At 48.3% G+C, this 72,089-nt stretch overlaps 1 protein-coding gene across 1 annotated transcript; it reads right to left on the bottom strand.

The window, feature by feature from the left end:
- Window positions 1-37,913: 37,913 nt before the first annotated feature.
- malb (mal, T cell differentiation protein b) lies at window positions 37,914-68,958 on the bottom strand. The gene is made up of 4 exons (XM_070885766.1): window positions 68,753-68,958; window positions 47,358-47,525; window positions 41,797-41,922; window positions 37,914-39,814 (listed from the first exon to the last, which is right to left on the bottom strand). The coding sequence occupies exons 1-4, from the start codon at window positions 68,840-68,842 to the stop codon at window positions 39,737-39,739; spliced, it is 462 nt and encodes a 153-aa protein (XP_070741867.1). The 5' UTR covers window positions 68,843-68,958; the 3' UTR covers window positions 37,914-39,736.
- Window positions 68,959-72,089: the final 3,131 nt, after the last annotated feature.

The following is a 72,089-nucleotide window of genomic DNA, read 5'->3' as shown; positions in this document are numbered from 1 at the left end:
ATTAACACCTTGTTGGCGCTGCGGGGGTGATCATCATTTCCATTCATGCCAATTCAAAGAGTACGTTTGCAAGGGCTGTGAAACAATGGGACACCTCCAACGAGTGTGCAGGCGAGCTGCTAAGCCTGCTAAACCTGCAAACCACTATGTTGCAGAGGAGGACAGATCCACAGAGGATCACGACGAACCAGTGCCTCAGATCGAGGAGGCAGAGGTACATGGGGTAATGCTGAATGTTGAACTAAATGGACTCCTGGTGTCAATGGAGCTGGACACAGGCGCGAGCCAGTCTAATATGGGCAAAAAGACTTTTGAAAGGTTGTGGTGCAACAAGGCCTCAAGGCCAGTCTTAACACCAGTTCGCACGAAACTAAGAACTTACACGAAAGAACTGACTCCTGTAATCAGCAGTGCTACTATAAAGGTCTCCTACGATGGAGCAGTGCACAATCTACCACTCTGGGTGGTACCGCGCGATGGTCCCACGCTGCTCTGCAGCAGTTGGCTGGGAAAGATACGCTGGAATTGGGACGACATCCAAGCGCTATCGCCCGCTGACGACACTTCATTTGCCCAAGTCTTAAACAAATTTCCTTTGCTGTTCGAACCAGGCATCGGGAAATTCCAAGGAGCAAAAGTGCAGATCCACCTAATTCCAGGGGCGCAACCCATCCATCAAAAGGCGAGAGCAGTACCATACATGATGAGAGAAAGGGTAGAGATCGAGCTAGACTGGTTGCAAAGAGAGGGCATCATTTCCCTAATCGAGTTCAACGAGTGGGCCAGTCCTATCATCCCAGTCCTCAAGGGAGATGGCACTGTCAGAATCTGTGGCAATTACAAAGTAACTATCAATCGTTTCTCCCTGCAGGACCACTATTCACTACCAAAGACCGACGACCTCTTTGCAATGCTGGCGGGAGGAAAGATGTTCACGAAGCTGGATCTGACTTCAGCCGACATGATGCAGGAACTGGAGGAATCATCAAAGGTATTCACTTGCATCAACATGCACAAAGGTCTTTTTGTTTATAACAGATGCCCGTTTGGAATCCGATCGGCAGCGGCGATATTCCAGAGAAACATGGAAAGTTTACTGAAGTCGGTCCCGCATACCGTGGTCTTCCAGGACGATATCTTGGTCACAGGTCGGAACACAGTCGAGCATCTGCAGAACCTGAATGAGGTTCTTAGTCGACTCAACCGCGTGGGACTCAGGTTAAAACACTCAAAATGCATTGTCCTGGTGCCTGAAGTGGAGTTCCTGGGAAGGAGGATTGCAGCGGACGGCATCAGGCCCACCAACGCAAAGACGGAGGCAATCGAGAACGCACCGAAGCCACAGAACGTGACGGAGCTGCAGTTGTTTCTGGGACTCCTGAACTACTTTGGTAACTTCTTACCGGATCTCAGCGCACTGTTAAACCACTGCATGTCTTACTACGAAAAGGGAACGAATGGGTTTGGGGCAAAAGCCAAGAAAATGCCTTTGTAGAAGCAAGAAAATTGTTATGCTCAAACAAATTGCTTATGTTGTATGATCCATGTAAGCGTTTGGTACTAGCATGTGATGTGTCATCATATGGCGTCGGGTGTGTAATGCAACAAGCTAATGATTTCGGGAAAGTGCAACCGGTTGCTTATGCATCCAGGAGTCTGTCTAAGGCTGAGAGAGCCTACAGCATGATTGAGAAAGAAGTGTCAGCGTGTGTCTATGGGGTAAAGAAAATGCATCAATATCTGTTTGGGCTCAAATTCAAATTAGAAACTGACCATAAGCCACTTATATCCCTGTTCTCCGAGAGTAAAGGGATAAATACCAATGCATCGGCCCGCATCCAGAGATGGGCGCTCACGTTGTCTGCATACAACTACGCCATCTGCCCCAGGCCAGGCACAGAAAACTGCGCCGATGCTCTCAGTAGGCTACTGTTGCCCACCACGGGGGTTGAAATGGCGCAGCCCGCAGATCTAGCCATGGTTATGGAAGCATTCGAGAGTGAGCAATCACGCGTCACTGCCCGGCAGATTAAAACCTGGACAAGCCAGGACCCCTTATTATTTCTAGTCAAAAGCTGTGTGCTACACGGGAGCTTGTCCATTGTCCCAGTGAAAATGCAGGAAGAGATAAAGCCGTTCCAGCGGCACAAAGATGAAATGTCTATACAGGCAGACTGCCTTCTGTGGGGCAATCGAGTAATGGTCCCCAAGAAGGGCAGAGACAATTTCATCAATGATGTCCACAGTACCCACCCAGGCATCGTAATGATGAAAGCGATAGCCAGATTCCACGTGTGGTGGCCCAGTATCGATGCGGACTTAGAGTTCTGCGTTCACAGATGTAATACATGCTCGCAGTTAAGCAATGTATCGAGGGAGGCGCCACTAAGTTTATGGTCTTGGCCCTCCAAACCGTGGTCAAGGGTACACGTCGATTATGCAAGCCCGTTCTTGGGTAAAATGGTCCTTGTGGTTTTTGACGTGTACTCCAAGTGGATTGAATGTGAGATAATGTCGGCTAGCACGTCCGCTGCCACTACTGAAAGCCTGCGGGCCATGTTTGCCACACATGGCCTACCCAATGTCCTGGTGAACGACAATGGGCCATGTTTTACCAGTGCTGAGTTCAAAGAATTCATGACCCGTAACGGGATCAAACATGTCACATCTGCCCCGTTTAAACCAGCGTCCAATGATCAGGGAGAGAGAGCAGTGCAAATCATCAAGCAAGGCTTGAAGAGGGTAACTGAAGGCTCACTGCAGACTCGCCTATCCCGAATCCTGCTTATAACCGCACGAGACCCCACTCACTCACTGGGCTCCCACCTGCTGAACTGCTCATGAAAAGAGCACTTAAGACAAGGCTCTCAATAGTTCACCCTGATCTACATGAACAGGTAGAGAGTAGGTGGCTTGAACAAAGTGCATACCATGATAGCGCAAATGTGTCATGCGAGATTGAAATCAATGATCCTGTATTAAATTATGGACAAGGTCCCAAGTGGCTTCCCAGCACTATCGTGGCCAAAGAGGGGAGCAGAGTGTTTCGGGTCAAACTTTCAAATGGACTCATTCACCGGAAACATTTGGACCAAACCAAACTCAGATTCACGGACTATCCTGAGCAACCCACCTTGGACCCTACCTTTTTTGATCCTCCAACATACACACCAGTGGCAACCGGCACCATGGTTGACCACGAAGCAGAACCCATCATTCACAGCAGCCGAGCAGGGCCCAACACGCCAGGCAGCCCAGCAAGGCCAGCGGCACAGCAGCCCAGCGAGGACCCAACAAATGATTCAACAACACCAGCTTTCACACCGAGGCGATCAACCAGGCCAAGAAGGGCCCCAGATCGACTCACATTGTAAATAGTTACACTGTTGGCTTTGGAGGGGGAGTGTTGTTATTTATGTGGACTTGTATTTACTCTGTACAGCCACCAGAGGGCTCATCCCCTGGAGTCCTAAGGGATCCCATAATCCCTTAGGAGCACAGGTATTGAAGGAGGCTTCAAAGGTTGGAGAGGCACTCTGGAGACCTGCAATAAAAGACTAACGTCACACTTTACTTTGAGCTCACAGTGTTCAGTCTGACTCTTTCTCCATACACAACAATTACCATCATTGATCCACCAACACACACCCAACCAGCAATCGACCTCACTGTCAACCACGAGGATGAACTCACCATGCCCGACAGTCCGATCAGACCAGCCGCGCTGCCGTGCAGCAATGATCCGACCGACTCACCCATGCCAGGACTTCAACTCAGGCGATCAACCCGGGAACGCACAGCGCCAGATCGCCTCAACTTGTAAATAACTTGTATATAAGACTTTGGTGGGAGTGATGTTATGTATGTAAACTTTACTAGTAGGCAAGACTTGCCACCAGGGGGTGCACCTGTTGGAGACCCAAGGGTCACCTGCACACCCTGGGCAAGCAGGTATAAAAGGCAGTCTACCATGCTGCTTCCTCACTCCGGAGTTACATTAAAGAGAGCAAGGTCACAACAGTTTAAGCTTACAGTATACAGTCTTGTGGAGTTATTCTGAACATAACAAGTACCTCGTCCGGGGACTCTCCCCGTAAAGTGGGGACCTGTGGTCACCCTATGTTAGTGTAAAACGGGCGATATCGATTCAGCCTGCCGTTGCACAGCTCTATTAGTTTTCATTTCAATTCAATGGAGAGATGTATAACTGGGAGCTGGTCCAATATCGCCCGATTTACACTGTCACTAAAGTAAATTTTCCCCAGCTCTTTACATTACTGCAGGAAGAGATCAGAGACCAACGGTCGGTGCTGAATGTGTCAAAAATATGAAAGCCTCATACAAAGGACGAATCTTCCCAGAGAAACAAGGAAACCCGGTAATAGAAAACAGCTTCACACTTAAACATTGCCAAGTTAGAGCGGCAGTAACCCTCCCCGCACATTCTTCTCCTTTCAGTTCTCCAATGTTGTATTTCATTTGCCCCACAGGCGAGCAGGTGACCTGCTCTCAGCCTCCTGACAATCCCACGATTGGCAACTGGAACAATTCCTACAGTGACATGAAATTGTTTACAGCAGTAGGGGCCAAAGCATCAAACAACCATCATATTGGCTCAAGTACCTTTTGCAGTTTATTGCATACTTTTAGCAAGTTAGATTAACTTAAAATACATCAATCGTTGTCCCTCAGCAGAATAATATTATAGCCACTTCTTATCTAAATCGAACATCATCATCATAGGAAGACCCTCGGAATCGAGGAAGACTTGCTTCCACTCTGAAAATGAGTCCTTAGGTGATTGAGCAGTCCAATACGAGAACCACAGACTCTGTCACAGGTGGGACAGATAGTCGTTGAGGGAAAGGGTGGGTGGGGAGTCTGGTATGCCGCACGCTCTTACGCTTGATTTCTGCATGCTCTCGACGACGAGACTCGAGGTGCTCAGCACCCTCCGGGGTGCACTTCCTCCACTTAGGGCGGTCTTTGGCCAGGGACTTCCAGGTATCAGTGGAGATGTTGCACTTTATCAGGGAGGCTTTGAGGGTGTTCTTAAAATGTTTCCTCTGCCCACCTGGGGCTCGCTTGCCATGAAGGAGTTCCGAGTAGAGCGCTTGCTTTGGGAGTCTTGTGTCTGGCATGCGAACAATGTGGCCTGCCAAGCACAGTTGATCGAGTGTGGTCAGTGCTTCAATGCTGGGGATGTTGGCCTGGTCGAGGACGCTAACGTTGGTGCGTCTGTCCTCCCAGGGGATTTTCAGGATTTTGCGGAGACATCGTTGGTGATATTTCTCCAGCGACTTGAGATGTGTACTGTATATGGTCCATGTTTCTGAGCCATACAGGAGGGCGGGTATTACTACAGCCCTGTCGACCATGAGCTTGGTGCCAGATTTGAGGGCCTGGTCTTTAAACACTCTTTTCCTCAGGCGGCCGAAGGCTGCACTGGTGCACAGGAGCAGTGTTGATTCTCGTCGTCAACGTCTGCCCTTGTTGATAAGAGGTTCCCGAGGTATGGGAAATGGTCCACGTTGTCCAGGGTCGCACCGTGGATCTTGATGACTGGGGGTGAGTGCTGTGCGGCGGGGACAGGCTGGTGGAGGACCTTTGTCTTGTGGATGTTTAGTGTAAGGCCCATGCTTTCGTACGCCTCAGTGAAGATGTTGACTATGACTTGGAGTTCAGCCTCTGTATGGGCGCAGACACAGATGTCATCCGCGTTCTGTAGTTTGACGATTGAGGTTGGGGTGGTCTTGGACCTGGCCTGGAGATGGCGAAGGTTGAACAATTTCCCACTGGTTCTGCAGTTCAGTTCTACTCAGCGTGGAGCTTGTGGAGCATGTTGGAGTCCATTTGTTGTGTATGGAGAAAGAGTCAGACTGAACACTGTGAGCTCAAAGTAAAGTGTGACCTTAATCTTTTATTGCAGGTCTCCAGAGTGCCTCTCCAACCTGTGAAGCCTCCTTAAATACCTGTGCTCCCAAGGGATTATGGGATCCCCTGGGACTCCAGGGGATGAGCCCTCTGGTGGCTGTACACAGTAAATACAAGTCCACATATATAACACCTTTATTAAAGAAAGCTTCTTAGAGAAAGTAAATTCCTTTGTCTTGAAGTTTTTATACTTCGTCTCCTACCGGCCATCTGATGTCCAGTTCTGTTTGGTCAGAGACATCTTGATCCTGCAGTAGCAGGACATTTGGAAAAGCAGAATTCAGTCAGGCAGAGTCAGCATGGATTTATGAAGGGGAAGTCATGTTTGACAAATTTTCTGGAATTCTTTGAGGATGTAACAAACAGGGTGGTTAAAGGAGAACCAGTGGATGTGGTGTATTTGGACTTCCAGAAGGCATTTGACAAGGATCCACATAAAAGGTTACTGCACAAGATACAAGTTCACGGGGTTGGTGGTATTATATTAGCATGGATAGAGGATTGGCTAACTAACAGAAAACAGAGAGTCAGGATAAATGGTTCATTCTCAGGTTAGCAAACATTAACTAGTGGGATGCCGCAGGGATCAGTGCTGGGACCCCAACTATTTACAATCTATATTAACGACTTGGATGAAGTGAGCGAGTGTAACGTAGCCAAGTTTGCTGACGATACAAAAATGGGAGGAAAAGCAATGTGTGAGGCGGACACAAAAAACCTGCAAAAGGACATAGACAGGCTAGGTGAGTGGGCAAAAATTTGGCAGATGGAGTATAATGTTGAAAAGTGTGAGGTTATGCACTTTAGCAGGAAAAATCGAGGAGCAAGTTATTATTTAAATGGAGAAAAATTGCAAAGTGCTGCAGTATAGTGGGACCTGGGGGTCCTGCTGCATGAAACACAAAAGAATAGTATGCAGGTACAGCATGTGATCAGGAAGGCCAATGGAATCTTGGCCTTTATTGCAAAGGGGATGGAGTATAAAAGCAGGGATCACAAGGATGCGCCCATCACCCGCGCCATGACAAGAGCTGATGACCGCTGGACGGACCGATCCATCATTGAAATCAACATCGCCCCAAAGCGGAGGGGGCAGCAGAAGCAGTGCCGCAAAAAAGTCAATGCCTGGGCACCTAAAGACCCAGCTAAGAGAGCCCTATACAGTCAGCGCCTCTCAGCTAACCTGGCGTGCCTTGATGACCCTGAGACGCAGAATGCCCACAGTGCTTGGTCCTCCAGGCCTCCATAACCAGTGCCTGCAAAGAGACGCTCAGTCACTTAACCAGGAAACACCAGGACTGGTTTGATGAAAATGATCAGGGGATCCAGGAGCTAATAGATCGCAAGCGCAGGGCATTTCTGAGCCTTAAACTACAACCCAACTCGGGAGCAGCAAAGCAGCATTACAGACGGCTCAAGGCTGAAATCCAACAAAAAACTCAGGACCTAAAGAACAGGTGGTGGATGGAGAAAGCACAGGAGATACAGAAGCTGGCCGACAGCCATGATGTGCGAGGATTCTTCACCGCAGTCAAGGCCACCTACGGTCCAAACTCCTAAGGCCCCACTCCACTGCTGGCCAAGAACGGGTAAATACTCATCAAGGACACCGAGGCAGTCAGGGCCTGCTGGAAGGAGCACTTCGAAGATTTCATTAGTCGCCTTTGACTCGAGTGTTCTCGACTCCATCCCACAGCATGCAACCCGCTACCATCTCAGTGAAACCCCAACACTGCACGAGATAGAAAAAGACATAAGACAGCTTAAGAACAACAAGGCTATGGGAGCGGATGGAATCCCTGCTGAGGCACTGAAGTATGGCGGAGAGGCACTGTTGGCACGAGTACGTGACCTTATCTCTCTCATCTGGAGGGTGGAGAGCATGCTGGGAGATCTTAGAGATGCAGTGATCGTGACCATCTTTAAAAAAGGGAACAAGTCCGACGGCGGCAACTACAGAGGAATCTCCCTGCTATCAACCACTGGGAAAGTCATCGCTAGAGTTCTCCTCAACCGTCTTCTCCCCGTGGCTGAGGAGCTCCTCCCGGAGTCACAGTGAGGATTTTATCCCCTATGGGGCACAACGGACATGACTTTTGCAGCACGACAGCTGCAAGAAAAATGCAGGGAACAACGCCAGCCCTTATACATGGTCTTCTTCGACTTTACAAAGGCCTTTGTCACTGTCAACCGCGAGGATCTATGGAGCGTCCTCCTCCGTTTTGGATACCCCCAAAAGTTCGTCAACATCCTCCGCCTGCTCCACGACGACATGCAGGCCGTGATCCTTAACAGCGGATCCATTACAGACCCAATCCACGTCCGGACCGGGGTCAAACAGGGCTGCTTCATCGCCCCAACCCTCTTCTCAATCTTCCTCGCTGCCATGCTCCACCTCACAGTCAGCAAGCTCCCCGCTGGAGTGGAACTAAACTACAGAACCAGTGGGAACCTGTTCAACCTTCATCGTCTCCAGGCCAGGTCCAACATCACCCCTGTTATGTTCAGAATAAATTCACAGGACTATATCGCAAGCTCAAACTGTTGTGACTTTGGTCTCTTTATTTCAGACTCTAGAGTGAGTAAGCAGCATGTTGAGTCACCTTTTATACGTGCTTGCCCCAGAGTGCACAGGTGACCCTTAGGTCTCCCACAGGTGCGCGCCCTGGTGGTATGTCTTACATTTGGGTAAGGTCTACATACATACATAACAACCCCAACTCTGTCGTCGAGCTACAATACGCAGACGACACCTGCGTCTGCGCACATACAGAGGCTGAACTCCAGGACATAGTCGACGTATTTACTGAGGTATACGAAAGCATGGGCCTTACTCTAAACATCCATAAGACAAAGGCCCTCCATCAGCCTATCCACGCTGCACAGCACTGCCTCTCATCAAGATCCATGGCACGGCCCTGGTCACCGTGGACCATTTCCCATATCTCGGGAGCCTCTTATCAACAAGAGCAGATATTGACAACGAGATTCAACACCGTCTCCAGTGCATTAGTGCAGCCTTCGGCCACCTGAGGAAAAGAGTGTTCGAAGACCAGGCCCTCAAATCTGCCGCCAAGCTCATGGTGTACAGGGCTGTAGTAATACCTGCCCTCCTGTATGGCTCAGAGATATAGACCAATTACAGTAGTTACCTCAAGTCGCTGGAGAAATACCACCAACGATATCTCCACAAAATCCTACAAATTCCCTGAGAGGTCGGACGCACCAACATTAGCGTCCTCATCCAGGCCAACATCTCCAGCATTGAAGCACTGACCACACTTGATCAGCTCCACCAGGAAGGCCACGTTGTCCGCATGCCAGACACGAGACTCCCAAATCAAGCGCTCTTCGGAACTCCTCTACGGCAAACGAGCCAAAGGTGGGCAGAGGAAACATTACAAGGACACCCTTTGCTTCCTGTCTGCCAACCAGTTCTCTATCCACATCAATACATTACCCCCAATACCATGTGCCTTAATTTTGCAGACTAATCTCTTGTGTGGGACCTTGTCAAAAGCCTTTTGAAAGTCTAAATACACCACATCCACTGGGCGCAAGGGGCGTCATCCACCGAAGACAGTGCTTTGATGTCGTCTCAGTTCCATCGGATCTTTCCTAGCCAGCTTCTGACAAACAGCGTTGGGCCATCGCCTGGTACAATCCATAGTGGTAAATCATGCACCATTCCGTCGTACGATACTTTCACTGCCACACTGCCGATAACAGGAATGAGTTCTTTGGTGTAAATGCGCAGCGTTGTGTGAATCGGGCTCAGTTTTGGCCTCTGTGCCTTGTTGCCCCATACAAAAGCTTTCTGGCTCATGATTGATTGATTCGCCTCCGTGTCGAATTCCATGGAGACTGGAATGCTGTTAAGTTTAACTTTTAACATTATCAGAGGGCTTTTGGTGGTGAAGGTGTGTACCCCATACACTTCCTCTTCATCCTGAGGTTGAGGTGCCTCTCCTGCTCGTTCAGTGTGATCCACGCCGGATCGGTCGTCCTCTGCTGACTCTACCACATGGTGAGTCAGAGGTCGCTTGCACATTCGCTGGAGGTGCCACATTGTCCTTGCACACATAGTGCTTGAATCGACATTGATGGGCTCTATGACTGTCCCCACAGCGCCAGCATGGTGTTAATGGATTCGCATTAGCACTCCACAGCGGCCTCTGAGTCACCCTTGGCCTGGCCTCTGGGGTCGTTTGGTCCCTACCATGTACAGTTCTGTCTGCTCAGGCATTATTTCATGCACAGTTCTTGCCGGTGAGCTACAATGCTGTGAAGATATCTGTTTTGTGTTGTCGTTCGTGGATATCGTGATGGCCTTGCTCAGATTTAGGGATTCAGCAGACAGCAGTTTGCGAAGAATGACCTCATGGCTGATTCCAAGCACAAAAAAGTCCCGCAACATTTCCCCCAAAGATCCTGCAAATTCGCACTGTCCCGCGAGGCGTCTTAGGTCAGCGACAAAGCTCGCCACGTTCTGGCCCTTGGAGCGATTGTGCGAGTAAATGCGCTACCTGGCCATTAAGATGCTCTCCTTCGGCTGGAGGTGTTCCCGAGCCAGCGTGCGCAGCTTTGTGTAAGTCTTGTCTGTTGGTTTGTCCGGTGCCAGCAGAATTTTGAGGAGGCCATGTATCGAAGACCCACATACGGTGAGACCCACAATTGCCCTGCACTTGACTGCCATCTCAGCCACGTCCAGCTCGTTGGCCATGAAGTACTGGTCGAGATGCTCAACGAAGGCTTCCCAATCATCACCCTCAACAAATCTCTCAAGAATACCAACGGCAGCCATTTCCATGTGAAAGTTTGTGATCTGTAACTCGTCGCCAGTTGTTAAATTCAGAATAACTCCATGAGACTGTGTTGTAAGCTCAAAACCATTGTGACCTTGGTCTCTTTAATATGACTCCAAAGTGAGGCAGCAGCATGGTGCTTTTTAGACCTGCTTGCTCCAGGGTGCACAGGTGACCCATAAGTCTCCCACAGGTGTGCCCCCTAGTGGCATGTCTTACACATAGGTGAGACTTTGCATTCATAACAGTAACCTCATATGTTATCCTCCTTCTCACATCCCAGTTCCCCCTCATCCCCCTCATTCCACAATCTCTTCTGATTTACGACCTGCACGTGGTGTAAGCATGCACCTCTTACTTTACCCCCTCCACTCACCACAACCCTACTCTTGTGCCTTCATCATTTCAGACACCCAAGAAATTCAACCTGCCCAGCTAGTGGTTGAACAAGAAGAGGGAGAGGAGAGGAGAGTGAAGAAGAAGAAGAAGAAACACCGTCATTCAATTTCATACTCCCAGCCACCAGCTCCTTGAGGTTGTCATGCAAATCGATCTGGAATCTCCCTCGATGAAAGTCAGCAGCCTTCCACCAGCCATGTTGCAGCGGCTGGGGTAGCACTGTATAGGAGCTCTAGGATAGATAAAGGCATACACAAAACACTCACTAAGGGAATGCACAAGAGTGATTAGCAATGTTCCCTGTAATTTTCTTTGGGCTGCACAGCCCCTTTAATGGGCTATATGACTCATTCAAAATTCCGCACATGCACAGTTTTTTCAATTTTAAATTCGGCTCACAGGCTACACAGGGCCCCTGGAGCACTGCAGCTTAAAGGGAACATTGGTGATTAGTTGGTATTTTGGTGTGACATTGGATAGATAGATGTATAAAGTTGGATTGGAAAGTTTGCTTTGTGCTGGCTTTTATTTCAGCATTGTGGCCAAGAAGGTGCGGTGATGGTCAGTAACAGAGGGAAGGTAAGGTGTAGGACCAATATTGAAAGGTAAATTGGGGTTGTGTTCACTGGTACCACGGGTGGATGATTCAATCCCGATATCCCGCCCAGAAAGTGGCTGTGTGGGTTGCCTCCTGCTTTCCGCTTCCTCCTCCTCCTCCCTCTTCGAGCAGCTTGTCCCTTTTGCTGCACCCTCAAAGCCTCCTTGATAAAGTGCAACATCCTCACAGGCACCAGGGAATCCCTGGCCCAAGACCGCCCAAAATGGAGGAAGAGCATCCGGGAGGGTGCTGAGTGTTGTGTATCTGTAAAGCATGCACTCCCATGTTCCGCCACCAGGGAGTGTATCCCTTGAAGTCCCAAGGGATCCCAGCATCCCTTGGGAGCACTGTATATAAGCCGGCCCCTAAGGCCTGTTACTCACTCTGGAGTGTCTTAATAAAGACTGAGGTCACTGTTACTTTAACCTCCCTGTGTGCAGCCTCATCTGTGTTAGGAACACAACAACTGGCGATGAGGATACGAATCCAACGCAAAGATGCAGCAAACTGTGGGCATCCTGGAGAAGTTCGCGGAGGGTGAGAACTGGGAAGCCTATGTTGAACGGCTAGACCAGTACTTTGTAGCCAACGAGCTGGACAGAGAAGGAAGCGCTGCAAAAAGGACAGTGGTCCTCCTCACGGTCTGCAGGGCACCGACCGACAGCCTCATTAAGAATCTTCTGGCTCCGGTGAAACCCACAGATAAGTCATATGAGGAGCTGTGTACACTGAGTCGGGAGCATCTTAACCCGAGGGAGAGCGTGCTGATGGCGAGGTATCGGTTCTACACGTGCCAGAGATCTGACTTGCAGGACAATGTGAGTTTGATGATATAAAGTCCTTACTCTACAGTATGAAACCACATGAGGCACATTCTGCGGACAAGGTCACTCTGTGACCTTAACTCTTTATTCACAGGACTCCAAAAATGATGACCCTAGTGGGACCTCCATTTTTATACCTGTGTGATCAGGTAAGGAGTGTCTCCCACAAGTTCACCCCTTGTGGTCACGGTGTGCATCTAGGTTGAGTGAATACAGTAATACAGTGGTGTTGCATTGTGGTTACATACATGACATCATCTTCCCCCCCAAAGTCTTATTAGGATCATAGGTTTAGTCTTTCAGGTGGTCTACACTCCCTCGTGGAGCGCCGCAGTTGGGGCTCTGGTTGTTGGACACTGACGTGAGTGTCTGTCACCTGTGGTGATTCCGGCCTGTCCGGGCTGACCGCAGGGACTGTGCATTCCTCTGATTGCTCTTGTTGCTCATTCACTGGCGGTGTTGTGAGCTCCATCTCATGGTCTTCTTCAGGTTCCTCTGTGTCGATGCTGAACCTTTCTTTTACTTGGTCCAGATGCTTACGGCATATCTGACCATTGTTGAGTTTTACCACGATGACCCTATTCCCCTCTTTGTCAATTACAGTGCCCACAAGCCATTTGGGCCCCATGGCGTGATTGAGGATGAATACAGGATCATTTATGTCTATACATCTCCCCCTTGAGTTATGGTCATGGTACTCGTTTTGTGACTCGCGCTTGCCCTCAACTATGTCGGTCAGGACTGGGTGAATGAGGGACAACCGAGTTTTGAGTGTCCGTTTCATTAGTAGCTCTGCGGGCGGGACCCCCGTGAGCGAGTGCGATCGGGATCTATAAGCCAGCAGGAGACGCGATAGGCGGCATTGCAGGGAGGGTCCTTGAATCTTGAGCATACCTTGCTTAATGCTTTGGACCGCACGTTTTGCCTGGCCATTGGAGGCCGGCTTGAACGGCGCAGTCCTGACGTGATTGATGCCATTGCCCGACATAAACTCTCGGAATTCGTAGCTTGTGCCACATCGGCCATTATCACTAACCAGGATGTCCAGCAAGCCATGGGTTGCAAAGATCGCACGTAGGCTTTCCACGGTGATGTATGACGTGCATAAATTCAGAATGATGCACTCGATCCATTTCGAGTACGCATCTACCACAATAAGGAACATCTTACCCATGAACGGCCCGCGTAGTCAACATGAATGCGTGACCATGGCCTGGTGGGCCAGGGCCACGGACTGAGCGGGGCCTCCCTAGGGGCATTGCCCAGCTGGGCACACATCGTGTACCTCCGAACACAGTGTTCCAGGTCTGAATCAATTCCAGGCCACCAAGCGTGTGACCGGGCAATGGCCTTCATCAGCACAATGCATGGGTGCTCACTGTGGAGTTCCCTGATGAATGCCTCCCTGCCCTTCTGCGGCATAACTACCTAGCTGCCCCATAGTAGGCAGTCGGCTTGGATGAAGGGCTCATCCATCCGTCTGTAGAACGGTCTGATCTCCGTGTGCGGGCGCCCAATCCCCAGTCAGGACACATTTCTTAATCAGGAATAGGAGGGAATCTCTCTTTGTCCAGATTTTGATCTGGCGGGCTGTGATGGGGGAGCCTGCGCTGTCAAAGGCATCAACAGCTATGACCATCTCGGCACTTTGCTCCGCTGCCCCCTCAGTGGTGGCCAGTGGAAGCCTGCTGAGCGCGTCAGCGCAGTTTTCAGTGCCAGGCCGGTGCAGGATGGAGTAGTCATAGGCAGCCAGCGTGAGAGCCCATCGCTGTATGCGAGCTGATGCATTGGCATTGATAGCCTTGCTGTCTGACAACAGGGATGTTAATGGCTTGTGGTCCATCTCTAATTCAAACTTCCTACCAAAGAGGTACTGATGCATTTTTTTTTACACCATAGACACATGCAAGCGCTTCCTTCTCGACCATCCCATATCCCCGTTCTGCTTGAGAGAGCGACCTGGAGGCATAAGCCACAGGTTGTAGTTGACCCTCAGCATTGCCCTGCTGCAACACGCACCCAACCCCATAGGACGATGCATCACATGTCAGAACCAATTTTCTACAGGGGTCGTACAGGGTCAACAACTTGTTTGAACAAAGTAGGTTTCGCGCCGGATCAAAAGCCCGTTCCTGACAATCCCCCCAAAACCAATCGCAACCCTTACGCAGGAGCACATGTAGCGCCTCCAACAACGTGCTCAAGTTCGGTAGAAAGTTCCCGAAATAGTTCAACAGTCCCAGGAGTGAACGCAACTCCGATGAGTTGCAGGGCCTGGGTGCTCGTCGAATCGCCTGTGTTTTGGATTCGGTGGGCCGAATCCCATCTGCAGCAACCCTCCTGCCCAGAAACTCAACCTCAGGAGCTAAGAACACACATTTAGACTTCTTCAGTCGCAGGCCTACCCGATCCAGTCGGCGTAGCACCTCCTCCAGGTTGTGGAGGTGTTCCTCGGTGTCTCGACCCGTGATGAGGATGTCGTCCTGGAATACGATCGTTCCAGGAATGGATTTAAGCAAGCTTTCCATGTTTCATTGAAAAATTGCGGCTGCTGATCGAATGCCAAACGGGTACCTGTTATAAACGAACAGTTGCTTGTGCGTGGTGATGGTGGTCAGTAGTTTAGATTCGTCGGCCAGTTCCTGGGTCATGTAGGCTGAAGTGAGGTCCAACTTGGTGAACAGCTTGCCACCTGCCAGTGTGGCCAAGAGGTCCCCCACTCTCGGGAGCGGGTATTGATCTTGTAGGGACACCCGATTGATGGTGGCCTTGTAGTCGCCACAGATCCTGACAGAGCCATCCGCTTTTAGGACAGGAACGATGGGGCTCGCCCAGTCGCTGAATTCAACATGCGAGATGATGCCCTCTCTCAACAGCCAGTCCAATTCGCTCTCAATCTTTTCCTGCATCACATACGGCACCGCTCTGGCTTTGTGGTGCACTGGCCTGGCGTCCGGGTTGATGTGTATCACTACTTTAGTGCCTTTGAAAGTTGGAATAGTGAATCGAATTGTTGGAGGACTTGTGCACACGAACTTTGCTCCACAGATGACATTGCGTGAACATCCCCCCATTTCCAGTTCATCTCGGCTAACCAGCTCCTCCCGAATAGTGTGGGACCATTTCCCGGGACAATCCAGTGCGGCAGCCGATTCACTATCCCATTGTGTGTGACAGCCAACATTGCACTGCCTAGCACCGGAATGATTTCTTTAGTGTAAGTCCGTAATTGTGTCTCAATATGTGCTAATTTGGGTCTACTGGCTTCAAGTGGCCATAGCTTCTCAAATTGCTGAACGCCCATGAGTGACTGGCTGGCCCCAGTGTCCAGCTCCATGCGTACTGGGATACCGTTTAATAAAACCCTCATCATCATTGGTGGCGTTTTGGTGTATGAACTGTGAATATTCACCACATGGACCCGCTGAACCTCAGCGTTCATCAATTTGCCCCAAAAGTCATCCTGCCTCAAAGAACCCTCTTCTGGTCCATCCGCCTCATATATTAGTCTGGTTGCAGACTTCCTGCACATTCGAGCTAAGTGGCCACTGAGATTGCAGTTCCTGCAGACAAACTGTTGAAATCTGCAAGATCTAGCTGGATGTTTTCCCCCACACCTCCAGCATGAGTTAAAGTTTCCATTGTTGGGAACAAAGGGACTATGGCCAGGCATTCCGCGCTGACTGTCCCTTTGACTGCTCTTAAGTACCCTATTGGTGGGTGTCAATGGCCCCATCGCGGGTCGCATTGTCCACTGTGATGGCGTGAATGTCCATTCAGCCTGCCATTGTCTCTGTTGAAGTCCTACTCTGGGGTTTATTGCTGCCTGGGGAGTATCGGACTGCCCCTGCCTGCCTGCGGGGCTCTGAGTCGCATTGATGATGTTGACTCTCTGATCCATCACCGCGTTAGAGGCAGAATTGCGCGTGTATATTATTTTCGTCTCTTCCTCCCCTGCCATGAAAGTTTGAGCTAACAACGCCGCCGCTTCCAAGGTCAAATTCTTGGTCTCAATTAATTTGCGGAAAATTCCCGCATGACCGATGTCGTCGATAAAGAAGTCCCTTAGCATCTCCCCTCTGCAGGTGTCTGTGAACTTACAGAGGCTGGCCAAACGCTGGAGGTCCGCTATGAAGTCCGGTATGCTCTGTCCTTCACGACGTCGGTGGGTGTAGAATCTGTGTCGGGCCATATGTATGCTACTCACCGGTTTGAGGTGCTCCCCGATCAATTTGGTAAGTTCTTCAAAGGTTTTGTCCGCTGGCTTTACGGGTGCTAGTAAGTCCTTCATGAGCGCGTAAGCCTTTGGTCCGCAGCTAATCAAAAGGTGAGCCCTTCGCTTGTCGGCCGCTGCATCCCCCAGCCATTCTTTCATAACGAAGCTTTGCTGAAGCCTCTCGACAAAATCATCCCAGTCTTCCCCAACACAGTACCGTTCCTCTGTGCCAACGGTGGCCATTCTCGTGGGTCGTGAATTCCCGTTTCTCGTCACCAATGTAAAGTCCTTACTCTACAGTATGAAACCACACGAGGTACATTCTGGGGACAAGGTCACTCTGTGACCTTAACTCATTATTCACAGGACTCCAAAAACGATGACTCTGCGTGGGACCCTCCCTTTTTATACCTGTGTGACCAGGTAAGGAGTGTCTCCCACAAGTTCATCCCTTGTGGTCACGGTGTGCATCTAGGTTGTGTGTATACAGTAATACAGTGGTATTGCATTGTGGTTACATACATGACAGATGGCTACCTGAAGCAAATGCTCAGAGACTTTTTTGAACTGGGCATTGGCCACAAGACCATCCGATGAAAACTTTTGACTGTAGAGACACCGACCCTCAGTAAGGCCGTTGCGACAGCACAGGTGTTTATGTCCACCAGTGATAACACCAAACAAATCTCTCAGCACACAAGTGCGAGCAATGTTCATAAATTAACTGGAACTGTGTTTGCGAGCAGAAATGTACAGGGCAGAATTCACAAGTGTGCAACTGCCAGCAGCCTCAGGTGACCCAGATGACTCAGAGTCCGCAACAAAGGATGAATGCAAGGCAATTCACACCTTGTTGACGTTGTGGAGGCTTCCATTCAGCCTATTCATGCTGCTTCAAAGGGTATGTTTGCAAGAGCTGTGGAACAATGGGGCACCTCCAACGAGCTTGCAGACGAGCTGCAAGCTCTGCAAAACCTGCTAACCACCACGTGGCAGAGGAAGATCGGTCCATGGTGGACCAAAGCAATTTCGAGCCTCAGAGAGAGGAGGCAGATGCTGAAGTGCACGAGGTGCACACATTTTCGACGAAATGTCCACCTATAATGCTAAATGTAAAATTGAATGGCTTACCCGTAGCCATGGAACTGGACACTGGCGCTAGCCAATCCATCATGAGTAAAAAGATGTAGCGCTGTGGTGCAACAAGGCACTCAGACCAGCCCTGAGCCCCATCCACACGAAACTGAGAACATACACCAAAGCGCTTTTCACTGTCCTGGGCAGCGGCATGGTCAAGGTCACCTACGAGGGCACGGTGCATGAACTGCCACTCTGGATTGTCCCGGGTGATGACCCCACACTGCTTGAAAGGAGCTGGCTGGGCAAAATCCGCTGGAACTGGGATGACATCCGAGCGCTATCACATGTCGATGAGGCCTCATGTACCCAGGTTCTGAACAAATTTCCTTCCCTTTTTGAGCCTGGCATTGGAAACTTTTCCGGGGTGAAGGTGCGGATCCACTTGGTCCCAGAAACACGACCCATTCACCACAAGGCACGAGCGGTACCTCACATGATGAGGGAGAGAGTGGAAATCGAGCTGGACAGGCTGCAACGCGAGGGCATCATCTCCCCAGTGGAATTCAGTGAGTGGGCCAGCCTGATTGTTCCAGTACTCAAAAGTGATGGCACAGTCAAGATTTGCGGCGATTATAAATCAACTATTAATCGTTTCTCGCTACTGGACCAATACCCGCTACCTAAGGCAGACGACCTATTTGCGACGCTGGCAGGAGGCAAGACGTTCACCAAGCTCGATCTGACTTCGGCCTACATGACGCAGGAGCTGGAGGAGTTTTCATAGGGCCTCACCTGCATCAACACGCACAAGGGACCGTTCATCTACAACAGATGCCCGGTTAGAATTCGGTCGGCTGCAGCGATCTTCCAGCGAAACATGGAGAGCCTACTCAAGTCGGTACCACGCACGGTGATTTTTCAGGACGACATATTGGTCACGGGTCGGGACACTGTCGAGCACCTACAAAACCTGGAAGAGGTCCTCCAGCGACTGGATCACGTAGGGCTGCAGCTGAAGAGGTTGAAATGCGTCTTCATGGCAACAGAAGTGGAGTTTTTGGGAAGAAAGATCGCGGCGGACAGCATATGGCCCACAGACGCCAAGACAGAGGCTATCAGGAGCGCGCTCAGGCCACAGAACGTCACGGAGCTGCGGTCGTTCCTGGGACCCCTCAACTATTTTGGTAACTTCCTACCGGGGTTAAGCACCCTCTTAGAGCCCCTACATGTGTTATTGCGTAAAGGTGAGAACTGGGTATGGGGAAAAAAACAAGTCATTTCTTTTGAGGAAGCCAGAAACATTTTATGCTCCAACCAGCTGCTTGTATTATACAATCCGTGTAAAAGACTTGTGCTAGCATGTGATGCGTCGTCGTACGGAGTCGGGCGTGTATTACAACAAGCTAACGTTGCAGGGAAGTTGCAACCTATGCCTCCAGGAGCTTGTCTAAGGCCGAGAGGGCCTACAACATGATTGAGAAAGAGGCATTAGCGTGTGTGTTTGGGGTAAAGAAAATGCATCAGTACCGGTTTGGTCTCAAATTTGAGCTGGAAACCGATCACAAGCCCCTCATATCCCTGTTTGCTGAAAACAAGGGGATAAATACTAATGCCTCAGCCGCATACAAAGGTGAGCACTCACGCTATCAGCATATAACTATACCATCCGCCACAGGCCAGGCACCGAGAACTGTGAGGATGCTCTCAGTCGGCTACCATTGCCCACCACGGGGGTGGAAATGTTGCAGCCTGCAAACTTGTTGATGGTGGCGCAGCCCGCAGACTTGTTGATGGTCTTGGAAGCGTTTGAAAATGATAAATCACCTGTCACGGCCCATCAGATTAAGACTTGGACCAGCCAAGATCCTCTGCTGTCCCTAGTAAAAACCTGTGTACTGCATGGGAGCTGGGCCAGCATCCCCGTTGAAATGCAAGAGCTAATCAAGCCGTTCCAGCGGCCAAAAGACGAGCTGTCCATTCAGGCAGACTGCCTGTTGTGGGGTAACCGCATAGTGCTACCCAAAAAAGTAGGGAGACGTTCATCTCGGATCTCCACAGCACACACCCGGGTATAGTAATGATGAAAGCGATAGCCAGATCCCACATGTAGTGGCCCGGTATCGACTCTGACTTAGAGTCCTGTGTGCGACAATGCAGCGACATTGGGCCATGATTCACCAGTGCCGAATTTAAAGAATTCGTGACCCGCAATGGGATCAAACATGTCACCTCGGCCCCGTTTAAACCAGCCTCCAATGGGCAGGCAGAGCGGGCAGTACAAACAATCAAACAGAGTCTTAAACGAGTCACAGAAGGCGCACTCCAAAGCCGCCTGTCCCGAGTACTGCTCAGCTACCGCACAAGACCCCACTCGCTCACAGGGGTGCCCCCGGCTGAGCTACTCATGAAAAGGACACTTAAAATTAGACTCTCGCTGGTTCACCCCCAATCTGCCTAGAGAGCAGGCGGCAGCAACAAAATGTAAATGATGGTCGCGCCACTGTGTCACGGGAAATTGATTTGACTGACCTTGTGTATGTGCTAAACTATAGACATGATCCCAGGTGGATCGTGGGCATGGTGACAGCTAAAGAAGGGAGTAGGGTGTTTGTAGTCAAACTAGACAATGGACAAATTTGCAAAAAGCACTTGGACCAAATGAGGCTGCGGGTCACAGACTGCCCTGAACAGCAGACACCATCTTTTTCAAGCCCACAATACACACCCAAAGGATCGACACCACCCTGGACCAGGAAATCGAACCCATCATGCCCAACAGCCCAGCAAGGCCAGACTCACCCAGCAACCTTGCAGGGCCAACAACATGCCAGCCCAGCGAGGGCACAGCCAACACACCAGAACAGACATTTGTACTGAGGCAGTCCACCAGGGAAAGAAAGGCTCCCGACTGCCTCACCTTGTAAATAGTTTTCACTTTGACTTTGGAGGGGAGTGATGTTGTATATCTGTAAATCATGCACTCCCATGTTCCACCACCAGGGAGTGCATCCCCTGAAGTCCCAAGGGATCCCATCATCCCTTGGGAGCACTGCATATAAGCCAGCACCTAAGGCCTGTTCCTCACTCTAGAGTGTATTAATAAAAACTGAGGTCACTGTTACTTTAACCTCCCTGTGTGCAGTCTCATCTGTGTTAGGAACACAACACTGAGCACCTCGAGTCTCGTCGCTGAGAGCATACAGAAATCAAGCGCAGGCAGCGGAAGGAGCGTGCGGCAAACCAGACTCCCCACCCACCCTTTCCTTCAATCACTGTCTGCCCCACCTGTGACAGAGACTATAATTCCCATATTGGACTGTTCAGTCACCTAAGAACTCACTTTTAGAGTGGAAGCAAGTCTTCCTCGATTTCGAGGGACTGCCTATGGTGATGATGATGATGATGATGTCATGCTAAAGCCCAATTGAGACTGCAACTCGAGCCCCCAGGACCTTCCTTTAAGAGCCAAAGCCTTACAAAAGTCCAGCAGCGCTCCCTGTACACTTTAACAACTTTTAAATGTCTTACACCAGGCCACTACTCAAATAAATTGTACAGCAACCAGTACAAAATCAAAAGTCAAAACTTACCTCAAAGTTGCGAGAGTCCCTTTAAGCAGCACTGGTGGGAGTCCATCATGCAGCTGAACACAGGATCATCTGTGCGTGCTTTGAAGAGGGCGTACATTTGAGTGGCAACGTCCAAAATAGCAGGCCGTGCGTCAATTCAGTGTTGCATGCTGATTAACGTCACAATCTGCCTCATTACCATTTTTTAATCAAACGAAGTGGGCGGAAGTGAGGCAGACGCCATTTATTTGACGAAACTAGCCTTAACAACCGGAGCTAAGGTGCTGAGTTTCATGACCATTTGTGCTTGTGTTTTTCAAGGTGTCCATTGTGTAACACAAATATAACTGCATGAAGACAACTCCATTAAATTAATAAATGGTTCCCTTTCCATTGCTACGAAAGCAGGTTGGCAACTGATTGCTACTGTTGCTAGTCACCACTTTCTCACCGCTCTCTGTGACACACTCAAACAACAACAACAACTTGTATTTATATAGCACCGTTAACGTAGTGCTAACCCCACCTTTTTACTGCAGCATTCCTCTTATACAGTGCAGGCACACGTGGCGTACAGACAGAGCCAGATCCAAAATTTTCACCTCATCACCTACAGCATTTTAAAATGTCGTTTTGTTGTGTTTCTGAAGCTAGAGCATCGCTGTTCTTAAAAGAACGGTGATAAGATAGGAGGGATTCGGAGTTGTGAATGAAGTATGAGACAGTCAGAGATGTGGGGGGAGGTATGAGAGAGTGAGAGATGTAGGGGGAGGTATGAGAGAGTGAGAGATGTGGGGGGAGGTATGAGAGAGTGAGAGATGTGGGGGGAGGTATGAGAGAGTGAGAGATGTGGGGGGAGGTATGAGAGAGTGAGAGATGTGGGGGGAGGTATGAGAGAGTGAGAGATGTGGGGGGAGGTATGAGAGAGTGAGAGATGTGGGGGGAGGTGTGAGAGAGTGAGAGATGTGGGGGGAGGTATGAGAGAGTGAGAGATGTGGGGGGAGGTATGAGAGAGTGAGAGATGTGGGGGGAGGTGTGAGAGATGTAGGGGGAGGTATGAGAGAGTGAGAGATGTGGGGGGAGGTATGAGAAAGTGAGAGATGTGGGGGGAGGTATGAGAGAGTGAGAGATGTGGGGGGAGGTATGAGAAAGTGAGAGATGTGGGGGAGGTATGAGAAAGTGAGAGATGTGGGGGGAGGTATGAGAGAGTGAGAGATGTGAGGGGAGGTATGAGAGAGTGAGAGATGTGGGGGGAGGTATGAGAAAGTGAGAGATGTGGGGGGAGGTATGAGAGAGTGAGAGATGTGAGGGGAGGTATGAGAGAGTGAGAGATGTGGGGGGAGGTATGAGAAAGTGAGAGATGTGGGGGGAGGTATGAGAGAGTGAGAGATGTGGGGGGAGGTATGAGAGAGTGAGAGATGTGGGGGGAGGTATGAGAGAGTGAGAGATGTGGGGGGAGGTATGAGAGAGTGAGAGATGTGGGGGGAGGTATGAGAGAGTGAGAGATGTGGGGGGAGGTATGAGAAAGTGAGAGATGTGGGGGGAGGTATGAGAGAGTGAGAGATGTGAGGGGAGGTATGAGAGAGTGAGAGATGTGGGGGGAGGTATGAGAAAGTGAGAGATGTGGGGGGAGGTATGAGAGAGTGAGAGATGTGAGGGGAGGTATGAGAGAGTGAGAGATGTGGGGGGAGGTATGAGAAAGTGAGAGATGTGGGGGGAGGTATGAGAGAGTGAGAGATGTGGGGGGAGGTATGAGAGAGTGAGAGATGTGGGGGGAGGTATGAGAGAGTGAGAGATGTGGGGGGAGGTATGAGAGAGTGAGAGATGTGGGGGGAGGTATGAGAGAGTGAGAGATGTGGGGGGAGATATGAGAGAGTGAGAGATGTGGGGTGAGGTAACATTCTCCAGTCCAGGCAATATTCTTGTAAATCTCCTCTGCACCCTTTCCAGTGCAATCACATCTTTCTTGTAATGTGGTCGTGATGTTTAGCCTGGGGCAGGACACTGACACCTCCCCCAGTTTGTTTCCGGTTTGTCTGGAGTACTTGGTCAAATTTGACCCTAACCACCCTGGCCAACTCCCAGTGTGAGCATAGGCGTTTGTGCCCTTGTTGCTCCGTATGGCTCCCCCTTGAGTTACAGTGGGGCCGGTTCCTCTCATACACCCGTATGTAAGGAATGTCTCAGTGTCTCCTTGATCTCCCAATCCTTTAATAATCATGGCCATCCACAGGCCTATCCACAACATCCACCTCATCTCGTATCCCTGGCTCAATTCGCTCCTGTGAAGACCAAAATGAAAGAAATACTTTTGCTCTGTGGGGGCCTCCCCTTCACAGGTCCTTCTTCAGTTATTCACATACGTACATAACACTTTTGTACGATCACTGCTTCCCTCTCCTTTTATCCCGATGCGTGGGCTTGCAGAGGCTCGGGTGTGGAGATGGAGGAGGCATCCAGGGCTCCCGAGGTCACAGTACCTGACCACTCTGCCTTACTGCTCCGCCCCTTACTTCTCCATCCTCATCATCCCTCATCATCAATATGCAGTCCCTCGAAACGAGGATACCTTGCTTCCACGCTGAAAAGGGATGAGTTCCCAGAGTTTCAATGAAGGACCTAATATTCCGGATCCCGAATTACATCTTGAAGGGTGGAAGGTGCCTATGCGTGGATTTTTTAAATGTGTGGTGACCGTATTACACCAGCCATCACACGGGCTTGACAGAGTTAGGTCTTGGTCCAGTGGCAAGGATTAACCAAGATGCCTGGAGATCAGCTCTGCTGCACGGGCCTAGTGCACACAAAGCACAGTGTGGGCTGGCCCGTGCTGCCCCTGGGACCTCGGCCCTTCTGGGCCCCGAACTCACACCTCTCATCATCCAAACATATTGCAAGGACACTCACTGACACATTTCCTTGCAGGAGAAGGTGGTGCATAACAGCAGGCAGCAGGAGAGAACTGGAGGATGACAAGTGTGCCTGCATGTTTTATCCTCCATGGAGAAGACAGTGTTGGTCATCATGGGAAGATGCATCACTAAAGCAGGGCTGGAGGGACCGATGCATACCTAATCCTCCTCCTCTCATACCACTTCTCCCTCATCTCACAATTTCTTCTGACTCACAATCTCCAGATGGTGTAAAAATGCACCTTACTTTCTCCTCTTCCCTCACCAATTCTGCAGTTTGGGAAACCCTGTACCCTGGGACACCCTGTACCCTGGGACATCCTTGGAATCCCTGCACACTGGGACACCCTGGCAAATCCTGCACACTGGAAAACCCTGCACCCTGGGACACCCTGGGAAACCCTGCAACCTGGGACACCCTGGGAAATCCTGCACCCTGGGAAACCCTGCACCCTGGGAAACCCTGCACCCTGGGACACCCTGTACCCTAGGACACCCTGTACCCTGGGACACCCTTGGAATCCCTGCACCCTGGGACACCCTGGCAAACCCTGCACACTGGGAAACCCTGCACCCTGGGAAACCCTGCACCCTGGGACGCCCTGCACCCTGGGAAACCCTGCATCCTGGGAAACCCTATACCCTGGGAAACCCTGTACCCTGGGAAACTCTGCACCCTGAGAAACCCTGTACCCTGGGAAACCCTGCACCCTTGGAAACCCTGCACCCTGGGAGACCCTTGGAAAACCTGCACCCTGGGAAACCCTGCACCCTGGGACACCCTGCACCCTGGGAAACCCTGTACCCTGGGACACCCTGGGAAACCCTGCACCCTGGGAAACCCTGTACCCTGGGACACATTGCACCCTGGGAAACCCTGCACCCTGGGAAACCCTGCACCCTGGGACACCCTGGGAAACCCTGCACCCTGGGAAACCCTGCACCCTGGGAAACCCTGTACCCTGGGACACCCTGTACCCTAGGACACCCTGTACCCTGGGACACCCTTGGAATCCCTGCACCCTGGGACACCCTGGCAAACCCTGCACACTGGGAAACCCTGCACCCTGGGAAACCCTGCACCCTGGGACGCCCTGCACCCTGGGAAACCCTGCATCCTGGGAAACCCTATACCCTGGGAAACCCTGTACCCTGGGAAACTCTGCACCCTGAGAAACCCTGTACCCTGGGAAACCCTGCACCCTTGGAAACCCTGCACCCTGGGAGACCCTTGGAAAACCTGCACCCTGGGAAACCCTGCACCCTGGGACACCCTGCACCCTGGGAAACCCTGTACCCTGGGACACCCTGGGAAACCCTGCACCCTGGGAAACCCTGTACCCTGGGACACATTGCACCCTGGGAAACCCTGCACCCTGGGAAACCCTGCACCCTGGGACACCCTGGGAAACCCTGCACCCTGGGAAACCCTGCACCCTGGGAAACCCTGTACCCTGGGAAACTCTGCACCCTGGGACACCCTGGGAATCCCTGCACCCTGGGACACCCTGGGAAACCCTGCACCCTGGGAAACCCTGCACCCTGGGACACCCTGCACCCTGGGACACCCTGGGAAACCCTGCACCCTGGGAAACCCTGCACCCTGGGACACCCTGCGAAACCGAGCACCCTGGGACACCATGCACCCTGGGACACCCTGTACCCTGGGACACCTGCACCCTGGGACACCCTGGGAAAACTTGCACCCTGGGAAACCCTGCACCCTGGGATGCCCTGCACCCTGGGAAACCCTGCACCCTGGGAAACCCTGTACCCTGGGAAACCCTGCACCCTGGGAAACTCTGCACCCTGAGAAACCCTGTACCCTGGGAAACCCTGCACCCTGGGAAACCCTGCACCCTGGGAGACCCTTGGAAAACCTGCACCCTGGGAAACCTTGCACCCTGGGACACCCTGCACCCTGGGAAACCTAGTACCCTGGGACACCCTGGGAAACCCTGCACCCTGGGAAACCCTGTACCCTGGGAAACCTTGCACCCTGGGAAACCCTGCACCCTGGGAAACCCTGCACCCTGGGACACCCTGGGAAACCCTGCACCCTGGGAAACCCTGCACCCTGGGAAACCCTGTACCCTGGGAAACTCTGCACCCTGGGACACCCTGGGAATCCCTGCACCCTGGGACACCCTGGGAAACCCTGCACCCTGGGAAACCCTGCACCCTGGGACACCCTGCACCCTGGGACACCCTGGGAAACCCTGCACCCTGGGACACCCTGCGAAACCCGGCACCCTGGGACACCCTGCATCCTGGGACACCCTGCACCCTGGAACACCCTGCACCCTGGGAAACCCTGCAGCCTGGCAAACCCTGGGAAACCCTGCACCCTGGGACACCCTGCACCCTGGGAAACCCTGCACCCTGGGAAACTCTGGGACACCCTGTACCCTGGGAAACCCTGCACCCTGGGAAAACCTGCACCCTGGGAAACCCTGTACCCTGGGACACCCTGCACCCTGAGAAACCCTGTACCCTGGGAAATCCTGCACCCTGGGAAACTCTGGGAAACCCTGCACCCTGGGAAATCCTGCACCCTGGGAAATCCTGCACCCTGGGAAACTCTGGGAAACCCTGCACCCTGGGAAACCTGCACCCTGGGAAACCCTGCACCCTGGGAAACCCTGCACCCTGGGAAACCCTGCACCCTGGGACACCCTGCACCCTGAGAAACCCTGTACCCTGGGACACCCTGCACCCTGAGAAACCCTGCACCCCGGGAAACCCTATACCCTGGGAAACCCTGCACCCTGGGAAACCCTGCACCCTGGGAAACCCTGCACCCTGGGAAACCCTGGGAATCCCTGCACCCTGGGAAACCCTGCACCCTGGCAAACCCTGGGAAACCCTGCACCCTGGGACACCCTGCACGCTGGGAAACCCTGCACCCTGGGAAACACGGGGACACCCTGTACCCTGGGAAACCCTGCACCCTGGGAAACCCTGCACCCTGGGAAACCCTGTACCCTGGGACACCCTGCACCCTGAGAAACCCTGTACCCTGGGAAACCCTGCACCTTGGGAAACCCTGCACCCTGGGAAACCCTGGGAAACCATGCACCCTGGGAAACCCTGGGAAACCCTCCACCCTGGGACACCCTGCAACCTGAGAAACCCTGTACCCTGGGAAACCCTGCACCCTGGGAAACCCTGTACCCTGGGAAACCCTGTACCCTGGGAAACTCTGGGACACCCTGTACCCTGGGAAACCCTGCACCCTGGGAAATTCTGGGACACCCTGTACCCTGGGAAACCCTGCAACCTGGGAAACCCTGCACCCTGGGACACCCTACACCCTGAGAAACCCTGTACCCTGGGAAACACTGCACCCTGGGAAACCCTGCACCCTGGGAAACCCTGGGAAACCCTGCACCCTGGGAAACCCTGCACCCTGGGACACCCTGCACCCTGGGAAACCCTGTACCCTGGGACACCCTGGGAAACCCTGCACCCTGGGAAACCCTGTACCCTGGGAAACCTTGCACCCTGGGACACCCTGCACCCTGAGAAACCCTGTACCCTGGGAAACCCTGCACCTTGGGAAACCCTGCACCCTGGGAAACCCTGGGAAACCCTGCACCCTGTGAAACCCTGGGAAACCCTGCACCCTGGGACACCCTGCAACCTGAGAAACCCTGTACCCTGGGAAACCCTGCACCCTGGGAAACCCTGTACCCTGGGAAACCCTGCACCCTGGGAAACTCTGGGACACCCTGTACCCTGGGAAACCCTGCACCCTGGGAAACCCTGCACCCTGGGACACCCTACACCCTGAGAAACCTTGTACCCTGGGAAACATTGCACCCTGAGAAACCCTGCACCCTGGGAAACCCTGGGAAACCCTGCACTCTGGGAAACCCTGCACCCTGGGACACCCTGCACCCTGGGAAACCCTGTACCCTGGGACACCCTGGGAAACCCTGCACCCTGGGAAACCCTGTACCCTGGGACACCCTGGGAAACCCTGCACCCTGGGAAACCCTGCACCCTGGGAAACTCTGCACCCTGGGAAACCCTGCACCCTGGGAAACCCTGCACCCTGGGACACCCTGGGAAACCCTGCACCCTGGGAAACCCTGCACCCTGGGACACCCTGCACCCTGGGAAACCCTGTACCCTGGGAAACCCTGTACCCTGGGAAACTCTGCACCCTGGGACACCCTGCACCCTGGGAAACCCTGAACCCTGGCAAACCCTGGGAAACCCTGCACCCTGGGACACCCTACACCCTGGGACACCCTGCACCCTGGGAAACCCTGCACCCTGGCAAACCCTGGGAAACCCTGCACCCTGGGACACCCTGCACCCTGGGAAACCCTGCACCCTGGGAAACTCTGGGACACCCTGTACCCTGCGAAACCCTGCACCCTGGGAAACCCTGCACCCTGGGAAACCCTGTACCCTGGGACACCCTGAACCCTGAGAAACCCTGTACCCTGGGAAACCCTGCACCCTGGGAAACCCTGCACCCTGGGAAACCCTGGGAAACCCTGCACCCTGGGAAACCGTGGGAAACCCTGCACCCTGGGACACCCTCCACCCTGAGAAACCCTGTACACTGGGAAACCCTGCACCCTGGGAAACTCTGGGACACCCTGTACCCTGGGAAACCCTGCACCCTGGGAAACCCTGCACCCTGGGACACCCTGCACCCTGAGAAACCCTGTACCCTGGGAAACCCTGCACCCTGGGAAACCCTGCACCCTGGGAAACACTGCACCCTGGGACACCCTGCACCCTGAGAAACCCTGTACCCTGGGAAACCCTGTACCCTGGGACACCCTGCACCCTGAGAAACCCTGTACCCTGGGAAACCCTGCACCCTGGGAAACCCTGCACCCTGGGAAACCCTGTACCCTGGGACACCCTGCACCCTGAGAAACCCTGCATCCTGGAAAACCCTGTACCCTGGGAAACCCTGAACCCTGGGAAACCCTGCACCCTGGGAAACCCTGGGAAACCCTGCACCCTGGGAAACCCTGCACCCTGGGAAACCCTGCACCCTGGGACACCCTGCACCCTGGGAAACCCTCTACCCTGGAAAAACCCTGCACCCTGGGAAACCCTGCACCCTGGAAACCCTGGGAAACCCTGCACCCTGGGAAATCCTGCACCCTGGGAAACTCTGGGAAACCCTGCACCCTGGGAAACCCTGCACCCTTGTAAACCCTGTACACTGGGACACCCTGCACCCTGAGAAACCCTGTACCCTGGGAAACCCTTCTCCTTGGGAAACCCTGCACCCTGGGAAACCCTGGGAAACCCTGGGAAACCCTGCACCCTGGGACACCCTGCACCCTTAGAAACCCTGTACCCTGGGAAACCCTGCACCCTGGGAAACCCTGTACCCTGGGAAACCCTGCACCCTGGGAAACTCTGCACCCTGGGAAACCCTGTACCCTGGGAAACCCTGTACCCTGGGACACCCTGCACCCTGAGAAACCCTGTACCCTGGGAAACCCTGCACCCTGGGAAACCCTGCACCCTGGGAAACCCTGTACCCTGGGACACCCTGCTCCCTGAGAAACCCTGCATCCTGGGAAACCCTGTACCCTGGGAAACCCTGCGCCCTGGGAAACCCTGCACCCTGGGAAACCCTGGGAAACCCTGCACCCTGGGAAACCCTGCACCCTGGGACACCCTGCACCCTGGGAAACCCTCTACCCTGGGAAACCCTGCACCCTGGGAAACCCTGCACCCTGGAAACCCTGGGAAACCCTGCACCCTGGGAAATCCTGCACCCTGGGAAACTCTGGGAAACCCTGCACCCTGGGAAACCCTGCACCCTGGGAAACCTTGCACCCTGGGAAACCCTGCACCCTGGGAAATCCTGCACCCTGGGAAACCCTGCACCCTGGGAAACCCTGCATCCTGGGAAATCCTGAGAAACCCTGCACCCTGGGAAACCCTGCATCCTGCTGCACCCTGGGAAACCCTGCACCCTGGGGCAACCTGCACCCTGGGAAACCCTGCACCCTGGGACACCCTGGGAAACCCTGCATCCTGGGAAACCCTGCACCCTAGGGCAACCTGCACCCTGGGAAACCCCTCTTGCTCATTCCCTCAGCTTGTCTCTAACAAGAGGGAATGAAATTAAACTGTTCCTCTATGTTTAGAGAGCCTCGGTGACCTCCCTTATGCAGTAGTGCACTGTTAAATGTGAGATGTTGCTTCTATCTCCATCAGCAGCCGGGAAGGAGCCAGATGCATCAAGGCTCAGAGCCACAGTCACCTTGACAGCCACAGGCAATGCTGTCCTTGCCCTGCCTTGAGGCTGAAGTTGTGGCTGCAGCAATTGGCAGATTTCAGCCATGACTTCTTTAGTAAAGTGAATACGTCTCATGCATTAGTCCTCTCTGAGGTCGGGGTCAAAGAATTGCTCCCTAAAGACCCTCGGCAGATATGGCCTCCTGCTGAGAGCCCTTCTCCCCCTCCTCCTCCTTCATTTTCTAGCAGCTTGTCCTGCTTGTACATGGCTTCTTTTCACAATCTGCATGCTCTGCATTCTGCCAGCGGTCGATAGGACCAAGATGGTGTCCTGCGCATTTCCTGTCAGAGGTGGCCCATTTTCAAGCATTAGATGGCCACGTAGTGCCCAAAAACGGGCGCACCACGGCACAAAAACAGCCCCCATCGGACATGTCCAACAAACCTAATTGAGTATTTGAGGAGGTAACTAAAGTAGTAAACAGGAGTATGTCTGATTATATGGACTGCCAGAAGGCATCTGATATGCTACTTCAGGGCAAAAAGTTGGCAGATGGAGCACAATGTTGGAAAGTGTGAGGTCATGCACTTTGGCAGAAAAAAATCAAAGAGCAAATTATTATTGCAACATTAAAGATTACAAAGTGCTGCAGTACAGCGGGGCCTGGGGATACTTGTGCATGAAACACAAAAGGTTGGTATGCAGGTACAGCAAATGATCAGGAAGGCCAATAGAATCTTGGTCTTTTTTGCAAAGGGGATGGAGTATAAAAGCAGGAAAGTCTTTCTACAGCTATACAGGGTATTGGTGAGGCCACACCTGGAATACTGCGTGCAGTTTTGATTTCCATATTTACAAAAGGATATACTTGCTTTGGAGGCAGTTCAGAGAAGCTTCACTAGGTTGATTCCAGAGATGAGGGGGTTGACTTATGAGGAAAGGTTGAGTAGGTTGGGTCTCTACTCTTTGGAATTCAGAAGAATGAGAGGTGATCTTATCGAAACGTATAAGATTATGAGGGGGCTTGACAAAGTGGATGCAGAGAGGATGTTTCCACTGATGGGGAGACTAGAACTAGAGGGCATGATCTTAAAATAAGGGGCCACCCATTTAAAACTGAGATGAGGAGAAATTTCTTCTCTCAGAGGTTTGTGGATCTGTGGAATTCACTGCCTCAGAGAGCTGTGGAAGTTGGGACATTGAATAAATTTAAGACAGAAATAGACAGTTTCTTAACCGATAAGGGAATAAGGGGTTATGGGGAGCGGCCAGGGAAGTGGAGCTGAGTCCATGATCGGATCAGCCATGATCGTATTGAATGGCGGAGCAGACTCGAAGGGCCATATGGCCTACTCCTGTTCCTATTTTTTATGTTCTTATGTATATAAGCGACTGTTAGCTAAAATTAAAGCTCATGGAATTGAAAGCAAATTATTGACCTTGATATTGGTTAGGCGGCAGGAAACGGAGAGTAAGAATTGGAATGAAGTGACGAGTGGTGTCCCATAAAGTTCTGTTCATTATATTTATTAATGATCTAGATAACACAATAGAGAGCCATATCTCCAAGTTTGCTGATGACACAAAGATTGGTGGCACAGTAAGTAGTGTAGACGGGAGCATAAAATTACAAAGAGATAGATTAAGTGAGTGTGCAGAATAATTTCAAAGCAGGTAAGTGTGAGGTCATCCATGTTGGATCAAAAAGGAATAGATTTTTAAAATGGTGAAATGCGAGGAACAGTGGAGATCCAAAGAGATTTAGGGGTCCGTGTAAATAGATCACTAAAATGTAGTGGTCATGTACAAAAATCATCAAAAAGCCCACTGGAACGTCAGCCTTTATATCTCGAGGGCTAGAATTAAAGAGGAGGAAGTTTTGCTACAGCTATACAAAGACATGGTTTAACCACATCTGAAGCATTGTGTACAGTTCTGGGTATCGCAGCTTTGAAAGAATATATTAGCCTTGAAAGGAGTGCAGTGTAGATTCACCAGAATGTTACCAGGACTAAGGGTTAAATAATGAGGAGAGATTACATAAACTAGGCTAGTATTGCCCAGAAAATAGATGTTTCGGGGTGATTTGATTGAGATTTGTAGGATTCTGAAAGGAATTGATCGTGTAGATAGAGAGAAACTTTTTCCACAGGTGGGGAGTCTAGGATGAGGGGCGACAACCTTAAAATCAGAGCCAGGCCATTCAGGAGGGAAATGACGAAACACTTCTTCAGGCAAAGGGTGGTCGAAATGTGCAACTCTCCCACAAAAAGCAATAGATGCAAGCTGAATTAATTATTTTAAATTTGAGATTCAGCTTTATGCTAGCCAAGGGTATTAAAAGATATTTGGCAAACCGGGGAGGTTTTAATCAGAGAGCGACAAGAGCAAATGAATTTCAATATAGCTCAAAAGAAAGACATGGATTTATATAGCGCCTTTCATGACCACTGGATGTTGCAAAGCGCTTTACAGCCAATGAAGTACTTTTGGAGTATAGTCACTGTTGTAATGTGGGAAATATAAGTATGAGGTGGTGCATTTTGTCAGAAAGATTAAGAAGGAGACTTGCTGTTTGGATATTAAGGGGAGGGGGCGGGGGCAAAATTGCCTTGCGTCCAGTTTGGGGGCAGTAACCTTCCGGGGTCGGGGCATTTATCGCCCAGCCCGGAAGTTCTGAATGGAGACGGAGCGCTATTGGAGGTGCTCTGCGTCCATGGAGGGGTGCTCGCAGGGCTATAGCAGCGCACTCCAGAGCCCAGCTCCCCGCTGACAACGCCCGAAATGACAGGTGAGGTGCAAACAGGGTGAGTGCAGGATGGTGAGGGGTCAGCGCGCACAGCGATGATGTAATTGCCGTGCCTGCACCAGCCCGGGGTGCAAATCGCAGGGCGCGGCACTAGCGACACAACGCGCCCCAAACCTCTGGGGCAATCTCCGCGGAGGCGCTATCGACCTCTTCCCCTGGGAAATAATCTCGTTGCGCCCCATTAACGCCCTCCGGAGATGCTAATGGGGCTATAAAAACGGGCAATTTCGCCCCCTTAGAGTCTAAATGCAGTAAAGGAACAAAGGGATCTGGAGATATAGATACACAAAGCACAAAAAAGTAGCGATGCAGGTTAATGAGACCATTGAAAAAGAAAACCATGCACTAGCGTTCACTTCGAGAGGAATAGAATTGAAAAGCAAAGAAGTTACGTTAAACTTGTTTAGACCCTTGGTTAGACTACACATGAAGTAGTGTGCACATTTCTGTCCTCTATATTATAAAAAAGATATAGAGGCACTGGAGATGGTGCAGACTTTTTTCCTGAGGATATACCTTTCAGGAAAGATTGAACAGGCTGGGGCTCTTTTCTCTTAAACAGAGAAGGTAGAAGGGTGAGGATATAAAAAGGTTTGATAGGACAGATGTCGAGAACATATTTCCACTTGTGGGGAGTCCAAAACTAGTGGCCATAAATATAACGTAGGGCTCAATTTTGGCCTTGACTTGCTCCAATTTTTTCGGAGTAAGTTGTTTTTTCTGGCGTAAGTTAAAAAGCGGCACTTTCCCGAATCAACTTGCTCCAGAGTAACTCAGTTAGGTACGATTTTTTTTAGTTGAGTTTTTTTTTTCAAAAGGGAGCATTCCCAGACACTTATGCCAGTTTTGGCCATTTATGCCACTTTGGCCAGTTAAAACTTACTCCAAATCGACTTAGGTCAGTGTATGTAGCCAGCTCTGAAAAACCTTGCAGGCAGTTAAGAAATCGGCGCAGGTAAGTACATTTAAAGCACCAAGACTTACAAAGTACTAAACAAAGCACAAAAAGTAATAAGCAATCAATCAATAACAAATAAAAAATAGAAGTCCGACCTTTATGCCAGAAACAAGTTTTTTTTAAAGTTCCAACCACTTGGGTTTTATTCAAAATAAACAATTTGGAATACAATATATCACAGGGCTGCCACTCTCAAGGACAGTAGATGTTAGCTCATCAAGACGGTTGGTCCTTTTTATTTTTTGACTTCAACTTTCCCCGTTCCTTTCTTGTTGAGCTTCTTGGCAAACCGCATGTTCCTCAGAAATTTGGGATCAACTCCTTTCAGGGGCTCAAATCCCCAGAAACAAGTTGCTCGCGGGCCGGTGCGGGAGATCATTCAGCCAGGGATAGGGGAGGCGAACATCAGGGCGTCCCTTCGACCGGGGATAGGGGCGACGTGCATCGGGTCCTGCTGACAGCTTGCAGGACCCGCTGGGAGGGCGAGGAGCTGCCAGCAGTGTTTTCGGCGCAGGGCTGTAGCTCCGCCGCCCCCACTTCACCATGGACGCCGCACCAGGACCCGGGACACTCGGCAGAGGGGCCAGGATATTCAGTAAGTTTTTTGGTGCTGTTTTGAGCGCACAAATTCGGCGCATCTCGGCTGAGTGCGCTGAAAAAAGGGATGGGGAAAATCTAGCCCGTAGTCACTAATAAATCCAATAGGGAATTCAGAAGACATGTCTTTACCCAGAGAGAGGTGAGAATGTGGAACTCGCCCCCTCAAAAAGTAGCTGAAGCGAATACCATATATACATTCAATGGGAAGCTAGATAAGCAGATGAAGGACAAAGGAATAGAAGGATATGCTGATACAGTTAGATGAAGAGGGGTGGTGTGTTTGATGCAGTCAATATGGATTTTAGCAAAGCTTTTGATAAGGTCCCACATGGCAGACTGGCCACGAAAGTAAAAGCCCATGGGATCCAGGGCAAAGTGGCAAGTTGCATCCAAAATTGGCTCAGAGGCAGGAAGCAAAGGGTAATGGTTGATGGGTGTTTTTGTGACTGGAAGGCTGTATCCTGTGGGGTTCCGCAGGGCTCAGTAATAGGTCCCTTGCTTTTTGTGATATATATCAATGATTTAGACCTGAATGTAGGGGGTATGATTAAAAAGTTTGCAGATGATGCAAAAATTGGCTGTGTGGTTGATAATGAAGAAGAAAGCTGTGGACTGTAGGAAGATATCAATGAACTGGTCAGGTGGGCAGAACAGTGACAAATGGAATTCAATCTGGAGAAGTGTGAGTTAATGCATTTGGGGAGAGTTAAAAAGGAAAGGGAATACACATTACATGGTAGGACACTGAGAAGTGTAGAGGAACAAAGGGACCTTGGAGTGCATGTCCACAGATCCCTGAAGGTAGCAGGCCAGGTAGATAAGATGGTTAAGAAGGCATACAGAATATTTGCCCTTATTAGCCGAGGCATAGAATACAAGAGCAGGGAGGTTATGCTTCAACTGTATAAAACACTAGTTAGGCCACAGCTAGAGTACTGCATGCAGTTCTGGTCACCACATTACAGGAAAGATGTGATTGCACTAGGGAGGGTACAGAGGAGACTTACGAGGATGTTGCCTGGACTGGAGAATTTTAGTTATGAGGAAAGATTGGATAGGCCGTGTTTCTTTTCTTTGGAACAGAGGAGGCTGAGAGACCTTATTGAGGTGTATAAAATTATGGGGGGCCTAGATAGAGTGGATAGGAAGGACCTATTTCCCTCAGCAGAGGGATCAACAACCAGGGGGCATAGATTTAAAGTAATTGGCAGGAGGTTTAGAGGTGATTTGAAGAGGATTATTTTCACCCACGGAATGGTGGGGGTCTGGAACTCACTGCCTGAAAGGGTAGTAGAGGCAGAAACCCTCACCACATTTAAAAAGTACTTGGATGTGCACATATAGGGCCCAAGTTTCCACAGGATAAAAAACGGGCACCCATCCGAGCTGAGCGCCCGTTTTTCGCGCCTAAAACGGCGGCGGAAATAAAACGCGTGATTCTGGAGCGCCCTGCAGCTCCTTGTCTGTTTGGCGCGGCGCCCAGGGGGGCGGAGCCTACACTCGCGCCGATTTTGTAAGTGGGAGGGGGCGGGTACCATTTAAATTAGTTTTTTTCCTGCAGGCAACGCTGCGCGAGCGCGTTGGAGCGTTCGCGCATGCTCAGTGTGAAGGAAACATTGGCACTCGGCCATTTTTGTAGTTCTTTGTAGCTGTTTAGTTTTTGAACATTTTTTAATAAAAGCACATTGCCATCAGCACATCAGCACTGAGAAGGTGCAGGAAGCCTCAGAAAGTTGAGGCAGCCGTTTCCCTCCCCCTCCCCACCCGCCGTCGGGAACAAACGGCTTTCTCCTCCCCCCCCCCGCGGGAACGAATGGCTTTCTCCTCCCCGCCCCCCCCGCGGGAACGGACGCCTGCAGCATTCTCCCTGGCTGAAGCACTTTCACACAGGTAGGAAGATAGTTTATTTAATCTTTTCTTTGCCTATAAATTTTTATTCAGGTTGGATTTATTTGTATAATATTTGTATAAGTATAAATAAGGATTTATTATAGAATTTAATGACTTCCCCTCCCCCCCCCCCCCCCACCTCGTTCTGGACGCCTAATTTGTAACCTGCGCCTGATTTTTTAATGTGTAGACAAGGTTTTTTCAGTTCTACAAAAATCTTCACTTGCTCCATTCTAAGTTAGTTTGGAGTACGTTTTCACTGTGGAAACTTTCAAATCAGGCGTCAGTGGCCGGACACGCCCCCTTTTGAAGAAAAAGTTCTGTTCCAAAGTGGAACTGTTCTACCTGACTAGAACTGCAGAAAAAAAAATGTGGAGAATTGCGATTTCTAAGATAGTCCGTTCTCCACCAGTTGCTCCTAAAAATCAGGCACAAATCATGTGGAAACTTGGGCCCGAAGTGCTGTAACCTGCAGGGTTACGGACCAAGAGCTGCAAAGTGGGATTAGGCCGGATAGCTCTTGATCGGCCAGCACAGCCACAATGGGCCGAAATGGCATCCGTCCGTGCTTCTATGATTCTATGGAAGGAGGCTTGTGTGGAGCATAAAGGCTGGTATAGAAAAAGAGCACAGAATCTAGGCTGATAGTACTAAGGCAGTGCAGCACTGTCGGAGGTGCCATCTTTCAGATGAGACATTAAGCCGAAGCCAAGTCTGGTGGACATAAAAGATCCCACGATATTATTCGAAGAAGAGCAGGTGAGTTCTCCCCAGTATCCTGGCCAATATTTATCCCTCAAATCACATCACTAAAACAGGTAATTTGGTCATTATCTGTATTGCAGATTGTGGGACCTTGCTGTGTGCAAATTGCTGGCAACAATTCGTACATTACAACAGTGACTACACTTCAAAAGTACTTTATTAGTTGTCAATCACTTTGGGACATCCTGAGGACATGAAAGGTGCTATATAAATGCAAGTTCTTTCTTGCATGGATTTTTCACTATTTTGTCATTTTCATTAATGATCTATATTTTTAAACATATAAGGAAACACACAGGGGGGGGGAGGAACATAGCTAACAGAGTAGCACATTTTTATACGGTTTATTAAAAGAGTAATAGAAACCAAAACTAAAATTGTTTTATACATATATCAGCAAGGCTTTAAAGTAAGAATAATACAAAAGCAAAATACTGCGGATGCTGGAAATCTGAAATAAAAAACGAAAATGCTGAAATCAGGCAGCAGCTGTAGAGAGAGAAACAGAGTTAACATTTCAGGTCGATGACCTTTTGTCAGAGCTGGAAAAAGTTAGAGATGTAACAGATTTTAAGCAAGTGCAGGGGCAGGGAAAGGGGAAGGGGATGAATGAATAAAAGTGAATGTCTGTGATAGGGAAACTGAAAGGTCAGAGCTCTATTCCAACTCTGACCTCTTCGTTTACGGCCTCGTACACTGTTCCAACGAAGCTCAATGCAAGCTCGAGGAACAGCACCTCATCTTTTGGTTAAGCACTTTACAGCCTTCTGGACTCAACATCCAGTTCAACAATTTCAGACCATAACCTCTGCCCCTATTTTTTCACATGGCAGCTGTTGATGATTCAGCCATTCCGATTTACACCTCTACCAGACACATCATTTGTTTCTTTACTTGTCTCATTACCATCTCCTTTTGCTTTGTACTATTATACCTTTTGTTATTTAATCTCTCCTGCCTTCCACCCGATCACAGACCTTCCTCCCATTTAGTTCTTTCCTCCCATTCCCCCGCCTTCCTCTTTCCCTGTACTTGCTTAAAGCCTGTTTCATCTCTAACCTTTTCCAGTTCTGATGAAAGGTCATCGACCTGAAACGCTAATCGTTTCTCTCTCCACAGATGCTGCCCGACCTGCTGAGTACTTTCAGCATTCTCTGTTTTTATTTAAAGTAAGAATATTTTTATACAAGTCAACTAATCTTGCAGCCAAAATGCAAATGCGCAAATCTGTAAATCACATTACTGTAAATCAATTAAACAAAATGAAAAATGATTATAAGATTATTAAAAATCAGAACCAGTACAATCACATTATTATAAATGTAAGGGTAAGGATTCAAAATACACAGGCAGATTTTTCCCTTTCAGTGCTTGGGTGTAAAGATTCCCCTGGGTGAGCCATCGAGAGTAAAATCAGGATGGGGACAATTGCACGGCACTTATGGCTTTCCATTCACTTAAATTAACGAGAAGAAGATTTGACAGGCTATTTTCTTGCTGTGCGATCTTAACTGCCCATTTTTCCTCCCAGGCTGCCCTTTGCACCCAAACACTGAGAGGAAAATCCGCCCTATTATCTATTGATCAGACCAACCTTTTAGTCTCTGAGGCCGCAGGTTAACCATTCATTGGGAATTCCTTCCATATTCTTAACTAAAGTCTTTGCAGTGTAAAAATTGCTTCCAAGATCTCTGATCTTTCAACAGCTTCACTAAGATGAGTGGTCTAAACAAGGAACAAGCTATCTACAGGGTACAGAACGTAGGAAAAGGAGTGGATTATTCAGCCACTCGAGTCTGTTCTGCCATTCAATGAAATTATGGATGATCTGTATCTTAGTTTTGCAACCCTTAATCCCCTTGCTTAATAAACATTTTACAATTTCAGTTTTCAAATTTTGACATTGCCCTAGCTTTTTAGGGGGAATAGTTCCAGATTTCCACTACCCCATGGAACCTTTAGCATTCACAACCTCTAACTATTAAACCCATTTGTTCTATTGAGAAACTTCCTGGTTATATATAAATGCTGTAATTACAGTTGCGAACGAGAATGATGTAAAACAATTTTAAGGAAAGAGCAATCAGCAACTTTGAGAAGGGGGCCAAAATCTTCTGGTAAGACGTTGACATTCGCTGCTGGTCTTGATGTTCATGAGGAGGACTTCCATCTCAAGATCGACAGTATCGCATGTATCGTGTAAACTAAGGTGGCCAAGAATGCAAACACCTGAAACAGCGAGACACAAAAATGTTAGACAGGAAAATATTGCTGTAGCAATTGCGGTTGGAGGCTTCCAATACCTCCGGCCTGAAAAAAATCCAAGAGCTTTCCTGGTGATCGGGGAGGCTCGGAGACTTTGCAGTCCTGGGCCTCTATGTGTAGGCCTGCGTGGAAGCCCACGTAACGCAGAGATGCAGGTATTTTGCAAACGTCCCTGGGATCATGTGGGCCGGCCAGACCAATCGCACATACTTGTGGTGAGTTCCAGAATCACCATAAGTATGAATGGGAATACCCGAGAAAATACACAAACACTTAAAATATGTATTTTTTAAATCACATCTTTAAAATTAATCAAAGTGGAAATTAATTAATTATCTAACGCAAAATTGTTAATTTTTTGAAAAACAAATTTGCCTGTTTTAACGGGTCTAAAAACAAGCTTATTTCAGAGGTTTTTAAATGTTTAGATGATTAAAATGATATAGATTTTTCTGTCCTTTGAAAATCTTTCACTGATAAATGCGGCCCATACGCCTGCGCAGTGCATGCCTAATCCTGGAATTTGCGGGCCATACAGGCACATGTGCACTTCGCACACACCCGAGGGTGTCGCCAATTCAGTCCCAATATCTCCATAAGAAAGCTTTACCCAGAATAGATTTGTACCGTTTTAAAGAGAATTTCGATCTGCATTCCATTCTGCACCGAGAAATATTCTTGAAATATCTTCCAACTCAACAAAGTGCACAAGTGGCCCAGAGGTTTACCCAGTGGTAAGCTAAGTCTCACAGACTAGGCTGATGCCAGCTTTAATCCCCCAATCTGTTCTCAGTGAGCTGATCTCGTTTAGAGTGGTAGTCCAGAGGCTCTAAAGGGGAAGAGGCTAAGCCAGGTTTCCAGCTCCTGATCCTCATTATCCAGTGAACCCCGACTTCATATTTCCGGATATCAGAGGAATGATAGGATTGGGCTCAGTTGTTATGTTCTCAACACCATAATCATTAGAACCTTCTGACCTTCTGACCTGGCGCTGTTAACATTGGCGCAGAACAGGCAAGGGAAGAATAGAATTTCACCATCAATTATGGAGAAATAAATTTGTATGCACGTCTCTACGCATCAAGGTGAACACCATTCGTACTGGGGAGGGGAAGATTTTTCTGTTTCAGAAATCTAGTGTCAACATTAGTCACTTCCAGGTAATTTATGGGGCGGTAGAATGAAGAATACAGCTCCCTCTACTCTACCCCAAGACGTGCCTGAGACCCAACTCAGAGGAGCAACTCTTTGCGGCATTTCCCTTTCCCATCCCAGACATCTCAGAGTGAGCCTGCACTGACAAACAATATTGGCATTCAACAAATGCACTGAAAACAGTTCAGTCGACAGACAAAGAAACCACCCAACATGGCCCTGGGGCCTACAGACCAGAGGGTAGTGGGCCTGACCTGGTTTGTGCTGAGTGAGCTGATTTCAGCTGTGGCAGCATTTGAGATGCTATAATTGACCTCAGCACTGCTGGTCTCGGGACCTGGGGGAAAAAACAACAAATCAGCCGGTTTCCTGGTCCCCATCATAAACCGGAGACTCCAGCTGAATATATGAGGCCGACCGCCCAGACTCACACCTGAAGAACAGCATCAGGCGCCTATGGACCACATTACGCTATCTGTTATTTACTGGAGGTGTTAACCTTATTAAAATAAACTGATTAATGCCTACATTAAAATTGGTGGAGAGAGGAATGGGATATGAACAGTACAGTGTGCATCTACTAATATCATCAGCTGGCTTTGTCACTTAAATTTTAGTTAAAAAAAATATTTGCAAGTTGTTGGTTAATGTTCTGCTGTTTGATACCACGGATTCTTTCATCAAAACGATTGGACTTATTTTGTCCATTTGTTAAACACTGTACTGATCCTACACACAGCATAGGTTCTGCACAAGTGAGAGAATGTTTCAACAAATGTATGATGACTTACTGTGGCAGCAATGTTGATTTTATAATTTTTTGCAATCGACAGGATGAACAAAAACCTTGTGTCACTAGCTTCCAAAACCGCAACACTTAAATAAAACACTGCAGCAATGAAGTGATAGAAAACATCCTGGAAGAAAAGAGGAAGAACAGAATGAGAAACCAATTCACACAATTACTTTACTGTCAGCTCCACCAAAGGTTCAGTTGGTAAATGCACTGCCCTCTGAGAAAAGCCAGTAGAAATGCTGCAATGATTGTCCTTGAGCTAACCACATGAATATAAACAGTGCGGCCCGCTCTTGGTCCTTCCCACTGCTAGGAAGAGCATGTGTGAGGACAGGACAGTCAAAGAACCCACTGACCCTCATTGACCAGTTCCACACGTGAATATAAATAGTGGCGACTTAGCTTATGTACCAGAAGGCAGCAAGCACCCACAGAACTGCACCCAGCGAGAGTCAGCACCTTTAGGAGAGGAGGTGAAAAAATGAAAGGGGCAAAAATAATATCACTGACACGAAACCATTTGCAAAATACATCATCATCATCATCGGCAGTCCCTCGAAATCGAGGAAGACTTGCTTCCACTCTAAAAGTGAGTTCTCAGGTGACTGAACAGTCCAATACAGGAATTATAGTCTCTGTCACAGGTGGGACAGACAGTGGTTGAGGGAAAGGGTGGGTGGGGAGTCTGGTTTGCCGCACGCTCCTTCCGCTGTCTGCAGTTGGTTTCTGCATGCTCTCGGCGACGAGACTCGAGGTGCTCAGCGCCCTCTCAGATGCTCTTCCTCCACAAAAAATACAACGGTGGGACGAGTAGTGTTTCAGCACTGTTTACATTATGATCGTCTCCAGGCACATATTTCTAACAGATTTAAGATTTCATAATCATAATCTTTTGTATTCATTGTTTTTCAATAATTCTATTTCCCTCCCACTTTCTCTTTTAAAAGTTTGCCATTATCTAGGACTGAGCTGGATGGAAGGTCTGTGGTTCTATGCAAGCCCTTTCTGTCACTATCGACCAATGGTAATCAGCATTTGCTGCACAGGAGGCCATTCGGCCCATCATGCCTGCACTGTCTCTCTGATAGAACGAGCTATCCAATCAGTCACATTTCCTTATTGTTTCCTCTTAAATTTATCTTTTTCGACTATTTATCCATTTCCCTTTTAAAAGCTGTTACAGTTTCTGTTTCCACCTCTTTTTCTGGTTGGACATTCCATGTCCTAACAATCGTCTGCATATATATAATAAAAATTCTCGTAATCTCTCCTATGTTGAATTTTAGTCATCAAATCACTAAATAATGGCAATAGTTTTACCGGTTTATTTTATCAAAAAAGCCTCATAATAACAGCAATAATAATGATATAAGTCACCCCAACAACATATTTCTTAGCAGGTTCTATCCTGTAGTGCAAATAAAATTATTTTGTAATTTCACGTACTCTTACATAGGATTACATCGGATATACGGCCCAACCATCCGGCATGCCATCATTTATGCTCCACTCGAGTCTCCTCCCTTCTATCCTCATCCAAATCTATCAGCATAACCCTCTATTCCCTTCTCCCTCATATGCTTGTCTAGCTTCTCCTTAAATGCATCTATACTACTCGCTTCAACCTCTCCCTGTAGTAGCGAGTTCCACATTCTCACCACTCTTTGGGTAAAGAAGTTTCTTCTGAATTCCTTATTGGATTTCTTGGTGACAATCTTACATTGATGGCCTCTAGTTATGCTCTTCCCTACAAGTGGAAACATTCTTTCCGTAGCCACTCTATCAAAACCTTTGATAATTTAGGTCACCCTTCAGTCTTTTTACTAAAAAAAGAGACCCAGCTGTTCATCCCTTCTTGATATGTATTCCCTCGCATTTCTGGTATTCTTGTAAATCTTCTCTGCACCCACTCTAGTGCCTCAATATCCTTTTTATAATATGGCGATCAGAACTATACACAGTTCTCCAAGTGTGGTCTAACCAAGGTTCGATACAGGTTTAGCATAACTTCCCTACTTTTCAATTCTATACCTCTAGAAATAAACCCCAATGTTTATAAAGAAGCGATGTGACTATTTGTACTGCTCTTTTTCTGTCCTTCTGTGCCTGCGACCCTCGAGACTCCGCCCCCGATGCCTCCCGCCCAAAACCGGAACTGGACGTGGAGCTCTGCAATCAGTCCGACCACATTGTTGCTCCAACGGGTTGAAGCCTGCTGATCGTCCGGCCGACCGAGCCTGCTCCTCCAACCAGCCACCGACCGGCCTGCTCCTCCTGACTGAGCCTCGAGCCTCCCGCTGAACCCCGAGCCTCCCGCTTGCTCAGAGCCTGCGGGTGGCGGGGAGGGAAGCAGCACGGAGAGAAGGGGCAGGGCGGGGAGAGTGGTGGCTGTGGCGGGCGACAGGGGGCAAGAGAGAGAGAGAGAGCGAGAGAGAGCTGGGGGCAAAGAAGGAGAGAGCCTGGGGCGGGGAGGGGGAGGGGGGCGCGAGGGGAGGAGGGGTAGAGAGAGACAAGGGGATGGTAGGGAGGGAGACATGGGGTGGGGGGGAGGGAGGATCGGTGGGGAGAGAGGTTCTTCCAACCCCCTTTACACACACACCAGATTTCTCGGAAAGCTCGGTGCATGTGTTGGAGTGGATGAAATCCAGAAGTCACGACATTGTCACTATTCACTACATACCCAATAAACCTGTTAACAATCCGTACACAATGCCCCATCAATGGCGGGAGGGAGGGAAGGGTGGGTGGGTAAGGTCTTGCACTTGCGCTGGGGCAAGGGACTTTGGCTACAACTTGGTGGCTTTTGGTGAGATCGAGGGTCCGAAATTCAGTACCGCTGGAAAGCTGGTGCTCCCCCCACCTTTTTTGTGGCCATTAGCGCCGAAATTGTTTTGTGGCTGGGCCACCCCATATGGAGCTCCAAAAGTGAACAAATGGGTTCCAGCGCTAATGAACCCTCCCAACGTGGATTTTTCAGCGGTGTGGCTGTCTTAATTTGAGCGTTATCACCACTGAGAAATTCAGCATGCAGGTAAGGGTTTCTAATGAACCAGTTGCTCCCTGCTCTTTTTAAAGGTCAGGGTTTGTAGCAAAGCCCTGAGGGGGGAAGGAGTTTGGAAGGAGGTTGGAAGGATGGCTGGTGTAAGAGGTGCAAGGAGAGCCACAGGTTCACTGATTTGGAGCAGGAGACACTGATGGACGGTGTGGAGGACAGAAGAAGAATTCTGTTTGCTGACGTGGGGAGACCTGGCAGACTGCCAGTACATAATGCATGGAGGGAGATTGCAGGGGAGGTGTCGGGCACCTCCATATATGTGAGGACGCATCCTCCCAGGAGCGTGCTGGCCAATCTGCACCCGGCCTTCCAGGGTGGCAATGAGTTGACACCTCCTAGCTCTGGGGCGACGGGAATCCTCCTCCTCCTCCTGAGCCTCCTCCTCCTCCTCCTCCTCCTCGGGTGGTACTGCTGGCTCGACCTCCAGCGGTTGTCCCCTCATGATGGCCAGGTTGTGCAGCATGCAGCAGACCACGACGATTATGAAGACCCATTGAGGAGAGTACTGCACGGTGCCACCAGAGCGATCCAGGCACCGGAATCTCTGCTTAAGGATGCCTATGCACTGCTCGATAATGTATCTGGTGGCACAATGAACGTTATGCTCTGGCGCTGTCCTGGGGTTCCACAGTGGAGTGAGCAGCCAAGTGGACAGGGGATATCCCTTGTCCCCAAGCAGCCAACCACAATCCTGATTCGGGCCGGTGAAAATGGCGGGCACAGTGGTCTGGCGCAGAATGAACGAATCAATGGCTGCTGCCTCCCTTGGCCACTGCCTGTCTGCACGGTGCTGACGGTGACACCTTCTCCTGCGTGCCACCCTGCTTCTGGCCAGGTATCGTCCTCCCAACACTCCTCCCAACCTCAGGCTGAACCCTGCCAAGCAGCTCTCAGCAGCCCACAGGCCTCCATTCAAGAGTTAGACCTGAGAATTATACAAAAGTATGTGAAAACCTCTGAGCAGCACTCAGCAGGTTGAATGGAGCCAAAACAATTAATAAAACTATTTAAAAAGCAAAATACTGCGGATGATGGAATCTGACATAAAAACACTAATAATTAATAAAACTATATGAAAATATAAATACTGTAAATGATGTAATCTGATATAAAACGCTAATAATTAATAAAACTATATGACAACATAAATACTGTGGATGATGCAATCTGACATAAAAACAATAAAATTAATAAACCTATTTCCCTACCAAAGGGCCCCGATCGCAGCAGCACTCCAGCGCTGTTGTGTTGGAGCACCGACTCGAATACCTTGCGGGGGCACTGCCTGAAGAACTCCTACCTTTTTGGAGCTGAAAATTCCTGTCCTTGCCGCTTTCCAGCGGTTTGCACGCTGCAGGTCTCAACGCTGGAAACTTACCTTTACAGCGGCTTCACTTCGCCGTTTCCGGCGGAGGTGGGCACCGCTCAAACCCCCTCAAGCTGAGGGAGGGAAAAGTACCCGACCGTGGCGGCCGATCGATTTTTTCGATTGGCCGCCAAACGCGGCAGTAGCTGTTCCTTCGGGGCTGGTGAATTTTGGCCCCTTATTCTCTGTGGCTGGCTTCTGAAGTCAAAATGGATCAAATTACAAATTGGAATGTCAGTCATAACTTGGGCTGGGCAGTTACAATTACACATTCCAGAGGAACTTCAGGGTGTGGCTTATCCTTCAAGGGGACCAATCAGCAATAGGTTATGTGATAATGGCTAGCCAATCAAAGACAAGGTGGCCATTTTGGCAGTCCAAATAGACGCATCCATAAAGAAGTACTATTCACTGGGATGCAACTGATGACGTCAGCTCTAGCTAAATGAAATCACAACTAGAACCCCTGCAAATTATGCACCACTTTAATCACCTGAATCTGTGCTATGAAACCCATATAGATCTATTTATTACCTGTTCCCTTAGCAAAATGTATATATATTTTTTAAAGAATGTTAGATGATTACTCATGGCACAATTTGGTATACTGGCTTCCATTATCACAGGAATCGCAGTCTCTGCGATTTCCCGAACAGCCATTGCCTGGGCTGCCAACACCCATGGAGCTGTACCTCAGCATGAGCAGCATTGTCAACATTTGTGATTTTGTTAATGATTGGTTGGAGGGCAATTTCAACTCATCCCATCAAGCGGGAACAGGGCGAGGAGAGGCCTTTGAAATTGAGCATTCAGCCTTACCAGCCCGTTCTCACTGGAATCCTATTTTCCCCTTTTTTGCCTTTTCCTGTTATCACTAAATGTGTTCTAAGGATATGGGGTAGAATCTATGAATTGAATGATTTGTGAGTATTCTACGATGCTGGAGTAAAATATCAAATAAAATAACGCATTCCAGTTTGTGTTAACTCGAACTTTAAGCTGCACACATCATAATTAGGGAAATTATTGGAAGATTATAGAACGGAAAATAATACTTATGTTCCTGAAGTTAGACTATTGCAGCAGATTTGGGAGCTGCTCAGTTGTATAATACAGAGCTCATAGAATACCATACCACTGCAGTCCATGCGGATGAGCTCTTCTGAACGCCAGCCATGTACAGTATGAGCAGCAATGTAGTTATAACAAAGCAGAAGACCGAAACAAACATCACCCAGCCTTGATCGGCTGGAAATAAAACTCGAGTAGAAGCCACAAGGATCCAAACTAGACCACCAAAAACCTATAAAGAAAAATACAAAAAAAAACAAGTTAGATATAAAACCGCTACCTGGTCTGGCCCACACGTTATTCTAGTCCCACACATAGAAACCACACTATGTGGTTTACTCATAATTCCCCTTGACGTTGCCTAGCAAGCCACGTTCAAAGCTGCTGTGAAGTTCAGTAATATTAACACCATCGTGGAGCACCATCCATCACCACAAGGACTGCAGAAGTTCAAGGATCACCTTATCCAGAGCAGTAGAAACAGAGGACATGGCCTGTGCTTGAAGGGAGGTAAATTCAAAACTAATCAGCGGAAACAATATTTTAGTGAGCGAGTGGTATAGACTCTCTAGAGACTCAACGGAAACAGTTGGTATTGATTCAGTTAAAAGAAAATTAGATAGATTTCATTCAGAAAGTGACATTTTGGGATATGTGGAAAGTATTTTTATCTAAGCTGATACCATACGGTATTTGTGTGCCTTTTGATTAAAATGGAGTCCTGGCCCTTCCAGAACTTTCTGCATTTTAGCAGTCAGCTTGCATAAACCTGGTTTGAGATGGCTGATGGCCATCAGACAGCTAGGAGACAAGTCATGCTGAGACAAGTAACCCCCCATGGTGCTCTCCTATTGTCTACACTACAGGAGTTCCATGTCACCCCACCCTTATCTTCTAGCCATTATCTCTTTCCGAGACCTCATCCATTTGATGCAAACAGATAAACTGACCAGGAAATTGGAACAATCCTGACACAATACAAGACAGGTGATAGCCCATTACCTATGACTCATGGAGTAATGGCCGTTTGGCTTTCTGATAACCCTGACAAAAGGAAATATCTGGATACCATGTCAGGACCAGGATATAGTAATTAACTCTTTATCTGTATTCACTGACTGTGAGACAGAGCAATACACAGGGAGAGGCCAGAACTTTGGTTTTACTGTATAAATATCTTGTTAAACTGAACCATTTTGGAGGTGTTCACTTAGCCCTTGACTGAGTGTGACCTACCCCTTGCGAGCAAGTAAATTAAAAAGAAACTTCTACCGGAGCTGTAAGTGTCGGAGTCATTCTTTTCGGAGGTCGAGATTTCGACAGTTATAACTTGGAGGTTCCACCGAGAGCCATACTCTCTGTCCTGTGAGTAAAACGGATACGGGCATAGTGCCTCTCCAGTGAAAGGCTTCAGTGGCCAAACAAGGTGAACCTTTTGCTCACAAGAGGTTTCTTCACTGTTGAATCGCATATGTAATCTGTTGTCCACAGCGGAGGTACTGCATCTACAAGACTCGGCATTTAAAAGTTAAAGGTATTTTTTTTTTATAACCATTTCTTTCTCAGCTCGCCAGCAGAAGAGAACAGGTTCTGGGAAAAAATCTCGAGACAGCCCGGGGAAGGTTTCAGTAGGTAAGGGAGCGCTAGTCGATCGAAAAGGGTTCCAGGTTCTTATGTGATAAGATTTTTATTGTTTTTAATTCGGAAGGGGTTCTTATGTGATAAGAGTACAGAAAAAAAAAGAGCGCAATCGATCAAAGAGTTTGGGTACGGAACCATAAGTTTTATCAGTTTTTTTTATTAGGATAAGTTAAGGACTCGGTCTGTAGTGGCGTACAACGCAGACTGGGAATATTGTTTGTTGTCCTTGTATTACTGTTGTGTGCAATACCTTTGTGAGAGATTGCCATTAGAGTAACGGGAAGAGTCACTAGGGAAAATTGTGATTCGGAAAAAAAAACACAAGGATTGATTAAGAAAAGAAACAGTAACTGATTGATCAACTATGGTTGGTTCGTGCCAACATATCTCACACACCCAGACTGAGCCCGAATTAAGAGCCTTTTCAGGCCACGTAACGGCCAGGAGAAGTGGGCGTAGAGAACTCAGTTGGCCAAAAGGATTGTGAGATCAGAAACTGTGGAAAATCTTAATCATCCAGAATGGGTGCCGGAGCAAGTTAAAACACCACAAAAAGCACACCAGCCTATGTCATGCTCCAGAATTGTGGTCAGTCTTCAATTGACCAAAGAAACAAAAACCGGTAAAGTGGACTAAGGGTGAAAACAGGCCATTTCCACCCGATGGTTCATTTAATTTAGAGAGAACAACATGTCTAGAGGAGTGTCTTATAAACAGAGATCCAGGTAAACAAAAAAAGGAAAGTAATAGAAAAGGCCTGGGTTCCGATTCTTCAAGCCCATGTAAAATTAACAGAGGAAGTAAATCAAATGTAAAAAAAAGAGAACCTGATAGTGACTTATGGATTAAAAAAAATGAAGCTAGCAAAAGAAAAAGCTTTATTGAATGGAGAGAGACTTGTGAATGTCTTGTCTTTGAATGAGAGTGCGTGAATGTCTTGTCTTTGAATGAGAGTGCTTCTGTCTTTTTTCCTTGTGTCTGGAAACCTGTTTGGAAAGGTTGTGGAGCTGCCTGTTTGTTTTAGCTCCACCCACTTTTTCAAACAAAGTGAAGTTTTTTAACCCTTCATAGTGTTGTCCTGTATGTGGGAAGTTTAAGACATTTTAAGTTAGAAGCGCAGGTGTAGATTTATTCGGATGAGAAGTTACGGAGCTAGGAAATGCACAAAGGATAGGTTTGTTGAGACATGGTCCCGGTGGTTAAAAGTTGTAATGACTTTTTTTTTAAAAAAGCCTTTGTGGGTCTCTCGAGGTGCAGACTGGGGGAGTACACTTTCATTGTCCTTGGTGTAAAATCTTGGTACAAAAGCTTCTAACTCAGTAGGAGGATTTTTTTTAGATAAAGAATGGCAGTACAATATTTGAATTGGGATTTTGAGATATTTCAGGTGATCTCCTTGATCAACATTTTGGGTGTATTGGAAAAATCTTGGGTTTGGAAGCCTTTTAATAAGATTAGAAAACAAGTACTTTACATTCTGTGATCTGTGAATCACTATAAGCATAAATGAGAAGTCCGTGTAACACACAGATTCGTCCAGTTCAGAAGCCCACACAAATGGAGGTTTGTCCATGACCTACGAGCTGTGAATGAATGTACTATATTCTCACAATGCTTAAAGAAGGATGTGGAATGAAGTATCCCGGAATGCTTTCCAGAGTCTTAAGCAGTCTCTCACTTCAGCACCAGCCTTGGGATTACCAGATTACACTAAGCTAATCAACTTATTTGTGCATCACAAGTCGGGTTTTGCACAATCTGTTTTGACTCAGTTACATGGGGACAAGCAGCGACCGGCACATATTTCAGTACCCAACTAGACCCAGTGGCACGCGGACTACCAGGATGTCTTCCTTCGTTGGCAGCAGCTTATTATGCTATGCAACAGGCTCAGACAATAACTCTAAATCATCAAACCATTTTGTATATCCCACACTCTGTCGAGATTTTACTTACTAAATGTGCTACCCAACACCTAACCTCCGCAAGAACCACTAAATACGAGGTCGAACTGTTATCAAATCCGAACCTTATCATCAAAAGATGCACTACCTTAAATCCAGCCACTCTATTCCCCACGGAAGACGACGGCGAACCCCATTCATGTGAAATGGTAACTGAATTAGTGACTAAACCACGTATCAATTTAACAGATGTAAATGTGTAACCCTGATCTAATGTACTATGTTGACGGATCAGCCCTACGAAATGATAGGGGCCAACCTAGAGCGGCTTATGCAATTGTAACTCAGTTTAATGTTGTCGAAACAGCCTCTCTTCCAGACTCCTTTTCAGCCCAACAAGCCGAATTGTTTGCATTAACTCGAGTCTGTATTCTGGCTGAAGGACACACAGTTAATATCTACACTGACTCCAGGTATGCTTTTGGGGTATCACATGACTATGGACAAATTTGGAAGATTCGCGGGTACCTGACTTCTTCAGGAACCCCTATCAAAAAATGCAGAACAAGTGGAAAATCTCCTGCGAGCCATTCAATGCCCTTTGAAACTTGCCATTATCAAATGCCAAGCACATACAGGCCAGTCGAATGAAGTGGCACTTGGGAATGCCAGAGCTGATAATGCAGCTAAGTCAGCAGCTCTGTCTAAAGGGGGGATGCAGGTGTCATTGTTCCCACTAAGGAAAAATAATTGCTCAGACCCGCCACCCACTATTAATGACGTGCTGGCCTTTCAGACACAGGCCAGTACGGAGGAGGTGGTGACCTGGACGAAGGATCAATGTTATAAAAATCCAGAAGGAATATGGGTTCACCAGGACGGCCGCGTGGTGGCCCCTAGATCCTTACTTCCATGGACTGCCCGATGTGTTCATACATTCACACATGCAGGCAAAGGGGGATTGGCAGATTATATTTTGGCAACTTGGTATGCACCAGGTATTTCGGCAATTGCAAAACAAATCTGTGAAAATTGTGCTACCTGTCAGACAATGAATCCGGGTAAGACGGAAAAAGTAGAATCTGCCTCCCACCCAAATCCAGTCGGGCCTTTTGTACATTTACAAATGGATTTTATTGAATTACCTATGTGTATGGGATTCAAGTATGTATTAGTTATTGTAGATGTGTTCTCTAGATGGATTGAAGCCTTTCCATGTAAAAAGGCCGATGCCACTACTGTTGCTAAATGTTTGTTAAAAGAAATTGTACCGCGCTTCGGAATCCCTGCTAAGCTTTCTAGTGATAACGGGTCACATTTCACGGGAACTGTTATAAGAGAAATGTGTAAAGCTTTACAGATTAATCAACGTTTTCATTGCAGTTATCATCCACAATCAGCTGGACTTGTTGAAAGATATAATGGAATGCTTAAAAATAAGCTGGCAAAACTATGCAATGACACTGGACTGAAATGGACAGAACTGCTGCCCTTAGCCTTGATGGTAATGCGATCTGCAACCAACAGAACAACAGGCCTGTCACCGCATGAGATAGTTATGGGATGTCCCCAACGACTACCTTTTACAGCACCATTTACTGCAAAACAGATGGACATCCACAAAATGGAGGAAAATATGTTGAATTATTGTATTGCACTAACCAAATGTATTTCCAGCTTTCATTCACAGGTAAAGGAAGCCCAAGTCAAGCCAGCGGAAGGGAAGTGTCATAACCTGGAGCCAGGGGAATTCGTTTACATCAAGATTTTTAAAAGGAAAAGCAGTCTACAGCCAAGATTCGAAGGACCATACCAGGTCTTGCTGGCGACCAATACTGCAATCAAGGTAAAGGAAAGACCAACATGGATCCACGCATCCCATTGCAAACGGGCACCCGACCAGGAGGAAGGGACGAAGGAATCAGAGGAACAGAAAAAGGAAGACTGAATAAGGAACTGTATGGACTATGGGGACTGATGGTGCTGGGCTTGACAGGGTTTTACTTCACATTATTGATTACACCAGGGGTACAGACCCACCACCGAAGGGAATTGCACGTAAACGTATTTATGGCACTGAGTCATAGGTATGCTCAAGAAAGAAACTTGTCGAGTTGTTGGATATGTTCCCATGTACCTGTCCACTCCAGGGGGGGTATTCCCCTGAGATCTGTCCCCTTTAACGAATCAAAAATGGTAGAATGGTTGACAGTGCAAAATAGGACAAAACTAACTAAGGGGCCAGAAACGAAGGAGCAAACAGAATGGAGGTCGGCAGAGTATAAACTTACAGCATTCCAGGGATGGTAGCAGCCCAATTATGATAATAACCATCAGCCTCCCTTCCTAAGCATTACTCCCAGAATAGGAAATCCTGAAGGTATAATATGCCTAGTGAGTAATGAGACTAAAGGACCAGGAGCTGACGCCCTATAATTGCACCTACTTTATTTGTGGCCATAAAGCCTACCCATGGTTACCAGCCAACTGGACAGGGTCCTGTTACTTAGGATATGTGGTACCCCTTATCAGATCAGTAAGGACTCTAAGGGAGGCCTATGGAAGTCACAGATTTAAACGGGATTTGACGTGGCTAAACGGAATATTCAAGGTAATGGTGCCACCCTATGGAATAGCATCGACCGAATGGCAGTTACGGGAACTGGCTAACTTAGTAGAATCAGTAGCCAACGCAACTTCCCAAGCCTTTGAAGGGATAAATGACGAAATGGTAGCTATTCGAACAGTGGCTCTCCAAAATCGTATGGCCTTAGATTATCTCCTAGCCAAGGAGGGAGGAACATGCGCATTAATAGGTGAAGAATGCTGTACGTATATCCCAGATAAATCAGAAGATATCAGCAGTCTAGCTGAAAACATCAGGAAAAAGGTAATAGAGTATAAACAGACAGTTGGCCAGGACGGTATCACCTTGTGGGGTTGGGCATCAGGATGGTTGGGAGCCCTGGGGAAATCTGTGGTACAGGGTTTGATCATATTCCTGCTGATAGTCTTCGCCCTGTATCTATTATTTGTCGTCATTAAGTGTTGCTGTGCCAGGGTGGGAGAAACTATGTTACCTACCGAGACCACGGCTAGAGTTATGGTAGCAATAACTGTTGAGGGCTCTTGTGTGGAAATGGAAATGGAGAGACTGTACAAGATCAGAATGGATTGAGTTGTCCTTGTGAAGGACAAAATGGGGGAATGTGGAAAGTATTTTTATCTAAGCTGATACCATACGGTATTTGTGTGCCTTTTGATTAAAATGGAGTCCTGGCCCTTCCAGAACTTTCTGCATTTTAGCAGTCAGCTTGCATAAACCTGGTTTGAGATGGCTGATGGCCATCAGACAGCTAGGAGACAAGTCATGCTGAGACAAGTAACCCCCCATGGTGCTCTCCTATTGTCTACACTACAGGAGTTCCATGTCACCCCACCCTTATCTTCTAGCCATTATCTCTTTCCGAGACCTCATCCATTTGATGCAAACAGATAAACTGACCAGGAAATTGGAACAATCCTGACACAATACAAGACAGGTGATAGCCCATTACCTATGACTCATGGAGTAATGGCCGTTTGGCTTTCTGATAACCCTGACAAAAGGAAATATCTGGATACCATGTCAGGACCAGGATATAGTAATTAACTCTTTATCTGTATTCACTGACTGTGAGACAGAGCAATACACAAGGAGAGGCCAGAACTTTGGTTTTACTGTATAAATATCTTGTTAAACTGAACCATTTTGGAGGTGTTCACTTAGCCCTTGACTGAGTGTGACCTACCCCTTGCGAGCAAGTAAATTAAAAAGAAACTTCTACCGGAGCTGTAAGTGTCGGAGTCATTCTTTTCGGAGGTCGAGATTTCGACAGATACAGTATATGAGGACTTTGAGACATGACATATGGTAAGCGTACCATGCTTGGGAGGAACAGATGACTTTGGGCCTATGGTTCCCAAAGCTTTCCATCACTGGGTGCTTTCCTCGTCGCATGTCGGGGTCTGTTGTAGACCAATTAATAGAGACTGATTGCTATGTTTAGTCAACAATTCATAGGAACATAAGAAATAGGAGCAGGAGTAGACCATATGGCCCCTCGAGCCTGCTCCGCCATTTAATACGATCATGGCTGATCCGATCATGGACTCAGGTCCACTCCCCCGCCAGCTCCCCATAACCTCTTATCCCCTTATTATTTAGGAAACTGTCTATTTCTGGCTTAAATTTATTTAATGTCCCAGCTTCCACAGCTCTCTGAGGCAGCGAATTCCACAGATTTACAACCCTCTGAGAAAAGAAATTTCTCCTCATCTCAGTTTTAAATGGGCAGCCTCTTATTCTAAGATTATGCTCTCTAGTTCTAGTCTCCCCCATCAGTGGAAACATCCTCTATGCATCCACCTTGTCAAGCCCCCTCATAATCTTATACATTTCTATAAAATCGCCTCTCATTCTTCTGAATTCCAATGTGTACAGGCCCAACCTACTCAACCTTTCCTCATAAGTCAACTCCCTCATCCCCGGAATCAACTGAGTGAACCTTCTCTGAACTGCCTCCAAAGCAGTATATCCTTTCGTAAATATGGAAACCAAAACTACACGCAATATTCCAGGAGTGACCTCACCAATACCCTGTATAACTGTAGCAAGACTTTCCTGCTTTTATACTCCATCCCCTTTGCAATAAAGGCCAAGATTCCATTCAGTATCAGTATATGCTGTACCTGCATACTAACCTTTTGTGTTTCATGCACAAGTACCTCCAGGTCCCGCTGTACTGCGGTATTTTGCAATTTTTCTCCATTTAAATCATAATTTTCTCTTTGATTTTTTTCTGCCAAAGTGCATGACTTCACACTTTCCAACATTATACTCCATCTGCCAAATTTTTGCCCACTCACTTAGCCTGTCTATGTCCTTTTGCAGATTTTTTGTGTCCTCACACATTGCTTTTCCTCCCATCTTTGTATCGTCAGCAAACTTGGCTACATTACACTCAGTCCCTTCTTCCAAGTCGTTAATATAGATTGTAAATAGTTGGGGACCCAGCACTGATCCCTGCAGCACCCCACTAGTTACTGATTGCCAACCCGAGAATGAACCATTTATTCCACCTCTCTGTTTTCTGTTAGTTAGTCAATCCTCTATCCATGCTAATATATTACCCCCAACCCCGTGAACTTTTATCTTGTGCAGTAATCTTTTAAGTGGCACCTTGTCAAATGCCTTCTGCAAGTCCAAATACACCACATCCACTGGTTCCCCTCTATCCATTATCATTGTAACATGTGACCACCAGGATGGCTTGAGAGGGGAAAATTGCCCAGGCTTACCACTCCTGATCACTCTATATATAGACCAATGCTGGAACTGTACATGTTTGTGGATGTGATCTATTGATTGTGCTTGGCCAGGATGTCCCCCAAGTTGAATGGCCAGCCAACATTTACTATTAGGGCTCACATCTGAATAACTGAGTGGGGGAATGAGAAGGTGATTGCATTCTGTGGAACTGCGTTCCAGCAAAGAGTCAATGCCTTGAGGAAGGGTAAATTGGAAGGAAAAACACTTTAAACTTGAGGTTGGCTCATAGTTCAGTTTAAACATTAATTTAACTCAGCCTTAATCTCAATCTCAAACGTTACTTAATCTTCAGCTTTGTCTGCAATTTAACCTCAACCTTAAATTCCACCAGTGCTTTCAATTCGATTGCAGCCTTACCTTCAGACTTCGTCACAGCCCACATCTTATATTCAACCTCAGCGTCAGCTTCAGTTTCAGCTTCAAATTTAATCTCTGTCTAAACTTTAATTCAGCTTCAGCTTCTTCTTCAATCACAACAGTTTCACCTTCAGCCTCAACCAGACTGCAATTCCAATCTGAAATCAGCCTAAACTTCCAGCTCAAGAACATAAAAACTAGGAGCAGGAATAGGCCATTCGGCCCTTTGAACCTGCTCCTTAAATTCAGCTTTCCACAGGTAAATAACATTGAGCATCTTAACAGCCAACCCACCGGGTTTCCGCCCCTTGGGTAAAGTTAAAATCTCCCTGTAAATGTAAGAGATATGAAACAGACGGCAGGAAAAACTGCTTTGCTCACAGGGTTGTGAGGCTTCGGAATTCATTTCCACTGTTCGTGGTTGAGGCAAAAACCATGTTTCATTCAAAAAGTATTCAAGCATCGATTGAATAGGTGGATGAAGGACAATATTTTGAAGGTACATGAAAAGACGGTATGTAAATGTGATTAGAACTATTTGTTCTCATGGAGCATAAGCACCAACATGGACTGGTTGGGTAAATGCCCTGTTTCCTGTTGTAACTTCTGTGTATTTCTATCTGGTTATATGTAACACTTCTTTTTTGGATATTTATCCCTTATTGGTAGGTAAGTTGGTATGAGGCCAGCTCACATGACCAAAAACAAAAGTCAAAAGATACTGGGCACAAAATTCAGAGCCATAGCAACAAATGTTTGGGTGCTACGAATGCCCTTAGAGGTCCAAAGTGGTATCTGCGGCCCACAAGTGCACTTCCAGTACGAGTCGCGCCTGATGCCATATTGGTGAGGGTGTTAGCGCAGTGAATGTCCAACAGAAGTATGCCGAGTCGGCAGATCACGATGTCAATGCGTGTAATGCTGATTTGACGCCAATGTTGCGAGTTTGTTGCTCAGTACTCCAGCTAATGACCTCTCTTAAGCTCGCACAGCTGAACATGCGTTCAGTAGGAGGAAGGACCCCCAAGCAGCGCTATTTAAAGGGATCATCAACAACTTGCAGATCAGTTTCTGGCTGATTGCTACTGTTGCTGTGTCTAGTGTTTGGTGTTTCTCTAGAGTTCTTTAAAGTTACTAAAGTGTACAGGGAGTGGTGTGTCAGGTGCTGAAGGACGTTGTCCTGACTTCGAGGCTTCCCCACAAGCCACTTGCTCCCAGACATGGGTACAGTAGTAGAAATTCCCCTTGGAAGACAGCATGACTGGGAGAATGAGCAGAGGTGACACAGAGTGGGGCAAGCTACTAGAAGAGGGAGGACGAGGAAGGGGAGAGGGGCTCTCAGCAGGAGGCCACATCAACCCAGGGTGTTCAGGGAGAAATTGTCCGACCTGAACCTCAGCGAGAAACAGTGTATCGGATGTCTGTGCTTCACTAAGGACGTCCTCATTGAAATCTGCCACCTCCTCCAGCCACAACTACACCTCAGAGCGGGGCAAGGACCCCATTGCCAGTGACCGTGAAGGTCATGGTGGCCATTCATTTTTATTCGGCGGGCTTCTTCCAGGCTGGAGCTGAAGATATTTGCAACATCTTACAGTTTGCCGTCCATTGTTGCAGAAGGGAGGTCACTGAGGCTCTCTCTATAAGGGCGGGGGAGTAGGACTAACTGAGGTGCTCTTGCAGCGAGCCGGCACAGGCTCGACGGGCCGAAAGCCTTCTTCCGTGCTGTAACTGATCTACGATTCTATGATTCTACAGCCAGAGAGTAGCAGGGAGGGTGCACATAGTTGCGCGAAGATTGCAGGCTTCCCCATCGGGCAGGGTGCCATTGGCGGGCGCCACATGTCAACTCTGAGAAGTGCCGCAACTGAAAGGGATTCCATGCCCTCAACGTTCAACTGGTGTGTGACCATACGCTGAGCACCTGGGAGGGCGCTGAGCACCTCGAGCCTCGTCACCGAGAGTATGCAGAAAACAAGCGCAGGCAGCGGAAAGAGCGTGCGGCAAACCAGACTCCCCACCCACCCTTTCCTCCAACCACTGTCTGCCCCACCTGTGACAGAGACTGTAATTCCCGTATTGGACTGTTCAGCCACCTGAGAACCCACTTTTGGAGTGGAAGCAAGTCTTCTTCGATTTCTTCGAGGGACTGCCTATGATGATACGCAGCGAATCATACAGATCAGTGTATCCTGGCAGCACTCATGATGCCTTTGATCTGCCACAGTCCACTGTGCCAGCTGCCTTTGACAAACCAGAGGGTGGCTACTGGGTGCCAAGGGCTATCCGCTGACGACGTGGCTCATGACTCCGGTGCACAACCCACGCACATGCGGGCAGCATGCTGCAACACGAAATGTCATAGAACAGACCATTGGTGTGCTGAAACAACGCTCCGGCTGACAGGACCACGCTAGAGGAGCACGGCATAGCAAGTGTCACGATTGGTGGTGCTTTGCTGCATGCGGCACCACCTCGCCATCATGAGAGCGCAGCCCTTGCAACCAGCTATACGGCGAGTAGCTGAGGAGCAGGAGGAGGAGGAAGAGGAAGGGAGGGAGGCAACCACGAAGGCAACCAAAACCCACACCTTACCTTCCCTCTATCACAGCATCCACTTAGCCCTGAAAGCCAACACAAAATAAACTTTCCAAACCACATTTATAAATCAAACCATGCCATATTTCATACAAACGTCAACTCGTCATACTTGTGCATTCCCTTAGCGCCTATCTTCACTGTGCCTTTGCCTGTCCCAGTACTCCTACACAGTGCTGCCCCAATGTCTGCAGCATGGCTGGTGGAAGGGCTGCTGACTTTCAGTGGGGGGAGACTGCAGATGGCCTTGGAGGATGACCAGGACCAGCTCTGGGCTTAGCAGGCCCAGTTGCAAACTGCACTTGGCATGGGCAAGCAGTAGTCTGGGCTGCCTGGCTGACTGGCAACAGCAAGGGCACTGGCGGAGCAGCAGTGGTGGGACGATGAATGCTGTCAGCAAGAGAGAGGGGAGCAGGTTCGTGCTCCACGGAGCCAGTGCCACTCCCCCGGGGCGCTGCCTCAGCGATCCCAGCAATGTGTTGGACGACAGATTACTAGACTGCTGTGACAGCCTGAACGCCCCATTGGACACTGGTATCCACAGCTATGATGCCAGCAAGCTGAGCTTTTGTGACAGAAGTCTGAGCCTCCACTACAGGACTCAGACATTAGGCGGCTTCTGAAATAAAAAGAGGACATGCTTAAAATACTCAGCAAGTCAGGCAGCATCTGTGGAGAAAGAAACAGAGTTAGCGTTTCAGATCAACGACCTTCTGTCAGAACTGGAAAAAGTTAGAGCTATAACAGATTTTAAGCAGAGGCAGGGAAGAGGGGGAGGGGAGGAAAGAAGTAAAGGGAAGGTCTGTGATAGGGTGGCAGGCAGGTGGGATTAAATGACAAAAGGGGTGATGATGCAAGGCAAAGGAAATGGTAATGGAGGATAGCTATCAAATAATATTCACTGTAAGCCCACTGACTCCCACAGCTTCCATGACCACACTTCCTCCCACCCTGCTTCCTGTAAAGACTATTCCATTCTCCCAGTTTCTCCGTCTCCACCGCATCTGCTCGGACGATGCCACCTTCCACACCAGTGCTTCCGATATGTCTTCCTTTTACCTCAACTGAGGATACCCTTCCACCGTGGTTGACAGGGCCCTCCACTGTACCTGTTCCATTTCCCGCACTTCTGGCTCTCACCCCTTCCCCTCCCTCCTGGAACCATGACAGGGTTCCCCTTTTCCTCGCCTTCCACCCACCAGCCTCCGCATTCAACGGATCATCCTCCGCCATTTCCGCCACCTCCAGCATGATCCCACCACCAAACCCATCTGCCCCTCCCTTACCCGTTCGGCATTCTGAAGGGTCCGCTCCCTCCGTGACTCCCTAGTCCAATCCTCAAACACCACCAACTTCCCACGGCACATTCCTGTGCAAGTGCAGGAGATACAGCACCTGCCCTTTTACTTTTTCCCTTCCCATCGTCCAGGGCCTGAAACACTCTTTCCAGGCAATTTACTTGTACTCCCTTTCAACTTAGTATGCTGCATTCGCTGCTCACGATCAGTCTCCTCTACATTGGAGAGACCAAACGCAGATTGGGTCACCGCTTTGCAGAACACCTCCATTCAGTCCGCAAGCATGGCCCCAAGCTTCTCGTGACCTGTCACTTTAATTCTCCACTCCACTCCCGCTCTGACCTCTGTGTCCTCGGCCTCCTATACTGATCCAACAAAGCTCATCGTAAGCTCGAGGAACAACACTTCGGCAGCTCACAGCCTTCCGGACTTAACATCGAGTTCAGCAATTTCAGATCATAACCTCTGCCCCCATTTTTTAAGATGGCAACTGTTGATGATTCTGCCATTCCCATTTACACCTCCTCTAGACCCATCTTTTGTTTCTTTACTTGTCCCGTTACCATCTCCTTTGCCTTACACCATCATCCCTTTTATCATTTAATCTCTCCTGCCTTCCGCCCTATCACAAACCTTCCATTTGGTTGTTTCCTCCCCTCTCCCCTTTCCCTGCCTCTGCACTTGCTTAAAAACCTGTTTTATCTCTAACTTTTTCCAGTTCTGATGAAAGGTCATCAACCTGACATTTTGGCCGGAATTTTACCGGCGCTGAGAGGACGGGATCAGAGGTGGGTCAGCTTTGAAATTTAAATGATTGACAGTAGATCGAAACCCTGCTGTCAACCCACCTCCACGCTACTTTACCAGCTGTCGGGTCTGCCAGCACTGAACCAACCTGACACACAGTGGCAGGGGAGGCCAATTGAGGTGATTAATGCTTTGTTAAAAGGCTATTGAACATCAATTTGAGCTGTACTTATCATTTTCCAGCTTTTTGACGAGGTTCACAAAGCTCGGGAATCACATCAGGTAAGTAGGTCGGGTGTTCAATCAATATCTATTCTTCTCAATATTTGACAGCTGCAAATGTGGTATAAAAGCTACCATTTCACAACTGTTCACTTTCCAATCTCAGAAGCAGCAGCTTCTAGGATTTGGAAGACAGATTGAGCTTTATGCAGGTTGGAAGTGTTTGGAGCAAACTCTATATCCAGTGTCACCTCATTGGAACAACCTCTCTGACCATTGACAAATCGCTTCGGTCATCTCTACCTCACCTGCCATTTATTACATTAGAATTGGTGCCCTTGAAATGATCTCATCTTGGTCCTCAGAATCCCACCACGATCAACCCCAACACCAGCATCACCAGGCACACCAGCAGCACCAACAACAACACCAACCTTCTCCCCAATTGATTGGTGCTGCACAGGACACAGGGCATCAGTACCCGACCACATTTCTGCCTGGGATGCCAGGGATGGCCTCACCATGGGCACCTTTACTTCACTTGATACTGTACACCCTGGCTGCCACATGATGTGCCAGGCTGGCACCACCCACACCAACACTATAAAGCATCCCTACAATGCCCAAGCCATTCCTTTCATACTTGCCACCATTGAGGAGGTACCGTTATGTCTCACCATTCACTGCAACTCACTAAGCCACTTCCAAAGGTGCACACAAATCAGTCCAAGAATGCAAAGTGTTGAAAATAAAGATTTCAATGTTTGACAACACTTTAACAGAAACTTTATATTAACATTGGTGAAAACACCCAAGTGCCTACCCTTGTGTGTTGTTAGTTGGTATGATTGGACTAGGATGAGGGTGAGGACTGGCTAGTGAGTTGGGGATGTGATAATGTCGCTAGAGAGAGAGGGATGGATGGAGGTGCAAGGTAAGTTGGTGTGAGTAAGGATGTGCAGGAGTAGGGTAGGGAAGGCAGAGTGATGGGGATGTGATCAGTGGCACAGCAGGATGAGGTTGAGTGTGGCTTTGAAGTAATATTTTGTGATCCACTGAGATCATTGAAAGGTTTGCACCACTGCAACCTGGTCCTCCTGACAACATCCCTGCTTGTATCCTCCTGTGCAATGTGCAACCAGGCTGCATTGGTCTACTAGGGAGGTCTCTTCCTCCATGGGATGGGAAGAAGACCTCCCTGCATGTTGTGACTCCCTCTATAAGCATCTTGGGGGAGTCATGGGAGAGCCTAGGTGCAACCGTGCACCTCTGTGCAGTGCTTGTCAGTGTTTGCAGCAACTCAATGCTGTAGAGCACTGACAGCACAACGTTAAAATCAATGTGGCCATGGTCCCTTTAAGGAAACCGACTGATGATGCGTCATCAAATAACCTCTTCAGACCCGCTTCCTTTTAATTGGCCGGGAACCTCGCAGAATGGGCTTAACAAGCCCCATCAAGGTAAAATCACTGATACAGAGCGGGATGGAAACGGTAGCGGGCTGGGATCTCGCTACAGACCCCGGCCACACACCGAACCCGCCTCGGTAGGCAAATTGCATCCGTTAACTCTGTTTCTATCTCCATAGATGCTGACTGACCTGGTAAGTATTTCCAACATTTTCTGTTTTTATTTCAGATTTCCAGCATCTGCAGTACTTTGCGTTTATGTTGGCTGGCTTCTGCTTGTGTGGGAACGGAAGCTAAGACATCAACCATCAGATGCTGTATCATGGTTGGATCCACAAGTACACTAATAGAGTTGACTACCACTTCCATGCAGGAAAGGATAGGCTTCAAGCTCTGTGCAAAGCCCTGTGACAAGTTAGTGCTGGACTCCTCCATGCTCCTTGACATTGCACTCAGGCTTTCAGGCATGCCTGCCAATGCACCAAGCATTTCATTGTGCATACCCATCAGCCTTCTTTTGCAGCCTGCCCCATCAAAGTCCTCATCTGAGTCCTCATCTGAGTCCTCTGTAGCAGAAATCATGCGCGACCTTGCTCTCTGGGCAGCGGGCACCTGCGTTACCCTTTCCGCCTGCCCTGGCTGTAGCCCACTCATGTCGCACTACATGCAAATCCCGCCTCTAAGTATAGGAGTAGGGAAGTCTTACTGCAGTTGTACAGGGCCTTGGTGAGGCCCCACCTGGAATATTGTGTTCCGTTTTGGTCTCCTAATCTGAGGAAGGACGTTCTTGCTATTGAGGGAGTGCAGCGAAGGTTCACCAGACTGATTCCTGGGATGGCAGGACTGACATATGAGGAGAGACTGGAAGAACTGGGCCTGTATTCACTGGAGTTTAGAAGGATGAGAGGGGATCTCATAGAAACATATAAAATTCTGACGGGACTGGACAGGTTAGATGCGGGAAGAATGTTCCCGATGTTGGGGAAGTCCAGAACCAGGAGACATAGTCTTAGGATAAGGGGTAAGCCATTTAGGACTGAGATGAGGAGAAACTTCTTCACTCAGAGAGTTGTTAACCTGTAGAATTCCCTACCGCAGAGAGTTGTTGATGCCAGTTCATTGGGTATATTAAGAGGGAGTTAGATATGGCCCTTGTGGCTAAAGGGATCAAGGAGTATGAAGAGTAAGCAGGAACGGGTACTGAGGTGAATGATCAGCCATGATCTTATTGAATGGTGGTGCAGGCTCAAAGGGCCGGATGGCCTACTCCTGCACATATTTTCTCTGTTTCTATGTTTCTAAGCTATCCTCTAAATTACGCACAATGTGAGTATCTGAGCTGGTGGCTGCGGGTGTGAAATTGAGTGACGGTGTTTCTTCTTCATCACTGTCTGCTTGCTCTTCCACCACTGTCTGGCAGATGGCAGTTCTTGGGTATCTGAAAGAAGAAAGGCACAAGGGTAGGGTTGTGTGAGGAGAGGGAGGGAAAGCAAGAGGTGCATGCTTACACCATCTGCAACTTGTAAATGTGAAGACATTGTGGACTGAGGTGGAAGTGGAATGTGAGAAAGAGGAATAGTTATGAGGATACCGTCATCTTCTATCGTTTCAGCCCTACCGCTGGCCACGGCCTCAGCAATGGCTGTTCAAAAGATGGCAAGCACCGTCGCCTCCATGCGGGTAAGGACATCCAGCCGTGCATGTCCCCTGCCGGTTAGTTCCTGCTGCCTCCAGTTATGCGCCACCTTGTCTTGCAAGAGAGAGGGAAGTGTGTCAGTGAGTGTGGTGCAATCGGTTTGGGTGATGTGGCTGTCGTGGTTGAATAGCTGGCAGTGTGTGAGCTATGAAATGTGGGTGTGAGTCCTGATTGATAGAGATTATTGGTAGATGAGTAATGAGGGTCTGGTGCATTGAGCAGTTGTTGAGGCTAGTGGTGTAGTTGGTGGGATATGGTATTTGAAATAAATTCACTGACCTTGACCACTCATGTGAGGTCATTGAACGTTCAACAGTACTGCTTCCAGTTCCTCGGGGGTTGACTCCTGGCATTGATCTCCATGGCTATCTGGTCCCACTGTCCTTTTGGGAGATTATCTGGAGGCCTTCCTGGCCCCCTATAGATACCTCACCATCTCCTCTACCAAGGCCTCCAGTGCAGCATCAGAAAATCTTGAAGCCCGCTCTCTGCCATGTTGTGCCATTCTTTTTCCACTTCACAATGAGTTGCACCACCTGCTCCAATCACTTTAAGACATGCTGGCTTTAAGAGGTTCAGGCTGGCCTTAAGTGGTGCAGGCTTGTTTTAAGTGGCGCGGGTCGCTTTAAGTGGTGCAGGCTAGCTTTAAGAGGTGCGGCTCGCTTTAAGTGTTGCAGGCTTGCTTTAAGTGGTGCAGCCAGGCTTCAAGAGCTTCAGGCTGGTTTTAAGAGGTACAGGCTGGCTTTATGTGATGTAGGCTCCCTTTAAGAGCTACTAGCTTCTAACAAATTTGGGCACCCTGCAGGAATGATGTAAATTAGTAGGTAGCAGGAAGTTGGCGTGCTGTCAGCATCAGACAAAATGGGCATGTGTTATTTGTGCATCGAATTCCCCAGACCGGTTTTCGAGGGCTATCAAATTTAACTCGCATTTATGTTCACATATTTAATGCACCCAATGCCTTCAAAGACATGTATTGTTATGTCTTTTTTCGAAGAAAAACCTTCATAGTTTCTTTCTTAGTTTCTTTGCCAATATTCTCCTGTCCTTCGTTTCTGATTCCATAAATTCCGATTGTACCACAGCTCCACAATGTTCTGCAGTACCTGGCCCAAGTTACCTGTTCTTCAAGTGTGACTGGCATGTTATTCCAACTTGGGGGGCAGACAAGCACCACACTGTCCTCACCCAATGGCCAAACACACATTTCCAGCCTAGGCAACGAGATAGAGATCAGGAGCAGGAATTCTGGTTCATTTCCCTCTCACTGTGTCAGGCATTCAGAGGCAAAATGTAGCCTTGTTACCGTCAAAATGGTTGAGGTTAGCTAGCCCAGCGCAGACCAGGAGTCAAACATGAGACCATGCAGACCAAATAATCCAGCTATTTGCAATTCTTTACAGACTGAACCATTGGCTGGTGATGTCTGATTTTGACTTTAAGTATCTTGTGGGTGATGTTTACAGTCAAATTGTCACTTACTAAAGTGAATGCAGAGAGAAACGGGGCGAAACTGCGAAAACAGTCGCGAGGTAGGACTTCCTGTGTTAAGCGCAGAAGTTCCGCCGCACAAGCCAAATTGGGCTTACTGCCCCCGAGAGAAAGTGGAACGCAAAATCTCCATGGAGCGGCACGTAGCGCTGGCGGGAAGACAGGGCCCTCCCCTTCCATTAAAGGGATTAAATGTAGTATCTCCAAATTTGCGGATGACACTAAGTTGGGTGGCAGTGTGAGCTGCGAGGAGGATGCTGTGAGGCTGCAGAGCGACTTGGATAGGTTAGGTGAGTGGGCAAATGCATGGCAGATGAAGTATAATGTGGATAAATGTGAGGTTATCCACTTTGGTGGTAAAAACAGAGAGACAGACTATTATCTGAATGGTGACAGATTAGGAAAAGGGGAGGTGCAAAGAGACCTGGGTGTCATGGTACATCAGTCATTGAAGGTTGGCATGCAGGTGCAGCAGGCGGTTAAGAAAGCAAATGGCATGTTGGCCTTCATAGCAAGGGGATTTGAGTACAGGGGCAGGGAGGTGTTGCTACAGTTGTACAGGGCATTGGTGAGGCCACACCTGGAGTATTGTGTACAGTTTTGGTCTCCTAACCTGAGGAAGGACATTCTTGCTATTGAGGGAGTGCAGCGAAGGTTCACCAGACTGATTCCCGGGATGGCGGGACTGACCTATCAAGAAAGACTGGATCAACTGGGCTTGTATTCACTGGAGTTCAGAAGAATGAGAGGGGACCTCATAGAAACATATAAAATTCTGACGGGGTTAGACAGGTTAGATGCAGGAAGAATGTTCCCAATGTTGGGGAAGTCCAGAACCAGGGGTCACAGTCTAAGGATAAGGGGTAAGCCATTTAGGACCGAGATGCGGAGGAACTTCTTCACCCAGAGAGTGGTGAACCTGTGGAATTCTCTACCACAGAAAGTTGTTGAGGCCAATTCACTAAATATATTCAACAAGGAGTTAGATGAGGTCCTTACTGCTAGGGGGATCAAGTGGTATGGCGAGAAAGCAGGAATGGGGTACTGAAGTTGAATGTTCAGCCATGAACTCATTGAATGGTGGTGCAGGCTAGAAGGGCCGAATGGCCTACTCCTGCACCTATTTTCTATGTTTCTATGTTTCTATGTTTCCCGGGCGGAAAGACGTTTGCGCCCCCGGTGGTGCTAACAGGAGGTGCAAACGACCCGAATTTTTCTCCCAAAGTCTTGTTTGCAGTCCCGGGTGGCGGCTGGTGTTTGGCTTTGGGCAATAGTGTAAAACGAGCTATATTGCTTGAGCCGCCCATTATACCTCTCTCCCAACTTACATTCAATGGAGAGATGTATAACTGGGAGCTGGTCCAATATCGCCCGATTTACACTGTCACTACAGTACATTTTCCCCAGCTCTTTACATTACTGCAGGAAGAGATCAGAGACCAACGGTCGGTGCTGAATGTGTCAAAAAATGAAAGCCTCATACAAAGGACGAATCTTCCCAGAGAAACAAGGAAACCCGGTAATAGAAAACAGCTTCACACTTAAACATTGCCAAGTTAGAGCGGCAGTAACCCTCCCCGCACATTCTTCTCCTTTCAGTTCTCCAATGTTGTATTTCATTTGCCCCACAGGCGAGCAGGTGACCTGCTCTCAGCCTCCTGACAATCCCACTGATTGGCAACTGGGACCGTCTGCCGAACAATTCCTACAGTGACATGAAATTGTTTACAGCAGTAGGGGCCAAAGCGTCAAACAACCTGCAGACGGGCTCGTGCTAAAAGTACACAATAGACTGCAGAAGGTGCAAGTAGGAAAAACTTAAAATATCTCAATTGTTTTATTCCCACAGAATAATTATACTGTATTGCCATTGCTTATCTAAATCGATCAGTGTTTTGCAAAATACTCATTTGCAATTTGCAAATCTGCGATACACCTGTGAGCTATTGCTGCAAACACAGGAAAAACAGCTTTTCTCTCTTTCACAGGCACAGGCTCAACAAACACAGGTTAGTTGAGAGAGTACAGGAATCACTTGTAAGTATTTATCTTCAGTCACTTATGTTCAGTTTTATTTATTCAGTTTTAAACCAACCTCACTTCAAAGCACTTTTTTTTACATTTCTAGCCGTTCATTCTTCCCTCTTATTGCCCTCTCTTCTTTCTCTATTTCCCTTTTCATGTGTGCCTTTCTATAATCATCTTGTCTCATTCTTCTCTGACTGTCTTTCTCCCTTTATCTCCATTTCTCTCCTATTTCTCCCTGTATCTCTATATGTATGCATCAGTCTCTCTCTCACACCCTACTCCTCACCTTTTTTCTCTGTTTGTTTCTCTCTCTCCCTTTTCTCTCTTTTTCGCTGGCTCTCACTTTCCTCCCTGGTCTTTCTCCTCTTTCTGTCTGTCCCTTTCCCTCTACCTTTGCGCTAGATGTCTCTGATCTGTGTGATTTCATTCTCTCTGTCTCTTTTACTCCATTCTCTCTGTCTACTCTGTTCTTGTGTCTCTCTTTTTCACCTCCTTTCTTTTCCCTTCATGCTTCTCCTTTTCCTCTCTCTCTTTGCTGTATTCTCTGCTTCACGTACCCCAGGTATCCATTACAGGCTCTCTATAAACCTATAGGAATATCAAGGATTCTGGAAAAAAAAACACACTGCAGTTCGTAGCATAAATACAGAAATACATTTTGAGCAACAACTTAACAAAATAATGTGATGTTACTCACAAATTCAAATATCATCAGGATCTCTGGAAATGATGTACACACTTTCCCCCCAGATGGTATGGGACTGGTTAAAGCAGCTGCAGAGGACATGGTGTTACCTGCAACAGACCAAAAAGTTGCAAAAGAGATTGCTTCTCGAGTACAAGCACAGTCACAGTTATGTGACACTCTGAAGTGCTAGTTTAGTGTGTATCAGGATTACACTAGGGGCCGGTTGAAGGTGTGTCACTCAGACTTAATCATTCCTCCACAAACTTCTCATCATTGCTCCAGCACGCCTATCAAGTGAACCTGCAACCGAGAAGGGGGGGGAAGGGGAGTGATTGTGCTAAATGTTCCTGCGGTGACTTTTTTATCACCTGATTTTCCTTTTACTACTCAGTGAAAGATTTCTTAATTCTGTTACTAAGCTGCAAAAGATAAAAGCTGCTGAATTGAATGAACATATTTATCTTACTGAAACACTTTGTGTTTGTTTTACAAGGCGTCTTTCGAGTAACACAAATATAACTGCATAAAAACAACTCCAGTAAATCAACAAGTGATTCAAAGCATCAACAATCCCTTTCCATTTTTCTGTAAGCGCGGAGATGCACGTTAGCAAGCGGTGGCTACTGTTGCTTGTAACCCATTCCTCTCTCTGTAGCACTCAAACGACCCACTCAAATCTCCATAGCATGTGTCACAGAGCCGTTTAAATCCCCCTTTCTATGGCACGCACCCCCCACCTCAATGCCCACTTTGTGTCAGTTCGCCTGGCACCTTGCTGTACACTCCAGCCTTTGTATTTGTGGAGGTTTGGCTCAGAAGCTCAAAGCGTCGTCTTTGTATCGCCGAGGGACAATTCACTGAGGGACAATTCCCAGCATGCTTTCATATTCATGTAACCGAATTACATAAAGGCACACGGAGCAAGTGGCTTGACATTGTGCAGCATGAAAACTGAGGCCAATTCCCCATCTCCATCCTATGAAACAAAATTGTCGTAGGTACAAGAAAATAGTTGACCTTGATTTTTCAATACCTGGTTCATTGAGGTCAAATATATGTAAATTAGTAATAAGATTGAGTATCATTTTCAGGTGAGGGATTTTGCACAGAGACAATGCCATCCAATTGCCAAGATAATGGCCCAGAAATTCCTCTGGGGGGCCTTCTCGCAGGCACTTGCCTCCTTGCTGGATATGTTTTACGAATTTACCTGGTGGTCTAGGAGGCGCCCTGATTTCCGATGGGTTGGCCTTCTCCTCCCGCGCTGCGAAGCACACTCCCATGCAGAGGGTCCCGACGCAGAAGATGCAGTCATGTGTGACTGCTCAGCCAATCAGGTAAGTATTTCACAGGTTCCCATTAATAGCACCGAGACTCACGTATCTACGAGTTCTCAGTGCTATTAATGGGGACGAAAGCAATCACACAAAATAATAAAAACTAAAAAACAGACCACAAGTATTTAAATGAATTGAAATTAAAGTTATGTCCTATAAAAATAAAATATTTTCCCGATTTCTTAAAAAGTTTTTTTAATTATGTTTAAAAAATAAACTTACCGTAGTGGGGAGGGTTTTTAAGAATAAAATGTGTTTTTATAACTTTATTTTAAAATGTTTTTGTCTATTTTGAAACACTTGCGCCTGTAAAAGTAGGCTATACGCCCGCTTTTTCAGGCACAAGATTTTTGAGGACATTTACTGGGCAAGATATCCGTAAATATCGGAAATCTTGCCCTGCAAGTGTCCTCGCTCCCGATCTGCGGTGATCTGTCAAGCTAGAAACTTGACAGATCAGAAAAGCCGGTTTTCAGCGCATGTCCATAGAAACTTCGTACGGACCCGGGACATCGGAATTCCAGCACCTTTATCATTTCGCAACAAAAATAACTTTCATTTATATAGCACCTTTTGTTATGTATGTAAACCTGTAAATATCATGTCTAACCAGCAGAGGGCTTATCCCCTGGAGTCCCAAGGGATCCCACAATCCCTTGGGAGCACCTGTAGAAAAGGAGGCCTCACAGGCTGGAGAGGCACTCTGAGATCTGTAATAAAGGATTACGGTCACACCTTACTTTGAGCTTGAAGTATCTAGTCTGACTCTTTATTCAAGACATGACATACTGACGACGAGATACAGATGACGAACCCCACCGCAACAATGCGAAGAACCGTGGGCATCCTGGAGAAATTTTCGGAGGAAGATGATTGGGAAACCTTCGTGGAGCGACTCGACCAATACTTCGTGGCCAATGAGCTGGAAGGAGAAGTGAACGCTGCCAAACGAAGGGCGATCCTCCTCACCATTTGTGAGGCACCAACGTATGGCAAAACCTGCTCGCTCCAGCGAAACTCATAGACAAGTCATATGATGAGTTGTGCACACTGGTCCGGGAGCTTCTAAACCCGAAGGAAAGCTTTCTGATGGCGAGGTATCGGTTCTACACGTACAAGAGGTCTGAAAGCCAGGAAGTGGCGAGCTACGTCGCCGAGCTAAGGCGCCTTGCAGGACATTGCGAATTTGAAGGACACTTGGAGCACATGCTCAGGGACTTCTTTGTACTTGGCATTGGCCATGAAGTAATACTTCGCAAACTTTTGACTGTAGAGACCCCAAACTTGAGTAGCGATAGCCCAGGTGTTTATCGCCACCACAATCCCTTGGGAGCACCTGTATATAGGGAGGTCTCACAGGCTGGAGAGGCACTCTGAGATCTGTAATAAAGGACTACAGTCACACCTTCTTATGAGCTTGCAGTATCTAATCTGACTCTTTATTCAAGACATAGCACCTTTAATATAGTAAAACTTCCCATGGCACTTCAAAGAAGCATCATTTGGCAAAATTTGACACCGAGCCACAAAGAGATCGTTGGTCAGTTAGTAGTGGATCAAAGAGGCATGGCCGGCAATTATTGAGCGAATGAAATCACGGACTTTGCAAGAGGCCAGAATTGAAGGAAGGCAGAGATCTTGGAAGATTGTAAGGACTGAAGGAATTCACAGAGATAAGGAGGGGCGAGGCCATGGAAGGATTTGAAAGCAAGGATGAGTATTTTAAAGTCCAGGCCTGTCCAGACTGTGAGCCAGTGAAAGTCAATGAGTAGTGGTTTGGTCATTCCATCATTAGCGGGTGAAAATTCCTTCTGTTGATTCATTCTAATTCTGCCCTCTTGAGCATCCCTGATTATAATCACTCAACCATTGGTGGCTGTGCCTTCTGTTGCCTAGGTCCCAAGCTCTGGAACTCCCTGCCTAAACCTCTCCGCCTCTCTACCTCTCTTTCCTCCTTCAAGACTCCTTAAAACATACCTCTTCGACCAAGCTTTTGGTCACCTGCGCTA

The sequence above is a fragment of the Pristiophorus japonicus genome, chromosome 7 (assembly GCF_044704955.1).
Source record: "Pristiophorus japonicus isolate sPriJap1 chromosome 7, sPriJap1.hap1, whole genome shotgun sequence".
In the NCBI taxonomy this organism is placed as follows: Eukaryota; Metazoa; Chordata; class Chondrichthyes; family Pristiophoridae; genus Pristiophorus; species Pristiophorus japonicus.
This window is presented reverse-complemented; position numbering and strand designations above follow the sequence as displayed.

Excerpts from the sequence above, each read along its gene's own strand:
- malb (XM_070885766.1), bottom strand. The coding sequence starts at position 68,842 with ATGTCCTCTGCAGCTGCTTTAACCAGTCCCATACCATCTGGGGGGAAA. Across the intron at positions 47,526-68,752 it reads TCCTGATGATATTTGAATTT|GTTTTTGGTGGTCTAGTTTG; the intron begins GTGAGTAACATC and ends TTTTCTTTATAG. Across the intron at positions 39,815-41,796 it reads AAATCAACATTGCTGCCACA|GTGTTTGCATTCTTGGCCAC; the intron begins GTAAGTCATCAT and ends TCGCTGTTTCAG.